Source organism: Onychomys torridus, chromosome 3 (genome assembly GCF_903995425.1).
Source record: "Onychomys torridus chromosome 3, mOncTor1.1, whole genome shotgun sequence".
Taxonomy (NCBI): Eukaryota; Metazoa; Chordata; class Mammalia; order Rodentia; family Cricetidae; genus Onychomys; species Onychomys torridus.
The window spans coordinates 6263501-6332655 of NC_050445.1; the positions used below are offsets into that span (position 1 = coordinate 6263501).

Here is a 69155-nt window from a genome sequence, read left to right on the forward strand (position 1 = left end):
ACCCACTTTAAAGTCCGAGTGTCCTGTACACTGTGACCCCAGTGCTGGAGATCCTGTGACTGGGTAGGGATGGACTAGAAAGTCCAGGAACTGACAAGTGTACATAGCACTCATTCAATAGTGAAACAACAGTGCTATCCATAGGAAAATGCATGATTAGCCAGTAATTAATACTGGCAGTTTAAGATAGAGTTTTGGTATTTGTATATTGGCATTTTGCCTCATTTCTCCAAAATTTGTTCAAAGTCAATTGGGGGATCATATTTTAAAAAGAAGAAAGAAACAAACAAACAAACAAACAAACAAACAAAAAACACCCTAAAAAAACAGCACCACACTGGAAGAAAATTCAGTGAAGATTTACATAATAGTAAAATGAGGAAAGACTTTATATATATTGTATTATGACAGAAACTTTAAACATGATCTTCATTTTGCAGAAGGAAAAATAAGAGGTACAAGGAAGGTAAATAATTTACCCAGCCTCACACGGCTTTGAGAGTGGGGGATCTGGGACCATGCAGTCTGACTCCAGGCTGGTAACCATTCTGATTATTGCAACTTGGGTTTCATCTGACAAAACAAAGAAAGAAGAAAAGGAAGAGCAAAATAGAGCACCCAGAATGTAGAGAAGCAGGCCCCGGAGCAAGCCAGTTCCAAAGCATGTACAAACACAATCACGCTCACACCGTGAACGCAGATGCCATTTCCACCCATCACCTGACAGATTTAATAGTGCTGAGTGCCAATGTGCTCCACAGAGCTGGAAATGGGGTCTTCTGTTCACCAGAGCTAGAAATGGGGTCTTTTGTTCACCAGAGCAGAAGAACTGGAACTACCCTCATGAAAAGCAAGGCAGCAAAGCTTATCAAAGCTGTAAAAAGGTGGGGGTTCTTTAATTCCACTGTTCCCCTCAAGACCTTCCTTCTGAAGAAAGTGTCAAGTGAGGGAAAACTACAGCCATGTTCACTATGCATTACATGTGAAAAAATGTGATTTACGACTACAAAACTGAGCTGATATGATCTATCCAGGGAACACAAGGCTAGCAGGTACACTTTGACAAGAATTATTCTGGAATGATGACAATAACATAATGCAGGCAGCATGCTATGGTGGCTGTTTTGCAATATAAAGTATCGAGAAAGATCGGCTACAGGGACAGACAGATGGCTTCACGGATACTAGAGCAACAGGGGTGGTGACTTCAGAGCAGTACAATTATGAATGGGTTTTCCTTTGTGCTTTTGGGTGTTTTCCCGATTTTCACTACTGAACATGTTTTGTAGTCAAGGAGGCTAGCACTCATTCTAAAGAAAAGAGAAAAGAAGCCCAGAGCATCTCTCCAGCCAAGAACAATGAATGGAATTCAACGTCAGATTACCAGAAGACAGTGAATGATGATGGTCTAAATAAGAGAGCCTGGTTTCTCAGTAACTACGGACAACAAGGGCTCACTCGGGCCTTCCCTGGTGGGAGCTTGACCTCCTTAGAGTTAGGCAAAACTCTAGAAAGAGCTTTGAAAGAGATCAGAAAGGGAGGACAGGGTTGGAATTCTGCACTCAGCACCTGCCTGTGTTACCCTGACAAGGGCTGTGTAAACGAGGAGAAGGATCTGAAGTAGGCGGGAAGGAAGACCGCTCTTACAGCTACGATCAGATTGGTACTGATTCACAGATGCCGTAGGCAAGAAGGAACAGGAAGAGGGTGTTGTTATCCTGCTAGGAATCATTAATACTATGTCATACATAGGTCTGGAGATAACAGTCTCGGAAGTTACATGGAACTCTAATTCAGTATTAAGTGCTCCATTTCCAGCGATCACTCATGTTATCTTCAGGAGTTAGAGGTAAAGAGGTTCCTCCTTTTGTCTAGAGAAACCTATCAGACTTCACATCAAAATCCCTGTGGCTGGATTGGCAGAGCTTCACAGAATACACTCAGATGAATTATTCTACTTTGGAGTATTAAAAAAGTAGAAGTTTCTGACACAAAGCCAACATCCCTACATCTTGTTGAATTTGTATTGTTAATCTGGGGTCAGGTTATAAACACTACTGTCCAGAGCTGGAGGTTGAAGGGTTGGAAGTAGGAGAGAAAAAGAGGAAATACTTCAACAATGACCAAAGACCATCACTTTCCATTTCTATGATGTTAGAGTAATTGAATGTTTAGTTGTAGATTTCAACATAAACGGAGAGTGGGTTTGGTGTCATGGGGGAAATGAATCAGGAAGAGGCTTTGAAGTCACGCGGGTAGAGAGCATTGCAGATGCAGGTGGAGCCTCCTCCAGTGAAGAAGCCTGGGACAGGATCAGTTGTGTGCAGTGGTCGTCGGGTCTCTCAAGAAAGTGAAGCAAGAACTTTCTGACTTCCAGGAAGGTTTGACACTCAAAAGTTTTCTGAAGATGCCCATAGTGCCTTCACACTATCCTCACCTGAAACATGTCACACTCCTGCCTGGGGTGGCTGAGGGAAGCTCCCAGTGGTAAGGATGTGTATACTGTACCATTATATGGGGCTTTTCGGTCAGTGTTTCTATAAACAGTGGGAGGAGACCTAGATCATTAGTCTTTGCCTTTCTATATGAACTTCCATTTCACAGACTTATTATTATTATTATTATTATTATTATTATTATTATTATTATTATTTACAGATACTTTACTACTAACTTGGGCAACAGAGACTCTACTTAGGTAACTACATACTAACAACTTCTATAGCAGAAAACCACTGGTTTTTTCCTAACAAATACTAACCTATACCACCTATACCCACCTCTACTACACACGCACATCTACCATGCACCTGACTCTGAAGCAGTGGGTACTCCTCAGCACAAGCTGCTAGGGAAGAAAGAAAGAATGCAGGAAGGAGAAATCATTTTGTAGGGTTTTTTAGTATAAAAATGGGAAAAGCCACACATGGAAGCCCATGCATATAATCCTTGCAGCTGGGAGACTGAGGCAGGAGGGTCACAGTGAATGCAGGTCAGCCTGAGCTACACAGTGAGTTCCTGGTTACAGAGTAAGACACTACCTCAAAACAAAACAGATGGAATATGAACCAAGAGGAAATAAGCAACTTAAATTTATAATAAGCATTGCAACTAAAGCAGTGGTGAGCAGGGAGGCCTAGAGCTGCACACATTTCCAGCAGATTCCCCAGACGTCTAAAGAACTAACGGAAATGTTTCTTGAGCTAGTTCACCAGACCCACTCCATGAGGCCAGTATTATGCAATGCGAATACCAGACCAGGACCCAAGGAAAGACATCCTAGAGAAATGCCCTGATGAACATAGACGCAAGGAAAGGGGAGAGATGTGTGCATATGTGTGTGCTAAATCTCTGGACTGGATCAGACAGCGCTTTTAAAGTTTGAAGACAAATTATGGAAACTCAGAATGATGTTACACAAAGAAATCAGGAAAAAAGTAAGAAATATCTAAGGACTAAAAGTTCTCTTGTTTCTCGGCACAAAATTATTATTTTCCCACAGTATCATTTTTCATTGCCCTAGTCATCAGCCATGAATTTAGCAGGAATGGGGGGCTGTGTTCTTTGTCTTCTGGGACATGTACAGTACAGTTCTATTTATTTAAATGAGTTGCTTGCAGGGCTGGAGAGATGGCTCAGTGGTTAAGAACACTGGCTGCTCTTCCAGAGGATCGGGGTCTAATTCCCAGCACTCACATGTCAGCTCACAATTGTCTTTAACTCCAAGATCTTGCACAGACATACATGTAGGCAAAACCCATGCACATTAAATAAACATAAATAAATAAGAAACATGGTTTGCTTGGCAGCTATAAAACACAGCGAAGATGGGTGTGTTGGGCGTGCTCTCCTGCTTGCCCTCAAACACTTCTAGTTTGGTCTTCTTCTGCCACCGGGCTGGCCTTGAACTCTCAATTGGTCCTCTTACCTCTGTCTCTGGATAGTTAGGATTACAGGTGTTCATTATCACACTGAACAGGATTGGTCTTTGTTTGTTTTGTTGTTTTGAGACAGGGTTTCTCTGTGTTTCAGCTCTGGCTGTCCTCGAACTAGCTTTGTAGAACAGGTTGGCCTCAAACTCAGAGATTGTCCTGCCTCTGCCTCCTGAGTGCCAGCATCAAAGGTGTGCATCACCACTGCCCAGCCTGGATTGGTGTTTGGAAGACAAATGTCTTTGACTTGTCCAACAGTGCTCAGAATCCATCAAAATATTGTTTATCTTCTCTAGAAGTCATTTAGAAAAACAAAACAAAATAACAATCTAAAAAGGAGCCTCTGGGCGCCTGGCCCCTTCCTTGTCCTTCCTGGTTGCAACTGGTTAGAAAGCTTTGCTTCACCAGGCACTCCCCACCATGATGTTCTGCCTCCCCATGAGCTAGAAGTTACAGGGCCAAGCCACCCATAGACAGAAGCTTGTAGAATCATGACTTGCAATAACCCTTCCCTCCTTATAAGCTGTTCACTGAATACTTTGTCACAGCAATGGAGAGCTGACAAGTTTGTTTATCAAAAATAAGACTAATTACAACAATCATGGTAACTTCAGGAAGTGGAGTAATATGAATCTCTGCAAAGATTGGGCAATTCTACATGGACCAACAAGAAAGTTCCTCCAAGTAAACTTCATTAAACTCTATTTGATAGCCATATATGCACTTAGAACAACACCATATTCCCATCCCCTTCCTCCCTCTCCCAGATGTGTTTCCAGAAACTATTATTTCTTAGCACTTCTGAATTTACACGTCAGCCACTGTGTTTCCAAGTCATTACTGCTATTTCTGGGACACATGTGGTTTTATTTATTCAGACAGCTTGTTTATCAAATACAAAATACAGAAATACAATGCTGCTGCAAAGATAATTTTAAATTTTATAATATCCAAACTTTTTGAACATTTATAAGAAACAGATGAAATAGATTTTGATAATGTCTTATTTAACTCAATAAATTAAAATATATTATTGTAAAATTTCTCAATAAGACATTGTTTAGATCTGAATGTCTCCTCTAAAATTCGTATTTAAATTTTTCTGCCAGTGTCCCAGTGTTAAGAGGTGGGACCTTTAAGAAAATGGTTAGGTCATGGGCTCCATCCTTATGAGTGAATGAAGACTGTTTGTTTATTATCCAGGAGTGGACTACAGACAAAGGTGAAAGGTCAGCCTCCTGTGTATTCACTTTTTCTCTCTCTCTCATTTTCTCACATATGGTGTGTTCCTCCATGTTATGACACAGAAAGAAGACACTGTGTATATGCTGCCTCTGGATCTTGGATTTTTCCAGTCTTGAGACCATAAGCTAAGCAAGCTTCCAATGTATGTAATTTACCCAGACTCCGATATTTTGTAACAGCAGAAAATGAACTAAGGGATTTATCTTTCAGACATTTGAAACTTCTGCATTTCCAGAAGGCCCGAGAACAACAGGAAACAATCTTCAGTGTGAAGATCAGTGATTCAGAACATAGGCTAAGGACGCTGGACCCTAAGGTCAAACCCAAGCACAGTCACTTACTGAATGTTCTCTGGTCAATTCCAAGTTTGTTGAGTTTCCCAAGGAGACTGTGGTGGGGTGTCTACATGAAGGTCTACACCATGGAACAGGATGATATTGTGGGCTCTTTCAAGATCTTCATCCCAGAGAGCCATCCCAATGTGACATGGGGCTTTTTAGCCTCATGAGCCAGTTCATGTGATTGAGAAAAGAAAAATGTTAGGGATTGATTGGTAGAGAGATAAGAGCAAAATTATTAAAGATGGAAATCAAATGCCCTGATGGCAAGGAGTTATGCCAGAGGCTTCTCAAGGGACAATTGCCATATCTTTTGGAAGGATCTGGTCTGTTGATGTTGGAGCCTCTCTCTCCAAAGGCAAGGTTTATTCCAATCTAGACCAAGAAGAAAGAGATCTACAACTTGAGGCTTTGATCCTGGGTTTATGTAGTGTCAACAAAACTACACAGTGTCATTCCATATTTATGGTGTCTCAGAAATACTGCCTGCCAATGAGGACTGCCCAAGCCATCTCTACCCAGCAAAAATTCTAACAACTCTACGTCAGTATAAGGTCACTCACTGGTCCTTGTTTAGAAACAACTAAGGACAAGAACTTGGTGAGAATAAAAAGAGAAAAAAAAAAAAAAGACCCAAATCCCAAACCACTTAGTCTAAAGTTCACAGTAACAGCACATCTTGAGTTGGATCAGCTTCATTCTCAGTGCTTGACAGCTACCACATGGTTAGGGACCATTTTGCTGGGTAGGATGTCTCTAAACAATAATAACAACAAAAATTATACTTTCATTAATTCTGACTTCTTGTTATGAGTAATTAGATATCTAGCTCTTCTAGCATTCTGCCTTTTCTTTATTATTTCAAAATATATTTATTTGTTTGAGACAGGTCTTGAAGCCCAGGTTGGACTTGAACTTGCCATCCTCCCACATCTGCCTCCTTAGTGCTAGAATTACAAGTGTTTGGCACTACAATCAGCTATACTGTATGTATTTAATTATTTAATTTGTTCTCTCTATATAGAGTGTGTGTGTGTGTGTGTGTGTGTGTGTGTGTGTGGTGTGCGTGCGTGCGTGCGTGCGCGCGCGTGCATTCATGAGGATCAGATGGGGAGAGAAGTCAGGTGATGCTTTGCCTTTTCCAGCCCCTTAACTTTGAAAATTAACTAAATATTCAGTTATAATATTAATCACAGCCCAGACTGTAGTGTATTACCATAGTTCTTTGTTGTCTTTGTTGACCTTAATATTTATCGTCTCTTTTCTCAGTTGAGACTCTTGCTGCCTATCACACTAACTCCTTCATCATCTGCTCTCCTGCCAGTACTCTGCCTTGCTGGTCAGTGCTGTGAAAAAAGCTGGAATTCCCACTGGGTTCCCATCTTCCACTCACTTGCTTTGTGACTTTTTGTCAAACACCCTCTCTGGTAATTTCATACATTCGGGCATATTAGAATAATGTATGCAGTCCCTAAGATTATCTAAAGAATCAACACAGCCTATCAAAATCCCAATGGAATGCTTTGTAGAAATAGAACATCTACCACTGAAGTCACGTAGCACATCAAGGTCTTCTTTTGAAAAAAGAGGGACAAATTTGTAGAACTTCACGTCAAAATCCGAAAACATATAAATGCATACCAATCTAATACCACCAAGCTGACATGAAGGAGATGTGTAGACCAGCAGGCTAGAATAGAGAACCTGGAGACAAGCTATTGCATCTATAGCCAAATGGTCTTTAGTAAGAGTGCCAAGACCACTGACTGACTGGGAAAAATGACAGTCTCTTCAAAGTATGCTTCTGGGAAAGCAGAAGATCTACCCCTTGACAAACAATCCATAAAAATTAACTAAAAATGATTCAAGATCTGAATCTATCACCCCAAACAGAAATGCTCCTATGAGAAAATCCGTGGCAAAGTTTCCTAAAATTGGATTTGGCCATGATTTCTTAGATATAAGACCAATGGCATACCAATAAAGGCAAAGACAGATGTTTTAGTCAGGGTTACTATTGCTGAGATGAAACACCAAGACTAAAAGCAAATTGGGAAGGAAAGGGTTTATTTGGCTTATTCTCAGATCACTGTTCATCGCTGAAGGAAGTCAAGACAGGAACAGTGTGGGAACCTGGAGGCAGGTGCTGATGCAAAGGCCATGGAGGGGTGCTGCTTCCTGGCTTGTTCTTCATGGCTTGCTCAGCCTGTTTTCTTATAGAAAGGACTATAAAATTACCAGCTCAGGGATAGCACCACCCACAATTAGCTGGGTCCTGCACCATCAATCACTAATTAAGAAAATGTCCTACAGGCTTGCATACAGCCTATCTTATGGAAGCATTTTCTTAACTGAGGCTCCCTCCTCTCTGCGGACTCAAGCTTGTGTTGACATAAAACAAGTCAGCACATCAACTAAAACCTGTACCAAAGGACACAAGCAGCAGAGTAAAAGGCATCCTATGGGGGGGGGGTAGCTGCAAGGTGTATACCCACCCTATAAGGGGCTACTATCGAAGAACTTCTGGGGTTGTAGAGATGGTTCAGCGGGTAAGAATCTGAGTTTGATCACCAGCACCTACAAAAAAGCCAAACATGCCCCTATTACTCCAGTTCTGTGCAGAGTAGAGACAGGAGAATCACTGGGGATAGGTAACTGCTAATCCAACCAAAAGCTGCAAGCTACAGTTTCAGTGAGAAACCCTTCTCAAGGAAGTAAGGAAAAGAGTGATAGAACAGGACATTTATTGGTCTCTGAAAGTACATGCACACACACACACCACCACCACCACCACCACCACCAACAACAACAACAACAACATCTTATTAGATAATGAGCAAAGAACTTCAATAGGTATTTTCCAAAAATGATATATGTGCTAGTCACTTTTTGGGACAAACAAGTGAGATGATGAACAGTTAAAGAAAAGGTTCTGTTGGCCCCAGAGTTCTGGAGGTCTTAGCCCTGTTACTTTTGGTCTCTGTTGAAACAGCACACTGTGGTGAGAGTCCACAGTGGAGCAGAACTGTTCACCCCATGGCCAGAAAGAGAAAAGAAAAGGATTTAGTGGGAGACCTTTATGTCACTATTAGGTATACCCTCAAGCAAGATTATTGGCTGTGGTCTCTTCCCTTCCTCCTTTGGCATTCTGGCCATAAAATGACTGGTTTTGCATCATACACTCACACCGTGTTGTGCTACTCCATCACAAGCCCAAAAGCAAGGAGGCCAACTGACCATGGAGAAACCCCCAAACTGTGAGCCCAGATAAGCCTTTTCTCATTATAAATTTGTTATCTCAGGTATGTGTACTAGTGATGAAAGCCTGACTCACGATCACGAGGGTCCAGCACCACTATCAGCAGAGCAAATCAAAACCACAATGAGATATTTCTTCATACCCATTAGGCTGGCTGCTATAAAAAAAAATAATTAGATAAAATGAGTTTTGGCAAGGATGTGGAGAGATTGAGACACATGTCATTGTGAGTGATGCAATTACAATGAAAAACAGTGTATGGCTTCTCATAAGTCAAAATAGGACTGCAACATGTAATCCAGCAATCTTGCTTCTAGAGGTATCCAAATAACTGAAAACAGGATCTTAAGTTGATATTTGCAAACCAGTGTGGATAGCAGGATTGTTGGCAACTCTGTAGCAGAAACTTCCATGTCCATCAGTAGATGAATAGATAGATGTATGTGGCACATACTTAATGGAATACTATTTGGAGCTACAGATTAAGGAACTCCTGCCACACACTGCAACAGGGATGAACTTTAAGTGCAATATGCTAAGTGAAATAATTAGGTCATGAAAAGATAAAAGCTGTATGATTCTCTTCATGAGGCATCTAAAGTAATCAATTTCATAAGAAAAGAAAGGAGAATGATGGTTACCAAATGAGGGTGTGTGTGTGAAGGGAAGTAAGTTTTTAACGGGGTATAGATTTTCAGTTTTATAGAATGAATGAAAAATCTCTGTAGATCTTTTTTACAACAGAACAAAATATACACAATGCTTCTGAATTGCACAATTAACAATGGTTAGGATAGTCGATGTCGTATTGTCATATTAATTTTTTTAAAAGCCTAGGCTGATGGCCCATGACTTGGTGACTACACAACTCTAACCATCCTCTGAATCATGCTGTCTTGTTCTGTGTGGACTGCCTTGGCATCTCATGCCTAACTGTCAGCTTGAATCAAGGAATCCCCTGCCCTCCTCCATAGTGATGAACTTTGCTGTTTCTCTGTTCTGTGGCCCATCACTCATCTATATAGAAGGAATCCTCCAGGAGCTTTCTAAGAATTTTTCTTTGGGGGCTCAAGATATAGCTCAGTGGTGAAGCATTTGCTCAGAATATGTAAGACCAGCTGGGCGGTGGTGGTGCACGCCTTTAATCCCAGCACTTGGGAGGCAGAGGCAGGTGGATCTCTGTGAGTTCAAGGCTAACCTGGTCTACAGAGTGAGTTTCAGGAAAGGCGCAAACTACACAGAGAAACCCTGTCTTGAAACAAACAAACAAACAAAAATATTTAAGACCCTGGGTTTGGTCCTCAGCACCCAAAGATTTAGCTTCTTAAAAAAAATAATTTTTTTATGTGACTACCTCAACATAGCTTCCTTCCTTCCTTTTTTTTCTTTTTCCTTTTTTTCTTTCTTTTTTTTTCCTATTCACATGAAGGCTTGGCTTGTTATAGAAATCTAGGCCTTCCATTTGCATATTTCCAGTGCTGCTAAGAAATTACTGTGCCCTTTCATATGATGTACTGTGCCCTTTCATAGATGTCTACCATCTCTCTGTCTTCCCCTTCCCCATCTGAGCTTATAAAACCTTCCTTACAACCACCATAATGAAGTTTTACAATTTTTCTGGTAGTATTTATCTCATCTATTGTACTAACTATACAATCACTGGCCTGTAGTGGTATTTGCTCTGCCCGTGACCTTGGGCTATAAGGCCTGAAGGAGGTGGTGCTTCTTGCCATCATACTTGACTGCTTAACTGGCCTCTTTAATCTTAAAATCAGTGCCCTTCAGTTTTGAAATGAATCTCCTCCTTACCTCTCTCTCTTGCCCCTGTCTTTTGTACTTTTACTTCTGTACAGCGGGATGTCCTGGACTCATCCTCTAATTTTCTTCTATTTGTTCTACTATTTTTAACTCTTTTCTTTTAAGTTGTACTTTATGAGAATTTTCTCGACTAGACCTTTAATTTTTTTTTTTTAATTTCTGGCATATTTCTCTATTTAGGGGTTCTTTTTGCTTCCAAACATTTCTTTTCTATATTATTCTGTTCTATCATAGAACAAACATTTTTCCTAGGAGATATCAATGTCAAATTTTCTTCTGTCTGCACAATGTTTCCTGCAAATAACTTTCTGCTTATTTTAGACTTCTCATAGTAGATACTGTCATTTCATAGCTGGTTGTCTGATTGCATTTTCAAAGAGTAGAGTAAACTGGGCATAGTGGTGGATACCTGTAATCCCAGCCAAACACAGGAGGTTCTTAAGTTTGAGGCTAGACTAGGCTACAGAGAGCTCCTGTTTCAAAAGAGAGGGGGAGGGAGTTCAATGGCTTTGACTTTCCTTTCACTGTGGAGTATACACTGTACAGTGTTATAATTAGTAAATAAAATTACTCCTCCAACTTATGCCGCTCTGCCCCTGCATATAGAAACAACCTAGAATTGAACTCCTAATTCAAAAGAAGAGAAGTACTAAGAAACAGACCAGGCTGGACTTGGGCCCTGATGTCACTCTAACCAGGCTTACCACATCTTCCCCTGCTCCTGCTCATAATAGGACTCCCAACCTCAACAAAACCCTGAAAGTCTGTCTGATTCACATCCACACTGTCAAAGCGTCTTCAAATCTAGCTCTATGAAGCCCTTCCTTCTCCTGCAGACATCTGAGGCAGGGATGTAAGTATAATGATTGACCCACTCAAACTGACCAGGTTGAACTTCTCATTCCCCTACTGACTGGCAAATTAATTCACCTCTCTGAACCCCAACTTCCTCATTTACAAAATGAGGATGACAATGTCAACTGCTTTCTAGGTTGCAAGGGAGAATGATGTGATACTTGTAATTGCTGACTGAGGACCCACCCTATACCAGAGATGGCTCATGATCAGATGATTACAGAAGGCATCAAAATACAGATTCCTGCTCCCTTGGAGCTTTGTTCTAGTGAGAAAGGCAAGTTCTCTTTTCTAAAAACAAACAAGCAGAAAACGAAGCAAGCCAGGAGTGAGAATTAAGGTAGCACGTATAATCCTCACACTTGGGAGGCTGAGGCAGGAGGATTGTAAAACTGAGTTCCAGGCCATCCTGGCCCACAGGGTGAGAACTTTTCTATAAAATAAAGTAAAAACAGATAAGTGAATACAAATGAAAAGGCACAGACTGAAAACAATTGTATGTAGTGATGAGGTCATAGAAATGAGTGAAAGCAAAGTTCACACCAGAGCCTGTGTTTTGTTTTTGCTCTTTCAACAAATTCTCATAGCAAAGATAGACATTCGGTGATTTTGAAAGGAAATTCATCAGTAAAAGCTCCCTCGTGACTAATGCTGGGTTGAGAGCTTATTACTGAATCTCAGAAAAAAAAAAATGCTCTCTTTTAAAATCCATGACAAGCAGCTATCTGACTCACGTCCTGCACAGCCAAAGCATCTTCAAATCTCGTCCTGTAAAGCCTTCCTTCTTTTTCAAATATCTGTGGCAGGGGAATGAGTGTAATGATTAATCCACCCAAAGTGACCAGGGTCAACTTCTGGTTCCCTACTATAAGCCATGGATTATCTCAGTAAGCAGATGGCCATTCTTTGGAGGAAAAGAGGAGCTGCCATGTTATCTCTTTCTCCAAACTAAAGCACACTGCCACATGCTCACTGCAGTGAACAAGAACAGCCAGCACTTACTCACACAGGGCTAGAGGCATGCAGAGCTTGTCTTGGATAGTCCCTACTATCACAGTGGCTCTTGGGGACACTCCCCAGCTGCCCCGGGGAAGACCTGAGCCCTCACTCAATCTCAGCCTTTAGCCAACAGTTCGTGTGGCCTGCCTGTTGAATGTACACTTGCCAAAATGCTCTGGACCACAGATCCCGGCCATTTACTAATCCTAGGTCCTGTGTGGACACAAGTGGTAGCTAAAGGAAATTTTAATTGTGATATATAATAGTGCGAAAACTACCATGATCCTCACAGATCCAATGGACTCTGAATGGCCACAGGCTTTCCATTTCTTTACCTGAGTTATTCAGGAGTCAAGACTTAATGAAAACCACAGGAGTCTGAAGCTTCCAGTCCAATTCTGGCCCCAGTTTTTATGGTCAGAGGATTTCCCCAGAAGTTCAGTAAAAGAGAGAGAGGAAGTGATTAAAGTACTTCCCTTCCTCACAGTCATGGGACCCCTTCGATTTCCTATCTGAGACACCCAGATTAGAGAATGTCCATGAACACGAACACTATAGAAAGTAGAAGTTACCTTATATTAAAGAAAACATAAAAACATACATTGTCATTCTGAGCTCAGATAATTGTACATGCATGAAAAACCGGTAAGGTAGATCGGGGAGCTCTGAAGAACTGAACCCAGGCTTCCCTCAGTCTCTCTTTGAATCTGGCGACCATGTGCCAGGGCGTATGCTGGGACAGACTATGGGGAAGCAACAGTGGGCAAAATCAGTACTGTTGTCTGCTCTTGTGGAGTCTAAAATACGATGTGCTGGAGACATGGGAATGAATGGAATCTTTACACAGGTGGAGGTGTCAGTTACAGACTACAAGCGTACACACAAGGAGACACTCCAGGAGTGCCTGTAACTGGCTCCTAAAACTGGAGGCAATTAGAAAAGGCTGACTGACAAAACCTTTTTCAAAGGGAAGATAAAGAGGTGGGACAACGCCACGGTGGTGGTGCACACCTTTAATCCCAGCACTCTGGAGGCAGAGCCAGGCAGATCTCTGTGAGTTTGAGGCCAGCCTGGTCTACAGAATGAGATCCAGGACAGGCTCCAAAGCTACAGAGAAAACCAGAAAGAAAAAGAAAAAGAGGTAGGACAAGGGGAGCGACGGGGTGAGGACAGTCAAAGCACATTATGTGCACCTATAAAAACGACGCAAGGAATCCACGCTTCTGTACAAGTAACATACATGAATACGAAAATAACCGAAGGGAAAAGAAAGAGGAAAGGAGAGGGAGGGGAGCAAAGAGAAAAGGGAAAGGAAAAAAGTAAAAGGAGAGAGAAGAAAACGGGAGGAAAGGAGGGAGTGGGAGGGAGCCCAGCCAAAGAACGGTTGACAGAGCGAAGGGGCTGGAGGACAGAGAAGAGGGCTCCAGGCTAAGGGCTCCAGTAAAACGCCCATCAACCAGGGCTGACAGATCCAGGATCTGGAGGAAGTCAAACAAGGGGAGAAGGCCAGCACGGGACAGGGCTGTTGCAGGCCTGTCACCTGCACGTCCAGCTAACAGCAGCAAGGACGTGGTTGTTGTTTTTTGTTTTTTGTTTTTCTCAAGACAGGGTTTCTCTGTGTAGCTTTGTGCCTTTCCTGGATCTTGCTTGGTAGACCAGGCTGGCCTCGAACTCACAGAGATCCGCCTGCCTCTGCCTCCCGAGTGCTGGGATTACAGGCGTGCACCACCACTGGACAGAAAGAAGGCATTTTCGCGTTCACTCTGTAACCAGACAGAAAGTGATGCCCTGAGTGTGAGATGATGGAACGTGGGCTGAGTGCTGCTGACGGGACAGAGAGAACTGGGCCAGTGTGAAAGGCGTTTCCACAGTGAAATTGACAGAAGTCGAACCCGGGGCTGAGGGAGAAGAAAGCATCCATGTGACTGCAATGCTGTCACCTGGATTTGCAAAAGAAACAACACCCAAGATTGGAGCTGGTCCACCATGATACTGAACAGGAAGGCCTCCCTAGCATCTGTCTTTCTGAAAACTCTTCAAAATGGTTAATAAAAGGAGATAATAGCAGAGTCTCTGCCCATTCGTCTCATCCTCTCCAGCAGACTGCTGCTTTTAGAGACAGATGCTGGGTCAGGTGAGGAACCTCTGGACCAACTTTGGACTTTTAGGTGGTTACTGATGGTCTTAGGCAAATCATTTCACTTCTCTGAATTTCTGTTTGCTGGAAGCCCCTCTTCCCAACACCTTCTTCCCACATAGGAACCCCCATAAATATGTTAGCGTGAAGGTTTGTCACATTGTGGGCAATGGAAAGGTGTCAGTTTATGAGTTGACTAGCGCCACATGGGTAGTCAGAGCCAGAACTGAGGGCTTGACTCCACCCTGTCTTACCCTGGCACTGCAAGGCATGAGCCACAGAGGAAAGGGGCCAGTTCCAAACAGCACTTCAGCTGTGTCACTGGCAATGTCCTGATGTGACAGGACTAGGTTTGGGGAAGATCTTCAGTTACTCCACCGTTTCCTGGTTGGTGAGTGCTACAGTAAGTGTCAGTAACCCATCATTTCCTCACACCAAGTAAAAATCCCTAAAAACAAACTTAAACTTTCCCTTTGAAACCTTTTGAATAAACCCACCTCACATCTACAATAAAACAACTTTCATTATTTCCAGGATGTTGACTCTACAGAACCATGATAATCATGCAAGGGAACATATGAGAAACAAGATAATGTATCATATCAACCTTTCATATGACTTATGAGATGCTCCAAGAAATCCTTGCACAGTTAAAGAAAACTCTTCAATGTGTCAAAACCTGCACCAAAGAAAATACTTCATTGCAACTGACATTTAAAAAATTATCTGAGGGTTGGGGTATCAGTGGTAGAGCACTTGCCTAGCAAGTGCATGGCCCTGGGTTCGATCCTCAGCTCAAAAAAAAAAAAATTATCTGAGTAGACTCCAAAGTCAATCAGGATTTGGAGGGCAGTTAGAGCTCGTGAGATCTTTGTTGTTTCCTGATGGTTTCTAATGACTCTGTATTTTCTGAATAAGTCCAATACTTCCTTTTACATTCTCAATGCCTAATACTGTTGTGGCGTCAAGCATGTACCAGACAGAGTAGTGCTCAGGGCCTGCTCCTGAATACTAACTACGTATCCCATCTGATTTCGCTTCACAGCAGCCCCTGTAAATGGGGAAACAGGCTGTACTGCTAGTGAGTGGTGGATCTGAAAGCCTACCCTGTCTGTATGCTTCTTCTCCCAGGAGCTGATGTCTCTTATCACATTGGTACTCACCAATGTCTCACACCTCCCTTTCTATTTCTTCCTCTCTTCCTTCTAAATACATTCTTGTGTTCTGTTAATTGCCCTTGCCATTCAAACCATTGACTAAGGAGAAAGTGGCTTTGTATTAGTGTCTGAGACTGACAAAATGGTACGAGCTTTTTACTCCAGTCTTCAATCTTGAGATCAGGTGGCTCAGGAGCTACTCCATTACCGGATATGGCCAAAGAGTATAGTCTCACAGATACGAAAGGAACTGCATCGCATACACTATAGCGACATTTGTATCAACAGTGCCAGAACTGTATGCCAAGAGAAGACTGGAAAAATAAGTTCCATTGTTCCTTACGCCAAACTGCTCTTTAAAACATATAAAAAGGCAGCATGAGTTTGAAGAAGTGTGGGAATTATGTATGGGAGGGCTTGGAGGGAGGAAAGGAAAGGGAAGTATGCTAGAATTATACTTCAAACATAAAAAAGAAGGCCAGGTATTGTGACACTTGGGAAGCAGAGGCAAGCAGATCACTGTAAGCTTCAGACCAGCCAGAGCTACACAGTGAGACCCTGTGTGAAAAACAAAACAAAACAAAACAAAACAAAGATGTGTATATGATCATCGAAAGATCTTTAAGAAATATTAAGTTGAAGTAGAACAGAGTACTGACAATACAAAACCTTAAATCAATTAGTTAGACTACATAAAAGATACATGCCTATAAGAACTTGTCATTTTGGAGTATTTCCCAATTTATTTATTTATTTTTAAGGGACAAGTTTATTTCTGGCCCTGAGACTGCATTTCCCATTTAAATTAAGACATAGTGTCAGAGTTGGGACAGAGAAGGATGAACCATCAGAGAAGCCTTTCACATACCAAGAGAAGGAAAATGCAAGAGTAACCTTCGTGCTGTGTGGACTGTGTGAAGAGGAGACTGCAGGTCAGGGAAGTGTCAGACACCATGTCAGGGACAGATTTTCTGCCTCATAAGCCAAAGACCCAGAGCAGGGAGATGAAGGGCAAGTTACAAGCAGCAGCTTGCTTTGTCTTTCTTCCTACGGCTGACCAGGAAGATCATGCCCCACCACGGAAAAATCTACTTCATAAAATTTCCAGAATTCTTAGCTTACCTTTGTGGTGACATTTGTCACCGGAAGTTACTGGACATGAGGAAAGGAACTTTAGTACTTTCATAATAGGAAATGCTGGAACGGTACAATTTTTTGCATCTATTTAGTGTGGTGTGTGTGTGTGTGTGTGTGTGTGTGTGTGTGTGTGTGTGTGTAGGTCAGAGAACAGCTTGCTGGGGTTATTGCTCTCCTCCACCATTCCAGAGATGGAAGTCAGGTCCTCAAGCTGGTAGGGAGTGCCTTTAAGCTACTGAGCCAACTCCTAACCCTGTGAAAACACCCAAACAGGCATCTCTAGTGGTCTCACTTCCCGTTTATTCTATATACTCTATACCTACATAAAAAGTTAAAACGAGGAGCTGGAGAGATGGCTCAGAGGTTGAGAGCACCAACTATTCTTCCAGAGGTCCTGAGTTCACTTCTCAGCACTCACATGGTGGCTCACAATCATCTGTAATGAGATCTGGCACTCTCTTCGGTGTACATAATAAATACATAAATCTTTTTTTAAAAAAAAAAGTTTAAATGATACATTGTTAAAAACCAACACTTTCTTCTATTTTGTTGATTGAAACAGCAACACCTGATTAATTTTTTGCATAGCATATATCAGAAATGATTCTTAAAGGGAAGGGCTTTGAGTTACTGAAGATTCTTCCAAATATGGAATTCTTGCTGCCAATATTTTTATTTACAAGTGTCCTTAGATTTTAGAAAGTAAAATTATTGCACTGTAGTATTGTCCAGATTTTTCCCAATAAAAAATAGCAATATAGAAAGGACGTAGCTAAAAGTATGGTATGGACAGTGAGAGGGTCGGGAAGGTGGGGTGATTGTGAAGTTCTGCTGGAATCTGAGACTAATGTGGTACACATTCAGCACTGTGTGGTCTACTTCAACCTACAGTATGGCATTTTCATGAGTGCTGTCTTTTAAGACAAAGAAGGGGAGACTAGACTACCACATCCATGGCTCAAACTCAGTGCTCTTTCTAAGATTAAAAAATAGTGTATGTGTATGTGTGTGCACATGCACGGGAGTGCAGGTATGCACGGGGGCCAGAGGAGAGTGTCAGATCCTCTGAAGCTGTAATTCCAGGCAGTGGTGAGAAGCCTGACATGGATGCTGGAACTGAACTTGATTCCTCTGGAAAGGCAGCAAGCACTCTTAACTGCTGAACCATCTCTCCCTCAAACACGGTTTTAAACTCCATATTTTACAGTACCCTGTAGACATATAAAGTAAGGCCTCTTATTTAAATTCACACACAGTAAGTGAAGGCAGAAAAATGCTTTGAGTGAATATCCTTTGGTGGGATAGGACTGGTTTTTCTTTGTTTTGTTTGTTCTGAAATCTACAACTGAGAGAATTTGGATACAAAAGAATGCTTAATTTTTTCACCATAGCCCCAGACCACAAGAGAAGGCTCCTTTGAGTACTCAAGAGATGAACTCCCAAGCATTACAGATTTGGGATGCTAAAGAGACACTTAGTGCTCTTATGTCTGAGAAAATTGATTGTCAATGAGAAAATTACTTATTGTTGGGATTGAATCTTGGCTTCGAGGACCTTTCCCACAAGTTACCTTTAAGAATCTGGACAGCTGGACGGTGGTGGCCCACGCCTGTAATCCCAGCACTTGGGAGGCAGAGGCAGGTGGATCTCTGTGAGTTCAAGGCCAGCCTGGTCTAGTCCAGGACAGGCTCCAAAGCTACAGAAAGACCCTGTCTTAAACAAAAAGAAGAAGAAGAAGAAGAAGAAGAAGAAGAAGAAGAAGAAGAAGAAGAAGAAGAAGAAGAAGAAGAAGAAGAAGAAGAAGAAGAATCTGGACAGATGTGGGTTTGAATTCTGCTTTACTACCCTCTACCTGTATCAGTCACGTGACTTTCCAGACCTTGAGTTATCTGTCTATACAGGTATTTTTATTTTTATTTACAGGTACTATTTATGTATGATTAGATGGGTTCAACAAATGTTTGTTGGCTATGGACATGTACCAGGCTGGCAATGGCCAGATGTGAGATGAAGATGAACAAGAGAAAAGTCTCCGGCTCAAAGCACCTAGTCTAGCAGAGGAGAGATGAACAAGTAATCCTTCTAATGCCACAAAGTAATTTCTGCATCTGGAGAGAGACAGAGAGTGGTGACTTTTCTCCTTGGCTGGGCTCTAGCACTCAGGTAGGTACAGTTCTCTTTTCCTTCTGGCCTGTTGTCAACATGGTCCCTTCTGTTCCTTTCAGCCAGTAACAGTGCTGCTCAGTGGGCTGAGAAGGGAAGGGACTAATCCCTGCTGGGTGGATATCTTGAATTGCTAGCAAAATGGCCTCCAGACTCATCATAGTAAAGAGTATATACGTGAATATCTCCGTCAGCCTTGTTAACAGAAGCAAACAACCAGGATGTCCACAAAGAGGAAACTGGCTTTAGAAATAATGTGACACACCATTATATCCCACGTAATTTACAAAAGTGAAAGCCATGTTAACTGATGTGGACAGAGCATGTAGAGCACTAAGCCCTGAAGAACTGGAATTAACAATGTTCTTCCTACAAAGAACACTACCAGCTGCAAAGACATTACCACCAACCTTTCAGCCATTAGCTCCCTCACTGGTTGACGTTTCATCTCTCCAAAGCAATGCAATTGTTTTCCCAATCTAAGGCCTACCTTGCATTCGCTGGCATTATTCATTCCAATGGATTGAGCCATAGACTCTCAGGGGATTTAGATGGATTCTAGCCTTCAATACTAATAGCTCCCTGAAAGGAAGCCTAGTTCACTTTTAGGAAATGAATGGGCCTTCCTATCAGGATAAGCAAGTTACAGGACTTTAATCTATGGAAATAGGCAAGTGCAATCTTCCTAACAGATTTTTTTGTTTTTAACCTTAAAGCAGCAAAAACATGCAAATCAAGTTGAATCACTAAAAGTTCCCGGAAGTCAGGAATCAAGGTCTGTCAAAAGCTGAAAATTTATCTGAAATTTAAATTAAAAATGAGTATCACCCTGAGATACAGTGTCTGAGTTCACATCCCCATGTTTCCATCCACAGCCTATTCTACCAGGTACTATACACTAACCCCTCTTTCCAGACACAATCTTAGGTCATACAGGCTGAACTGAAAGTTCAGACATGCACCCTTCTGCCTATAGACAGCATTAGCTCATCCATAAGTGGCTCTACCTATTCTGGGCCCTGGGTCTACACACAGAAGAGGGCTTGTTTCTACATAGTGGTTAATTCACTCAGCTTCCAATCTGGGCTCTATCTTTTCTAGGTGGGTGCACTTGGGTATGCTCCAATGCTTTGGTTTCCCACATGTAAGTGAAAAGTTTCTAAGCATAGCTTCCTCAGAAAGGTGTACTGAGGCACAATGACACCCCTAAAATATCATCTCTTAGGAGACTCAGCTGGGAGGAAAGACAGGCATCAGAGGTGGGAAGGACACAGAGACATAGCAGTAAGGAGTTGTCAGGAGCTTCACAGATGCCATGAGGTAAAAGTAGAATGAGCATGCTTTCACAGGGGTTAGAGATGATGGAGTCATTAGGAACATACCAACACTATTTAAGAGGGAGACTGTCTACCAGGGTAGATGGAGACATCATGGGAATAGGGAGAAACAGGGTGCTAGAGAAGTTCCCAAGAACCCACAAAAATGACCCCACCTTAGACTACTAGCAAGAGTGGAGAGGGTGCCTGAACTGGCCTACTCTGGTAATCAGATGGCTGAATACCCTAACTGTCATCACAGAGCCCTCATCCAGTGACTGATGGAAGCAGATGCAGAGATCCACGGCCAGGTGCCAGGCCGAGCATCCAGTCAATGAGAGAGAGGAGGGATTCTATGAGCAAAGGACATCGAGATCATGATGGGGAAACATACAGAGACAACCAAGCCAAACTAGTGGGAACTCATGAACTGTGGACCAATAGCTGTGGAGTCCCCATGGGACTGGACTAGGCCCTCTGCATAGGTGAGACAGTTGTTTAGCTTGAACTGTTTAGGGGGCCCCTGGCAGTGGTACATGAGTGGACTTTTTGGAGCCTAGTGCCTATGGTGAAATACTTTGTGCAGCCTTGGTGCAGGGGGAGGAGCTTGGACCTGCCTCAACTGAATGTACCAGGTTCTGCTGATTCCTCCATGGGAAGCTTTGCCTTGGAGGAGGTAGGAATGGGAGTGGGTTGTGGGGGAAGGCTGGGGAGCAGGAGTAGGGAGGAGAGGGTGATCTGTGGTTAGTATGTAAAATGAATAGGAAATTTCTTAATAATTAAAAAAAGAAAAAAGGAGAAAAATATTGTTGGTATAACTAAAAGAAGAAGAATATTGCAGAGATGGCTCAGAGGTTAACAGCACCAACTACTCTTCCAGAGGTCCTGAGTTCAATTTCTAGCAACCACATGGTGGTTCACAACCATCTATAATGAGATCTGGTGCCCTCTTCTAACTAACATGCAGGCAGAAAAATGCTGTAAAAATAATAATAAATAAATCTTTTAAAAAAGAAGGAAAGAAAGAAAGAAAGAAGGAAGGAAGGAAAGAAAGAAAGAAAGAAAGAAAGAAAGAAAGAAAGAAAGAAAGAAAGTTGGGCACCAGTGGGGATTTCAAATGTCTTCCTACAAACAAACCACTTTTCCTGTGGGGAGACTGTCTCACCCCTTACTCTAGTCAGGGTCCTGTGTAAGGGGCATGGAGAAGAGGCTTGTCTGGTCCACTCTGTGATGTCTAGTAGCTTTAGTAGCTCATTTGATTTTCCATTTGGGGCTAGTGGTGTGACTCAAGGGGTGAGAAGGAACCTTGGATCCTCATTGCCGTCCTACAGGCTCACTGGCTTTCTGGGCAGGTTCCAAGAAGGGATTCTACTTACAGAATGAAATGTTCTGACTTCTGTCCTCCAAGCTCCCGAGAGAGAAAGAAAGGCATTAGGAAGGCATTTTCCACAAGTTAAGAAACCCCCATGTGTTTAAAGCAACATCTGCCTGTCATTGATGGTGAAATCACCCTGGGAAGACACAGGCTGATTGAGATCCCCTCAAACACTAAGGCAAGAGAAGGAAACATGGCAAAGACTTCTTCAGTTTTGTCCCTAATAAGAGTCTTGTCACAAACTTCATCTGTTCCTTCTATGGTAGACTCCAGTTATTCTGTAAGTTTTACATCCATGCTGAGATCTGGGAAGAATTCCAGGGGCCAGCAGCTCAGCCTTCCTGTTTTCCACTTGAAAAAGAACTGGAGGAAGCCATTAGAGAAACGGGGGCTGTGTGTGTAGGGGTTCCACATCTGTGTTGGGGAGGAATGGACTTGTGATGGTGGATGCGTGTTTCAACCAAGTGCAGTCAGCTGTGAGGTACAGAAGGGCACTGTGATATCCCAGCATCTCTGTATCCAGTTACTCGGGTAGCCTGTGAGCCTTAGACAAGAAGGGGAAGGTTGAGGTTATTAGTAATAAACAATAATCAGATGCAAGACAAGAGGAACAGCGGAAAAGAAGGAAATAAAGGAGGAAAAATGAAATAGGACAGTCTTCCTCATGAGGGGATGTTCAACTGGTCACAATGGCAGAGTTTCAAAAGAGTGTGATAGATTCTATGACTAATATGGACAAAAATGTGATTGATTGATTCACAGGAATAAATGTGTTTGCTTTTCTAGAGAAGGTGTTATTTAAGTGAAGGTCACTTGTAACAGTGTAGCAGGTGAAGGGACTTGCACGTAAGCCCACAACAAAGAGCTTCTAAAATGGGACACATACTGGTTTTTAGAGAGGACCTGTTTGATTCTTAGCACCCACATCACTCAGCTCACAGCTTCCTGTAACTCCTGGTCCAGGGAGTCCGACTCATCTTTGACCTCCGTGGCCATGCACACATAGACAGAGATAACAAACATGTACATAGTAATGACAGTAAAAATATTTTAAGTAGTTTAAAATGGAGTGGAATTTTCTACAGTCAAACAGTATTCCCTCTTCCTTCAGTAAAATTTCCACAGCTATTTCTCACAATTATTCCTCAAAACACTGTTGAGTATAAGCTGTTTGGATTGAAGAGTTCATGAGCATTAGATTTAAATGTTACTCCTGCCCTTAATTCTTTTGACCTTGAAAATTTTTATTTAAACTCCCAGAGTTACAATGTTCTAATCAGGTTAAAATGAAGAAAACAGTAATTCATTGAGTAGGAGTGGGGGGCGGAGGGGGGGTTGTCACTCTTGTACTGCTGTGAAGAGACACCGTGACCACAGCAACTCTTACAGAAGAAAACATTTAATTGGGGCTGTCTTACAGTTTCAGAGGCTTAGTCCATTATCATCATGGCAGGGAGTGTGGAGGCAGGCAGGTGTGGTGCTCGGTAATCTAATTCACAAACCCAGAACAGAACACTGGGCCTGTTGTAGGCTTTGGAAACCATTAAAGCTCACCCCTGGTGACACACCTCCTCCAACAAAGCCACATTCATTCCAACAAGGCCACCTTCTAATCCTTCTCAAATAACGCCATGCCCTGGTGACTAGGCATTCAATACATGAGCCTATGGGCACGTTCTCACTCAATCCACACAGAGACCAAACAGATGGTCTCCAAGCAGGATTACCAGCATTCTTCCTTACCTAGGAACCAAGAGACAGCTTTCTGGAAGTTAAAAGGCAGCTGGATGGTGGCTCGTGTCTGTTATCCCACCAGCTGGGACACTGAAGCAGAACTGCCATGAGTTTAAGGCAAGACTAGGGTACATAGCAAGATCCTGTCTCAAAAAAAAAAAAAAAAAAAAAAAAGAGTCAAAACAAACTTTTATCAACGTTTTTCTTGCTTTCAAAGTAATACATAATGCAGAAAACATGAAAAACAAAGAAAAGTATGAAAAGGAAAAAAAAAAAAAGGTTTGCTTGTTTGATATTCTAGCTAGACCTACATTTTTTCCTGCTTAGTTTAATCTATATCAGGGGGTGATCTGTAATGAACAGGCTGTCTTTGCCCAGTGTCTTAAACCCTAGTACCTTGAATGAAGAAAGAATCTGAGAATGCTCTTGTGATACCAGAGCAGACTAAATAACCTGTTAAGCTCAAAGAGTGAAAGCAGATTCCTTTTGTAGCCACTCCAGAAGTGTCAATCAATGAAATCCAAGGCGGTTTTCAACTATCTGACTGAAGGCTCCACCTTTCTTGCAATAAGATGCAAAGGAAAACTCCAGTGAAGCCTGGTTTTCTTTTCCTCTCACCAGGCTGGTAAAGATCAAGAATATGATTGCACGAGGTGTTGATGATAGCATGGGGGACGTCACTGGAGGGAGCTTTACGTTGGTGTAACCTCTATCTGTCACTATCTGTCAAACTTGCCCATATCCTTTGAGTCAGCAATTCCTTTCTAGGAAACAATCCCACTGATATACACAAGTAAAATCACACTTGGACAAGATTATTCATTACAGGCTTATTGTAGTAACAAAGACTGGAGACAACCTAAAATTCCATTGATGGGCTGTGGGTCGGATAGATGGGATACCGGGGCTACAAAGGATGGGGCAAGCCTAGATCACTGATTGAATGGTTTCTAAAGCACACTCCACAGAAAATGGATGTCATAGCCATTAATTCCTCACTATATATGTAATGAATGATAGATAATAGAAAAGAGAATATTTCACTTATACATTCATAGAGTATTTCTAGAAGGAACCATGAGAAGCCAGCAGTCTCTCAATTGTTGGGCATGGTAGATGTGACTTGCTTTTCACGCAGGTCTTTTATACTTTTTTAATTTTGTGCCATAAGCATGTGTAATTTATGCAAAAACTACAAAGCTAGGTAAAATATAACATTCTAAAGCAAGATGAACCCTCTGAGTCACTTACTAGTAGTTTCTTTGCTTTGGTACTGGGGGCTGACTCTGGAGCCTCCAATGCTGATCAAAGCACCACCAACAAGATACACTCCCACGCCCGCCCCTTGTTGTTTGTTTTTGAGACAGGGTCTTACTAAGTTTCGCAGGCCTTTGACTTCCCCAGCCTTTGAACTCACTTTGTATCCAGGTAGACCTTGAACCTGCGCTCCTCCTCCTTCCTTAGCTTCTTACAACGCTGAGCTCAGCTTTTGCTTCCGCGTGGCCATGCTCTTGTGCTCTCTGCTTTGGTCCTTCTGTTCTCCTCTAAGCACTAATACGACCACTGAACACTTTAGTTACCACCAACTGACAACTTAGGACATTCAGTAACTGCTCAATGGCTATGATGTCATTTAACTTTCAGGACATCTCTCAGATGGTTAACTCTGTCTACAAGATCCCAGAAACCCTGGCATGGGAAGCTGAAGCATCTTGACAAAGCCACACAGCCAATAAAGGGTGAAGCTGGGTTTTAGACCAAGTCTACCTGATGATCCAGGCTTTCTCTAGAAAACTGTAAACCAGTGAGACACGGAATCAGCATATTATGTATATGTATTATATATATATATATATATATATATATATATATATATATATATATATATATATATATAATGTATTCTTCTTTTATAGTTTTCAAATCAAAGGAACATAATATTTTGTATGGCCTTTAAAACCACACAGCATTGTACAAATGAACTGGCTGGATGCTCAGCACTTCACACAGGCACCAACAACCAGAAGTAAGGTGTAATTGCTATTCCCATTTTGCAAGCGAAAACAATGAAGTCTGATGTTTAAAACTCCCCAGTGGATTGAAGCATGTAAATTACTGAACAAAGATTTGAATCGTGGCAGCTTGGCTCCATGACCTGCGCCATCACTGCCCTGCCTGGAAACACATTTGTACAAGTGCATGACCCTATGGGAGAGACCAGCGGAGGGCCTCTGCTGTTCCTGGAAATGGAACTGCAGAGGCTTCCTGGAGGATGGAGGAAGGATCTGAGTCTCAAAGTTTAAGGCATAGAGACGTCACGACATCCGAAAGATGTCATTCTATCCTGAGCTGAAACAGTTCTGGAAAGATCAACATACTTTTGGGGAGCGAAGGGACGGAAATTGTAGCACAGAGCCTCATATGACGTGTCTGGGAACCGTGCCATGTAATAGAAGTTTCTGTCAGGGATTTCAAATTTTACTCAATATTCTGAAGTTTGGCTAAAGCACAGTCAAATGTTGACCAGGTTCCTGTCATCAACAAGTACTGTCAGAGGCAGGTGGGGGTTGGATATAATGGCATTGTTTGTTTTTGTAAAGCAACATCCTAGAAATCTGCAACTGAGCTGTAGCAAAGCTGAATCAAATGTGATGCCAAGAATAATATTAGAAGAGATGCCCTGCCATTCTGGTGCAGCTATCACTAGACACATCCAGTAACAATCCTTTGGGGGCCCTCAGAACCCTCCATGGCTCTGGGAATCCTGTCTCACTCAGGGCCTCAAAACCAGCCTCTGTCCATCATCCTTCCAGGATGAAACAGTGACACGTCAGAAACCTCTAGTCCCCTGAGCTACCTCCTTATTGTGTCAAATTCCGTAATGGTATGACTAGTCTTCAGTCTTAATATGGCTTGAAAAATCTGGACTTGACCTCTGCTCATGAAGGCATGATCCAGTTCCTGGCTGGAGAAAATCCAAGAACACGTGTGTAAGAAGGTCTATCCTGCAGAGTTCCTAATTCTCCCTTAATTCAGCTGGGTGCCTTTATTTGGGGGCACAGAAGAAGCAGCGTGCTTTGATCACAACAATCTTTTTTAAAATTACACTTATGTATTTATTGTGTGTCATGGATTCATAGTGCATGTACCATGTCATATGTATGGCAATCAGAGGACAATTTGTGGGAACTGGCTCTCTCCTACCATAGGGTCCTGGGGACTGAACTGGGCTCGTTAGACTACCAGAAGGTGCCATCTCACCAGCCTCCACAACAATCTTCAGTTAAACATTCTTTAATACGCTTGTTGTGTCTCTTTCTTATGCTCCCCCCAAAGCATCCACATAACAACTACTCTACATTTCAATTGATTTTGCTATCAAAATCTCCCTGCATTTCCTTGGCCCGCTGATGTACATGGGCATATTAACAACTTGTGAGGGGAAGGAAAGTGAGCTGAGGGTTCTTAAGTGCGGCTCCTGCCAACCGTTAGGTTGTAAGCATTTCCCTCTTGTCAATTCCAAGCTGCCATCAGGAGTCACTGAACTCAGACATGATGAGCACAGTTTTCTCTTGAGCCTAACCAAACCAGCCAGCTCTGGTGGATGTCCACTGGGCTCCTCTGTCCTTAGGAGGACACGATTGTCACAGCCTCAAACCCCCAATCCCTTTCCTGACTCAAGTCCCTGGGATCTTTTCCCTACAAATTTAGATTAAATACTCCCTCCCGATCCAGCTTCTGTGGCTCTCTATTCCCTTTACCGCCCCCTAGTTTTCAATGTCCTCCATGCCAAACAAAGTTACTACTTTTAACAAAAATATAGAATACCCAGTTACACTTGAATTTCAGTGAACAAAGGAAACTTTTTAGCACAAACATGCATTATTTAAAATATATAAATATTAGAAATTTATTTATGTGTTTCTGAAACTTTTCTGGGCAACCAGCTTTTATCTGGCAATGCCATGCCTGACCCACTCCAAACATTGATCTTAGGTAAGTCACCAAACCTCTTAGAAGTTTATACCCTCATCCATGAAGTAACATTAAATGACTCAGTTTCTCTCAGGGATAATCCAAGGGCACTTCAGTCTGTGGAATGAGCTTGGTCCTGTGTGTCCTGGCTCCTCTAACTTAGCTGGCAGCCTGCGTCTGTCTGTGATACAAGTCCATCAGTGTACCCGTGCAGGCATTTCCGCCTAGCAGATGCTGAGGGCTTGGCTTGCTGTTGGGACAGATACAGTACTGAAGCAGATTGAGAAGCTCAAGCCTTCTCTCTGGCTCCATCTATGAGGTAGCAGGGACTTTTTATTTTCTGCATAGCACATCATAAGTCTCACTACCCACAGGAAAAGTCACCCAGTTCATGGTTATAATAAATCTGAATCGGCTTGGAATTGAGTGTTCCATAATGTAGATAAATAATTTTCAAAACTTGTCTCAACCAATAAAATTGTGTTGGCTCCAGTTAGCAAGGTTTACTTTTGCAAGTAGAAACAATCCATTATAAGCATAACACATTATACATTTATACATTTGGGTTTTCGTGGTGGTGGTGATTTTGATTTTTCTTTGAGTTTTAAATATTTTTTATAAAATTCTTAAATAACTTTGACAAGCAAAAGGGCATTCCTGGTAATCGGCACTCAACACATACTTGTCTGATCTATCTGACAACCCTCATTTAGTAGTTTAGGAAGAACATACTGTTATGGTTATAGGGTCAAAAGACAAGTGGTCTCTGGACTTCACCCAGCATATCAGAATTATCACAACTTGGTACTTGTGGCTGTACTTTTAAAGGGATCTAGAGGGGAAATGTTTGCTGAACTACTCTGTGTTCACCTATTTCAGCATCGGATCCTGAAGTTGTGGATGTCTCCTTATCCACATCAGCCTGCCCACCGTCATCTGCCTGCTCTGTGACAGGTCTCACCTCACCTTCTGGCAGTGCAGCTTCTCTAGCACAAGCAGAGCTGTTATAATAGGTAACTTAGTGCCCTAGGGAGCACAGCCAGATCTTAGAAAAGAGACATACCTCAACTGTAAGCTCCTTCTATCAACCCCCTTATCCATTTGCTGCTGTGTCACAGGCCCCACTAACACATTTCAAGATACTAGAAGTAATTGTGCCATAAGAAAAGAAAGATAAGGTCAACCTTTGCCCATGACAACTATCTACATATCCTACCACACTGAGAGCAATGGGCTACTGATGCCGACCGTGAGTCCGACCAGGGCTTGGCTGTGTTCCAGACTAGCTAGAAGCAAGCATCAAGTCAAGCTGCCAAGTGTGTATGATGTCAAATAACCGGTACAACTTCATCATTTAGAGATGCCATCACTCCATGAACAGGCAAGAATTAACCCCCCGGGAAAGCAGTGGTTATTTTCACTGCATCTTATCACCAAGATATGAATGCTTTCCCTGTGTCTTGTGAACAGTGAGCATCTATAAACTTCATTTGACGCTTCTCTTCTGAACTCCAACTAGTTTATCTATATTCAGAGATAATATACTCAGTGTTTTATATGCAGAGAAATACAAGAAAGAAAGGAAAGCCAAGCCAGGCCTGGTGCCACAAATTTGTAATCCCAGCATTTCAGAAAGCTGTGGCGAGAGAATCAATGTCAACTGTACAGTTACTAGAAAATGTGCCACTTATCGCACTGGTGTGTCTTCACCAAGACACTCTAACTTGTCTTGAATTAGTTTATTTTGCCTGAGGCCACCAAGATCCTGGGCATGTAAAAATGGAAAGCATCCCAAACAGCTGAAATATCTCTTCTCTGGGTGGGACCTTGGATGATAGCATCAGACTTCTCCACATTCCAGAATTATTTCTCAACTCTGAGGGTAACTCCAGCAACAGCCCTTTGGGTTGTTGACTGGAGAGCAGCAGAACCACAGAGCGTGGACAGACTGCTGAAGCAGGGAAAGAATTTAGAGATTATATTCTGTGGAGGACTGAAGTGGGAAAATACCCTGCCCCAACACCTTCCTGTTGGTCATCATCTCGATGCCCATATCTGCAAACAGCTGTATTCCTAAAGTACAAGGACCCAAAAATTTGGTAATGTAAAAAGACAAGGCCAATTTAAGGGACCCTACATTCAGCCAAAGGTTTTGCAGCCTCATTCTGAATCCTGCATTCCAACTCATTCAGTAATGCTATTCAGACCCTCAGGAGCCTGGCCATAATATCAGACAGGCCGGGTGGTGGTGGCACACACCTTTAATCCCAGCAGAGGCAGGAGGATCTCTGTGAGTTTGAGGCCAGCCTGGGCTACAGAGTGAGTTTCAGGAAAGGTGCAAAGCTACACAGAGAAACCCTGTCTTGAAAAACCGATAATAATAATAATAATAATAATAATAATAATAATAATAATATCAGACAGAATGGTACTTGGCCTGAGCTCCTTCTGAGCACAACCTGCCCAAGACTACATACCTGGGTCCCTTAGTAGCTTCCCTGGGCCTGCAATGAACAAACTAATTATAGAGAAGGAGTGTATATAAAGCATATACTGTTGTTTCAGAGCGATGGGAGAATCGGATTTAATCAGCGGCTGTTGCTTAGGCACCAACCCCAAAAACAGATGTTTTGTATTTCCAGGCATTGTGATCCATGGTGAAGCTGACTATTAAGAAAGTCAAGCTCTCTCTCCTATCATTCACTGCCTCTCATCCACCTGAATTTTACCAACAGGGAAGTAACGTGGTTTCCTGGAAAAGGGATCTAGACAAATCATCCCACAGAGCCCAAATGTGCACCAATGTGGAGAAGCCACAGGCCTGGCAGATTAGTGACAGCAGACCATAGCCCAGGCTGCTTGGATGCTTCAGATCACAAGGTTACCCAGACAAGAAGGGACAGCACTGTAGAGCTGTAACCATAGTAGGTCTGTGAGTCAAGGACTTTCTGTCTATCTGTCTATCTATCTCTCCCTCTTCTTCCCTGCCCTCTCACTCCCCCCTTACACACACACACACACACACAGATCAGTACTTTCAATAAATTACCTATCATTCTTTGACCTTGACTTGCTTACCGGGATCTGAATTCTTCTTTAACACTTTAAATCAATCCTGGTGGATTTGCTTCAGAGCAATGAGCCCCAGTGTCTCAGATGTGGAGAGTGCTTCACACATCCAAGGTATTTGGTGGAAATGTTTCCACTCTGAAGATTAGAGAGACCTTTCCTCCCTCCATGAATCCAGCTTGCATGAATACAGAAGAGGCTTTATTCAGAGGAACTAAGACATTCTCTTGTTAGCAAATAACTCAAAAGGGCAGGGAAGGGAGGTGATACATCATAGGCAGGCCAAAGGAATTCCCTGGTCTTGACACAACATGTGATTCTTTCAAATGGGTTCTTAGTACCTTCATTTGGAGGGAAGAAGTGGAGGAGGGAAAGTTGATGCTTTGCATGCTCAGTTTCTGCCCATGACACTGAACTCAGAGAACTGAGATCTTTGGAGAAGCCAAGGGTGGCTTAAGTGACTTGCCAGAATAAATTAACTGGTTTCTCTAAGCTGAAGTTTCTAACTTTGAAGCATAAGCAGCAATCACTGAAAAACCACACCACAGGGAGAAACAAGCACAGAAACTCTGCCTGAGGGATCTCCTGGCCCTGGGAAGAGTTCAGGATCACACAGTGATTTCTTATCACCAACCAGCTTATCAACATGTTGGTATCAGAGCACTCATTCTAGCAGATCTAGAGAAGAGACAGGAGCAGGTGTAGCAGGCACCTAGGCAGGGAAAGTCTTCCTTATTATCCACAGGGCCACTCCTAAAATGCCTGGCATATCCCAGTTTTCTAGGGATAAGGTATCTCCATGCATAGCAAAATAACAATGGCAAAGAAGAGATGAAACAGCTCGGCAAAAGTGCATTTAGCTTGGCATTAGGGAATCTAGGTCTAGCCCCAATGCACGCTGGGAAATCTCAGACCAGACCAAAAAGTTGTTAGTAGCTACACAAGGATCGGAGCATCCGAACTGAGGCATTAAGGCCAGAACTGAGACTGACCTGGCTGGCAGCTGTCAAGAACTTAGGGCAGTTAGCCTGGCTGCCCTTCTGAATCAGCCAGTGCCTTCCAAACAGACACAACGTACGTCTCCCTAATATCCTCTTTCCAAGTAACAGCAATAATTTCCCCAATACAAGGCATTTCTCAGAGCCTCTCTTGCAGAAGAAGCTGTTACACTGCCTGTTGTTTCACTTTGCAAACATCTTCTGTCTGATGACAAGTGAAACCACCTTCTAAAAGCAACTGCAAGTTCCCTAGTCCCAATGACTTCTCTTTTCTCTGAGCTATTCCCTTTAGTTAAATCACAGGCCCACCCATCTCCAACCCTAGCCCTCAGCACATTGCCTGCCATAGCTGAAGCTTGGACAGAGCATTTCTCTCTTGGAGGCCTTAAGTACCAAATGGAAATGCCTTTCTTCCACTCACCTCAAATGTACTAATGAACTCTGGAGTCCATCACCACTAGGAAAGCAAATCGGAGTAGTAATTCTGGGGGACGCAGCCAGCCCTGTACAAAAGAAGACAGCTGCCTTTTCCTCCCTGCATACACATTCCCACCTGCCCTTCCTCTGTGCATCACAGCGATGCTGAAGTCCCCAGAGTTCCAGTTAGTAATGGCAATGTACACTAGCCTTTCTTGGTCACTAATACATACTAAAGTGTGAGTGAGATTTGGGGGCAAGTAAGGGCAGCTCAGAAAATCAGTACCTTCCTCAAGTTTTGCTGTGAATTTAAAATTAGAGAAAAAAGGTCTACACACGCGCGCGCGCGCGCGCGCGCACACACACACACACACACACACACACACACACACACACACACGGAATCAGTTCTTCAAGTGGAAAGCTCATTGAGACACAGAAAAAAGAGTCTGTAATGGCAGAAAAGGAGTCCAGCGTTACTGCACTAATGTTTGGGTTGAGGGAAACGCCATTTCTCGCACAAGCCAATGACAGCCAAAGGCATTGGCACTCAAAGATCCATGCTGGTGGCATACAAAAGGACAAGACAGAATCACCTGGCCTTCCAACCCTGTCTTTTGCTGACTGTCAAAAGCACAAGCTTGGCTGTTGTCAGGACCATTCATACCTGAGAAGCATGCTCAGAAATGTGAGGGATGAAGACATACATGGACTGTGACTTCTGACATAAGAACCTTAGCAGAAGGCATGGGGGAATCTAGGAGTAAGGCAAGGGGATAATGATCTAGACCGAGGCCCTGGTTTGAGCACTGCTTTGTATGCATGTGCATCGTGTATGTTCGGTGCCCACTGAGGCCAGAAGAGGGTATCAGGTCCTTGGGAACCAGAGTTACAGATGGTTCAGAGCCAACGTGTAGATGCTGGAAGCCCTCTTGAAAGGGCAGTAAATGCTCTTGACTTCTGAGCCATCTCTCCAGTTCCCCATAGTAGATTTTCAATAGCACCTACCATCCCATTTTTTTTCCGGAGGAAAATGTCTAGGAGCCTAGCTCATCCCTGGCCCAGTAGGCTGGCTCTCCATAGTAACGTCACAGGCAAGGCCCCAGGTGAAACAACAGTCCCTGAGGGACTCCCTCTATCATTTATCTCCATATCAGCCCTATAAGTGATGCTCTAGTATTATTCTGGTACTACAGAGTAAAATAATCAATAACACAGATCTTGGGGTAACTCAGCCAGTGTCAAACAGCTAGCAAATGGTAGAGTTGGGCCTCAAACACTATTGCTCAAAAGCCTAGGGCCTCCATGTGCACCCATGTGAAAAGCTGTTAAAGACAACATCCAGACCATTAACATACAGTGTTTATCTACATGTGTATGCATGTCTAAGTATGTACTTTTCTACATAAATATGTATAAAATATGTGCATGTGAGCATATGACTAGGCTGACAAGAGTTCCACTAAAACTACTAGGGATTAGTTACTGCATGCCCCCCAATTTAAAAAGCACCTTTTTATTAAAAAGAGAAATCTGAATGTTGTAGGGAGCAAAACAATCTAAAATTTATTGAGTTATTAAAAAAAATTGTTAAGTGGAGAAAAGAAACTCCATGCTGCAAAGGCCTGAGACAGCACGTGACAGGCAGCTGGAACGGCAGGGGGCTGGAACGGCAGGGGGCTGGGATGGCAGGGGCTGGGATGGCAGGGGCTGGAACGGCAGGGGGCTGGGATGGCAGGGGCTGGGATGGCAGGGGCTGGGACGGCAGGGGGCTGGGATGGCAGGGGCTGGGATGGCAGGGGCTGGGACGGCAGGGGGCTGGGACGGCAGGGGCTGGGGCAGTGGCTTCCTTCAGTGCAGGAGACATACTCAGCTCAGGGCTGGCTCAGCTGCTTTTTTAAGTCCCGAGAGCACTAAAAGTGAAAGCATCTGCCTTCTTCCCCATCTTCCTTCTCCACTAAAACCCTTGCTCCCTTCAGGACCGGTACCTCAAACAGTAAGAGCGGGCGACCTCACGTCTTTCAACAGGCAGACCTGACATTTTATGTACACAAACGGGGGAGTAACTCCACCACTCCTGACTCTGACTTAGCAAAGGCCACTGCTGTAAGAATCTTCAAGCAATCTTTTCAAGGTAAAAAAAGCTGAATGTGGTGCTAAGAGTGTGTTTTGTAAATGATGGGGGGGTTCTTATACACAGAACAACTTTCAGCCTGGAGTCATTCTGAATGCTGTCTATGTATCTGGAGATGGGTGGGCAGCAGACCAGAGACCCTCATGCAGAAGAAATCAACCAAAGGGAAGAAGAAGAGAGTCTGTTCAGATTTGACCCAGCCTAAAAGACTTGGGCATTGGAGGGGTCACTCAGAGTGAGCCACGCCCCTTCAGATTCAAGTCAAGACATCTGGTAAAAGGGAGCTTCAAATACAAGCTAGCTAAGATGTCATAGGTCCTTCCTCGACATCTTTATCCTTCGTGTATCCTGAACCAAGGAGACTTCAACAAATTGAGGACCATGAAAGACCCCAAGCCTCCTCGGGATGACCTGGGACAGTAGGATTACACTGTAACATGTTTTGGGGGTGTTCGGGGAGCAGTGGAGTCAGCATTAACAGATAAGGGCAACTCTGTTACACAGAGACTAACGGTCTTACCAGGAAGATACCCAAGAGGCCACTGCGGAGAAAGCAGAGGAGAGGCTGGATGTGAGAGGGAACCAGCACACTGGATGGCACACAGAAGCTATTTCTCTACTCAAGCGCCCCCCGGGACTCCTGGGAAACCACTGCACAAAACCTGGAAGTGAACAAACCGTTTGGAAACAGCAAGTCCTGACAAGATCCAGGAAACACAAGCACTATGCGACAGGCATTATTACTGTCTGTATAGCCCCAGGTTGTTGTTGTTGGTGGTGGTGGTAGGGGCTTTGTATGATCTGAAGAAACTCAGGTCAGAACATCTTAGGTTCTTACAAACAAAAAAGTAGGATACTAAATGCTACCCTCTTTCTTAGTGATTCAAGTGTGTGTGTGTGTGTGTGTGTGTGTGTGTGTGTGTGTGTGTGTGTGTTTAAATCACGTCAGCTTTAGCTTCTTTTTCTCCTTATAAAACATTGTGCATTTCAGCTTTTCTTTTTTCCTCAAGACATGTTGAAGTGCTGAGTCACTTTTTTTTTTTTAAAGAAGAAGAAAGTAGAGTGATCATGCTTCTTAGGGCTAGCCTCAAGGATGACTTAAGCGCACTTCCCCCCCCCCCCCAAGTTGTGATTCTTTCGACGCTAACGACGTCACATTGTGCAATCTTAATAAGGTTTCCAATCAGCCCCACCCACTCTGGCCCCACCCCCACCGTCCAACAAAGATTTTTATCAAATGTGGGATTTTCCCGTGAGTCTCAAAATTAGAGAGTCGACTCCCAATAAATATGAGACTGGGGATGCCTGTAGCTCATTCTACTCTCGAGCCCACCAGGAACGAAAGACAACTCCATCTGCCCTCCAGGAACCGCTATGAAGTTCCTCTCCACAAGTAAGTGAAGGCAGTTCCTCGCCCTCTGGTGGAGCTATTGAGCCGGTGTGAGAGAGGAGCGCGCGGCTGAGAGCGAGGGCTGCGGCTGGCCAGCTTCCAGGAGCAGGCTCCCAGCTGTGCTATCTTCTCACTTGCCGCTTTCCCTTCCCTCCACACAGGAGACTTCCATCCACTTGCCTTCTTGGGTCTGTTGCTTGCGATGGCCACTGCCCTTCCTACCTCACAAGTCCGGAGAGGAGACTTCACAGAGGACACCACTCCCAACAGACCAGTATATACCACTTCACAACAAGTCGGAGGCCTGATTACATATATCCTCAGGGAAATCTTCGAAATGAGAAAAGAGGTGGGTAGGCTGTGAAAGCGAAGAAGGCCCAGGGTGGGCGTTCATTCATGCTCTTTGCTCCTGGGTTGGGAATTCTCTGCTGGGTTCTAGGGCACTTAGGATTTGAGGCTAAAGATCAGACTCCACTGTGGTCTCTACCTCTTCTCTTTGCTGGTCACAGAGGGTCTTTTCCTGTCTGGAAAACACAGAATGTGGCTGCATTTCTAGAAAATTCACAGTGGGCCATTCTCAGCTCCACATTCGGCAGTTGCTTCTTGGGCAGGGATTTCCTTGCTAAAGAGTATGGTCTCTTTGCCTTCATTTGCCCTTGAACTCTGGAGGATGGGGAAGGTGTCACTTCAGCTGCTTGTGGTAGTTGCAGCACTTTTGGATGAAAGGCAGCTGTGTGATCAGGACTCCAGGGCCAACCCAGCAAAGATGAAATACAGAGCCCAACACATCAGGCTGGGCATGGTGGTGCATGCTCCAATGCCAGCATTCAGGAGGCAGAAGCAGGAAGATCTCTGTGACTTAGAGGCCAGCCTGATCTATGTATCGAGTTCCAGGACAGCCAGGAGAAACCTATATTGAGAAACCCTGTCTCAAAAAACAGAAACAAACAGAACCTACCTAAATTAAAGTATCTTCCATCTTTAAATGCAAAGCATTTTGACTCTGTTTGATAAAAAGAAAACACACACACACACACACACACACACACACACACACACACACGAGATAAGATTAAGAGCTCAGACTCTAGGTCTGGGTGTGCAGAAACAACTTTATAATCTTGGGGAAATTCCCTACTATTTAGGACTCTTATCTGCAAAATTATAGAGTTACAGATGATGGCACAGGCCCTTCCAGATGAAATATTCTGTGGCTTAAATTTATTTGCTCCAATTATCATCAAAATTTCTGTCATGTACTAAGTTCCTATGATGTGCCAGGCAGTTTATATCATTTAATTCTTGAAACAAATGTATAAGGGGGACTTTAATAATTCTTTACTTGAAGATAAGAGACAGACTCAGGAGAATAACAAGGTTGAAGCCAGAGGAGAGTCTGGGACTGAGCCCTGGGGTTTCTTTCTATTGGGCTGCTTGGTAGGGTGCCAAGAAGGTGTAGCTTCCTTTTTCTTCGGGTGTCTCCTGCTGTGCAGGAGCATGAATTGGCCCTCTAGTGGTGTTTGTTTGGGGGACACTTAAGTGAGCATTCTGGTACTCTTTTGCAGTTGTGTAACAGCGATCCTGATTGTATGGCCAAAGATGATGCCTTGTCAGAAAACAATCTGGAACTTCCGGTGATACAAATAAATGATGGATGCTTCCAGACCAGATACAATCGGGTACGAACTTGTCACATTTACTTTCAGCAATTCTTCAGCCAAAGTTCTCTTGCATGTGGTGCCTGCATATATGCCGTTCCAGTCAGGCAGCAAAATGGGGGAGTAGATACAAAGAATATTATGTAAATATTATGAGGAGCTCACCTTAAAGCTTTGATTAAAAGCAGTTTCTCACTGAATAGGTAAAGTCCCACTATGTTGGGATTCTTCACATCTGTTAGATGTTAGAGATCATAGCAAGTTCATCTTGAGTACAGTGGTTCAGGGACCATACTTTTCTCTGACTGCCCCTGGAAGGATCCAAGCCCACTCTCCCTACTGAGAACACTCTCCACACCCCTCTCCCTCCAGCCAGTGGAATAACCTGCATGGATTTCTCATTCATTTCTCTTAAAAGCAGTCTCTGGCTGACCCAGAGAAGAGCAGAGTACAGGAAGGGTACTGGGGGCAGAGGTAGGGGGTCAGAAGAGGATCTCTACTGCCACACTCTTGGTCCTGGGGGAAAATATTAAGTGGTGCCTCTAGTTGTCCAGATATTTAAGGGAGGTCAGCTGATGCTACCTGGTGTCTAACTCTCTAGAGGGGCAGAGGGGAAAATGCTGAACAGCAGGAGTCTTTTCTCATATTGAGTCAGCTTCTAGAGAGGACTAATTTCTCCCCCCACTCTATCCTAGGAAATGTGCCTACTGAAAATCATCTCTGGTCTTCTGGACTACCAGATCTACCTGGAGTTTGTGAAGAACAATGTACAAGAGAACAAGAAAGACAAAGCCAGAGTCCTTCAGAGCACTACCAGAACCCTAAATCAGATCTTCAAACAACAGGTGAGTGCTTCCTCATCTCAGTGTGGGGAAGGGTTGAGGGGTGCGCCCCACCCAGCACCTCAGGGCTGCAGCCCTGCTTCCTCAGAGGGGGAGGGTCTGGCAACAGCACTACAGTCTTGTTGGAAGACCTTGTTTTTGTTCAGGTTTTGCTTTGGGGCTGGCTCTCTTTAGCAAGGGAAACGACTACTTTAAACCATATTAAACAGATTTTAACTAATTGCTTAGGAGGTAAGAAAAATATAACAGACAAAAGGAAGCATATTCAACCCTACCCAGTCAGCCATTATAATGGGGCACAAAAATGCCTTTAATATTTAGTACCTGGTGAGTGGCATTCTTGTCACTAGAGACCTAATGCAGAGAAGTAGCCAAAGCTGAAAAGACAGGAAGGGAGGAGATTAAGGGCTTCTGGCCACCATGAGCTATTAAATGGTAGGTCTGGAGGGTTGATGGCTCAGAGTGTGGATGAGTCAAGCCAGATGCAAGAAGAAGGGCCTGGAATGAAACCCTGGTGCTAAGTCGGCTTCTGCCACTTGTAGCTTCTTGCCTGAAACCAGAGCTTCTCCTAGTTTAATGTGCACAGGAACCATCCGGGGTCTTGTTCCAGCACAATCTGGAGAGAACTGAGTCACTTTATAGACAGCTGCCTGGTTATGCAAGTCTGTTGTACTTGAGAAGTAGTGGGGTTTCCAGGTGGCGGTGGCGCATGCCTTTAATTCCAGCACTTGGGAGGCAGAGGCAAGCGGATCTCTGTGAGTTCAAGGCCAGCCTGGTCTACAGAGCAAGATCCAGGAAAGGCGCAAAGCTACACAGAGAACCCCTGTCTCGAAAAACCAATAATAATAATAATAATAATAATAATAATAATAATAATAATAGTAATAATGCATCCATGGAAAGGTGTCTCCAGTATTCTTCACGCTCCCACACTGGGAGACTCTCAATAGAATCTGAATGGGAAGGGAGAGGAAAGCACTTGGTTTAGAACCCACTGGGCCACCTTCCCCGTGGGCTCCTCTGTCTCCAGTAGCAGTACTGCGCATGTGAGCACTGTTTTGGGTAACAGACAAGTAAGATGGTGGTGCTGACCTTTGGGTGCTTACTTTCTAATGGCAGACAGAACAGTATAGGGCAAAGTTAGGATTCTGTTGCTATTGAAAAAACTAATAATCACCTTGAGGAAAAAAAAAAAAAAGAATGGAATTGCTATGCATAGGTCCTTCTCAGGGTGAGCTTGGAGCAAAAACACCTCCCCTAGCTTGGGTGAGTCAGAGAAGATGGACCCAATTAGTCTAATTCATCCTAAATTTGAACATCATCTTCCCACAGCCCAGAGCACCTCACAACAAAAGATGTGTACAATATTTAACCAGTCTTTCCTCACTTCCCCCACTCCAGGTAAAGGATAGGATCCCTAGCCCAACTTCCAAGGCCCTCCTCCTGGAGAAACTGGAGTCACAGAAAGAGTGGTCGAAAACCAAGACCATCCAACTCATCCTGAAAGCACTTGAAGATTTCCTAAAGGACACCTTGAGGTCTACTCGGCAAAACTAGTGTGCTGTGCCTTTGTGTAGCAATCTGTGAACATTCCTCACTGTGGTCAGAAAATATATCCTGTCACCGGGTATCTACCTTATGTTGTTCTCTACGAAGAACTGACAGTATGAATGTTGGGACACTATTTTAATTATTTTTTTAATTTATTGATAATTTAAATATGTAAACTATAAGTTAATTTATGATTAATATTTATAATTTTTATAAAATGTCACTTGAAATACTATATGTAATAGTTTTGAAATGATAATATAAAAATCTATTTGGTCTGAATATTCTGTTACATAACTAGATTACTTCTTGGAATGTATAAATTTACCTCAATAAATTGCTAATTTATACATGTTTTTAAAGAAATCTTTGTGTTGTATTTTTATGATCTTTAGACTGTCTCCAGACAAAGAAATCACATTATCTTTAAAAATCAGGGACTGGGCTGGGCGGTGGTGGCGCACGCCTTTAATCCCAGCACTCGGGAGGCAGAGCCAGGCAGATCTCTGTGAGTTCAAGGCCAGCCTGGGCTACCAAGTGAATTCCAGGAAAGGCGCAAAGCTACACAGAGAAACTCTGTCTCGAAAAACAAAACAAAACAAACAAACAAACAAAAAAAAAAATCAGAGACAGAAGGAATCAACTCAGCTGGTAAAGTTAGACCCAGCATGAGCAAGGACCTAAGTTGGATCTGAGCATAAAAAAAAAAAAAAAAAAAACCACACCCAATAATTAAGCAAATGTATGATATGTAAAATTAAATAACAAGAGAAAATAGCTGCAGGCAGCAAGTGAAAGGGAAAATTCCTTCCTGGGCCTTGAGGCTTTACTACCAGGAATGAGACTGGCACACAGAATCTGCAAAAGGAGCAAGTTTCCAGGTATTGAACAACACCTTGCTAGGGAGCTTGAGTAATAGCAGATGAATTTTACCACTTGACCTGTCCAGATGTAACTCCGTGGACTTGGAGAACTTACAGCCACTTTTATAGATCCCGATGTAATGAGTCTTTAAGTCTGCTTTCCTCCCTCAGGAAGCTCACTTTCCTCTCTCAGGAAGCTCACTTTCCTCTCTCAGGAAGCTCACTCACCTCTCAGAGCCTTTGGCTGCTTATGGCACACCTTTTCTGCACATAGGTTTTCTTCATTTTGATGTTAACTTCATTTATGATTTCTTGGTTTACAAATCTCAATATAAATACATTTCTTGTTACCATTAATAAAAAACAAACAAACAACAAAACCCTTAAATCCCTGCCTCCTGCCAGGTACCATGACAAAAGGTTGCATTCATCACAACAGTTAATCCCAGGATTTGTACATTCTTTTCTGGACCTTTCTGAAACATAAGTCATGGTCCCCGAGTTGAAATTCAAGTCTACCTGCCTCCAGGTCTATTTTTAACTCTTAGTTTTCATTGAAAGACAGATATAGAAAATCTCAATTTTAAAAGCATTTTTAATAAAGAAAATACATTTAAGGTTGCAACCCCAGACTCTGAGACCATACAACAACTTAGATAATGTAGAGCAGTGCACAAGCTCCCAAATAACAACTAGACATTCTCCTCCCTTGTCTGCCATCTCCATGCACTGCACATACCTCCTATCAGGGTCTCCCATAATATATCACACCTTAAAAGTGAGACAAGAAAGCAGACTCAAGTGTGTCCACCGTTTCATGCTGGACCCATGACCAAGAGCCTTTGCAAAGGAGACCCCCATAAGTATAGGCTGAATGAAGAGAACGCTTAGCTAGTCGCAATGTAACACAAGTCAGTTCTTGGTGAATATAGAGTATTTGGGGGACATTAGACTGATGTGCCATTGTCTTAAGGAAAAATAGAAAAGAATGTAAAAGAAACATTCTAAATAAGGCAATCAATAGTCATAGGGTAAAGGACACCTTCATTTCCTTTCCTACAGACATTACTCCTCACTCCTTCCAATCCTCACCAGGGTTGGTGGTAAGTCAGGTGTGATGGCACACACCAACAATCTCAGCACTCTAGGGGCAGATACAAGAGTACTGTGGCTTTTAAAGCAGACTAGGCTATGTGGGTAGACCATGTCTCAACTCTACCCCAACTCAAAAATGTATATATATGATGATTATGATGATGGTGATGAGACAGTGTATATAATTTAATGTGGCCCCCTCTTCCTGTTTCTGCGCGAAGCTGGGCATTTGGTACAGAATTCCCCTTTCTAGTCCCAGAGTACAAGAGTTCTGTCTTCTAACAAAGGTGCTCCCTACCTTAACCTACGAAGGCTTCTTCTTCAAGGGCAGGTGTTCTGCTGGGGAGGAGAAAGTCCACAGAGGCCAAGAATGCTGAGGAGTCAAAGAAGGGAAGAGGCACATACTCTGACTTCTGAGACTATGTGTCACAGTGGGCTTTCCAGAGATAGGGTCAAATCTCAGAACAAAGATACAAATTCTAGCCAATACATCCATTCTATAAATAAAAACAACAGCAGAAATGTTGAGCATCATGTCCAGGAATATTCATGATAAAGATAAATGAACAGGCATGGGCCCTGACTCTGTGGCAGGAAAATCAGACACCAAGCAAACACCATAAGTGACAAGATTTACAAAAGAGAAATGTGAGGTACTCAGAGACCCTATCTTGGTTATACTAACAACAGGGTATCCAACTAAATCTGGGAAGGGTAGTCATTTAGGCTTCTTGGAGAAAGAGACATTGGCTGAGATATGGAAGGTCTGAGAGAGTTAACCAGGCCAGGCTAGAGAGAGCATTCCAGGCAGAGGAAATAGCATATATGAAGCTGTTTATTAACAATATTAGTAACAATAAAATAATGCATATTGTATAGATTTCGTAATTCTTAAAGGTACCATGCAAACTGCTGGGAGAGAAAAGTCATCAGTTGTATCATTCAGAAGTGAACCTCAAATTCTACAATACTAACCTGGTAGGCAAGCTGTGCCCATTGGTGCACAGTGGAATGGAAGTTATGGAGAAACCAATTGCTTTTTGATTGGATCTGAGGTCTGGTTCACAGAAAGAAATTCATGCCTGGCACTGTAAACCTTGCTAAAAGCCCTGGGCTCAGGAGTTCACAGTTCTTAGGGAGGAACCTACTGCTGTTATTTTACTAAATGGTTCTGTTAACAAATTGACTTCTAACACTTACATTACACCCATAGACTACTGCTGCTCTCTCAACCTTGGCCAAAGAAACTCCTGCAATTAATGAAGAGACTTATAACTGATCCAAGTACCGAGAGTAAATGACTGTTGAGCGCTCAGCCCTAAATGGGACATCTTTATTAACACCACCCTCAACCCAAGCCTCAGAGAACACTGTGGAAGAGCAGGAGGGAAGACTGTAAGAGCTGTAGGCTGGGGGAGAGTGCTGGGAAATGCTGGGCATGACATGCTATGGCACTCATGAACTCACTGCAGTTAGAGTTGTCCACAGAAGACCTGTACAAGATCACCCCAACAAAATCAGTCAGTATTCCAGTAAGCTGCATTAGATGGACTAAGTGGGTTACAAAAAGACAACAGGAGAGAACAGGAAGCTGGGAGGGGACATGTTGGGAAGGAAGTTGTTGGACATAGATATGATCTACACATACACATATGAAATTGTCAAAAAAATACAGAAGTTGAGAAGGGCTAGGAAAAAAAGGTGTTAACCAGACCATCAAGAACATTAGAAAGCATATTCAGAAAATTCAGACCTTATCTCACATGTGGTGAGAAGATGGATTTGAAGTAGTAAAATGGCATATGAGATTTACATTTTAGTGTGTTTACTCAAGTTGCAACTTGAAGAATAGATTAAAAAAAAAAAAAAAAGCTGCTGGGGGGCTGGAGAGATGGCTCAGAGGTTAAGAGCACTGACTGCTCTTCCAAAGGTCTTGAGTTCAATTCCCAGCACCCACATGGTGGCTATCAACCATCTGTAATGAGATCTAGCGCCCTCTTCTGTAATAAATAAATAAATAAATAAATAAATAAATAAATAAATAATTTTTTTTTTTTTAAAAAGCTGCTGGAAGAAGAGAATGCTGGAGGAACCTTCCAAAGGCTTTTATTAGAGTTTGGGGAACAAAGGGCAGTGTTCTGATTCAGCGTGGTGATAATAACCAGCAAATGTAAGTAAGACTGGCCGGCTCAGTTATGTGGAATTTCAGAAGATACCAGAGACTCCCAAGGAGAGAGGAAGCAGGGTTTGAATAGAGAAGTAAACGCATGCAGGGCTTGGGATCTGAACATGTTCATTGAAACACTTCAACGAGCAGCTCTAACATGTTAGCTTCTCTCCTCAGGCCTGGGAATACAGCAATTGCTACAAGCTGCAGGAATGTAGTAGGAATTCAGCTGAATATGGTAAAGCTATATTATATAGTTGGAGGAATTTGGGGAATTCTTTCAGTGGAACCCAAATCTCAAGTAGTATTTGGTGTTATTTGGCTTTTAATATATCAGCTGTTTCCTGCTATGAATTTCTAATGTGCTCTCATACTTTCCCTAAGAACTTATTTTTTTCCTCTTTTTTTTTTTTTTTTTTTTTTTGCCAGAGCTGAGGACCGAACCGAGGGCCTTGCACTTGCTGGGCAAGCACTCTACCACTGAGCTAAATCTCCAACCCCCCTAAGAACTTCTAACAGTGTATTTTATTTGATATACTTCTCTAGCATCCAAAGCCAAAAGGCAGACAGGACAAAGCATTTCAAATCAACAGCTGAGTCTCCTGAATTAAGGTAAACACCCTTATGAAGACACCACCTGTCTCCTAGGCTCAGGAGACAGATGATGTAATGTGCATAGCTTTGTTTCTTGAGCAAATTAAGCTCAGACCCTCCTTTTTTATACAGCCTTAGTGGTATTTATACTAACATAGACTCCTAACATTTTACCTAACCACTTCTAGGAATGTAATTTGAACACATAAATTTCCTTTTTCTGATATATTAACCGATTTTAGCTATTAGTTGACCTCCTCTCTTAACCACCCCCCTTGTGGGTTGTAAAAGAAGCCTGACAGTCACTGCCTGAGGAAAATTCTTATCTGCCTTTATGACCCTGTGAGAATTCAAGCCTGGTGACCTTGCCTTAGCCAGAGCATTGCTATTGCATGGCTCTATAACTATAAACCTCAGAGACTGAGGGGACTAGATTGGAGACTTGTATGGATAACTAGAAAGACAAGATGAGCCTGATGGGGAAGAACTAGGTGGATAAGAATGAGATGAGAAAGACCAAGATGGGGCAGAACTAAGATGAAGGAGTGAAGATGGCTCATAGAGGGAACAGCAGAAAGATGTAGAGAGAGTCAGGCAAGAAAGGAGCTGAGTATGCGAGCAGAAAAGAAGAGAGAACTGACTCAGAAGAATAAAGTATATAGACTAAAGAGTTTCATGTACATAGATTTATTAGTGAACTCCTCAGATAAACCTGCCACTGGTAGTGTCTCTTCTGGAACTCTGAGTGAAGGCTATCGAGGGGCAGGACCCCAACAGCTTTTGTTAAACAATGATAAGACAAATATCTCTGCTCACAAAGAACTTAAGGCTACAGAAAGAAATTTAAAGAAATAATATTGAACCATGCACTAAACATGCGTTACAGTTATGGATTGAATTGTATCACTCAAAATTTGTGTTAAAGTGAATGTGACTTTATTTGGAAATAGGATGAGGTAATTATAATGAATCTTATAATACCAGAGAAACCAGGCAATGGTGGCCCACACCTTTAATTCCCAGCATTCAGGTGAATGTATGTAAGTTTGAGGCCAGCATGGTCTATAGAATGAGTTCCAGGACAGCCAGGGCTACACAGAGAATCCCTATCTCAACACCCCCTGCCCCCCACCAAAAAAAACCAAGAGGAGGTAGAAACACACTAAGCAGGCATTCATATGGATGCAGAGGTTCGGTACAATGACTACACCTGAAGTTTCTGGGTCAGATGTGCTTTCTGGTTGGATCTGAGGTCTACTCCACACAAAGGAAAACACAAATATTGATACAGGAGGATTGCTTGAACCCAGGAGTTCAAGGCTAGCCTGAGTAACATAGTAACACCTATCTCAGAGACGGGGAGGAGAAGGTATGAATCAGTTCTCATGTAAGGACAGAGGTAGAGATTAGAAAGATGTAGATGCGCTGGGCGATGGTGGCGCACGCCTTTAATCCCAGCACTGGGGAGGCAGAGCCAGGCAGATCTCTGTGAATTTGAGGCCAGCCTGGGCTACCAAGTGAGTTCCAGGAAAGGCGCAAAGCTACACAGAGAAACCCTGTCTCGAAAAACCAAAAAAAAAAAAAAAAAAAAAAAAAAAATGCAGATACATCTAGAAGCTAAAGAACACCCACAACTACCAAATGCAGGAGGAATAAGCAAGAAAAGACTTTCCCTATAGATTTTACAGGGAATACAGGCCTACTTTTTTAGCTTTTGCTTTGTTTGACCCTTTGTGCTTTCTTTCTTCTTCCTTCCTTCCTTCCTTCCTTCTTTCCCTTCCTTCCTTCTTTCCTTCCTTCCTTCCTTCCTTTCTTTCTTTTTGGTTTATCAAGACAGGGTTTCTTTGTGTAACTTTGCGCCTTTCCTGGATCTCGTTCTGTAGACCAGGCTGGCCTCGAACTCACAGAGATCCAGGTAGTGGTCTTTAATTAAGTGGCCTTGAACTTGCTGCATACCACAGGTTAACAATCCTCCTGCTGTAGGTTCCTGAGTGTTAGAATCATAAGCATATGCCATCAAACCCAGCACTTCTAGCCACCAAAACTGTGAGAATAAATTCTACTTTTAAGCCACCAACTTGTGGTAATTTGTTATAGCAGCCCTGGGAAACTCTGGCAGTGCACAGTAGTTAATTCATCGAAGGTCATTGATTATGGAGGAATAAAATGGCTAATATAACAGGAAGATAAAGAATAATGTTATTAAAGGTTTTTGTTTGCTTAATTGCTTGATTGGTTGGTTGGTTGATTGACTGATGTTTTAAGTTGTTGGTCTTGCTATGTAACATTGGATAGCCTGGTGCTTATTACACAGCCCAGCTGCCTCAAACTCATAGTTACCCTCCTACCTTGACCCCTTGAATGCTGGGATTGCTGGTGCATGCCACAACAACAGGCAGAGGTTTCCTGCTGTTGCTTTGTTGAGGAGGGGTTTGCTGTTGTTTGGTGGGGGAGTGTGTGTGTACAGGCTTGGATGTGTACACTGGTGTGTGTCTCTGTGTGCATGTGGGAAGGCCAGAAGTTGATGTCTGATGTCAGATATTTTCCTCTTACTTTTTCACATGGGGTGTCTCACTAAACACAGAGCACATTGATTCAGTAAGATTAATTAGCCACATTCCCAGCACTAGGTTTATAAAAGCACACCACCATACCCCGCATTCTACATGTGTCTTTGTTAGGGTTTTATTGCTCTGGAGAGACACCATGACCACAGCAACTCTTATAAGGGAAAACAGTTCATTGGAGCTGGCTTACAATTCAGAAGTTTAGTCCATTATCACCATGGCAGGAAGCATGGTGACATGCAGGCAGACATGGTGCTGGAGAAGGATCTGAGAGTTCTACATCTGGATCCACAGGCAGCAGGAAGAGGCTGACACACTGGGCATGGCTTGAGACCTCAAAGCCCACCCCCTAATGACACACTTCCTTGAACAAAGTCACACCTCCTAATGCTGCAGCTCCTTATGAGCCTATGGGGCCATTTTTATTCAAAGCATCACAACACGGGTGCTAGTTATCTAAACTCAGATCCACATGCTTGTATGGCAAGCACTCTACCAACTGAGTCACCTCCATAGCAACACATATTTTCATTTATAAATGTTTGGGGTCAAGAGAATGGGCTCCAGAGGTCAGAGGAAAGAATCTAGAAAATATCGAATTTCTTGAAGCAGGTTCGAGCAAAAATAGAACAGTACTAGTGAAGTAAGCAAGAAAGAAAATAACAATAAAGTCCCTGCTGGCAGATATGCCCCAGAACTTCCAGATGTGGTGATGTGATATCAGGCAGTCAATTTTAATTTGCTATCTATTTCCTCATAAAACTTTCACAAAACTAATTCACCAGCACAAAGCAAATATCTGCTAGTCATGTGTTGTGAAATATTATTTGAAGATGTGTTACATTTGTTTATGCTGTGGAATATTTGTTTAATGATGCTATGATGTGTTGCATTCTTTTATGTTGCATTTGTTTAATTCTGTGAAGCTGTGTTACTTTGCCTGTCTAAAGCACCTGATTGGTCTAATAAAGAGGTAAATGGCCGATAGCAAGGCAGGAGAAAGGATATGCAGGGCTGGCAGGAAGAGAAAATAAATAGGAGAAATCTGGGAAAATAAAAGATCAAGGAGCAAGAAAAATGGAGGGCAAGAAAAGAAAGGACCAGCCACTTAGCCACACAGCCAGACATGGAATAAGAAGGAAATAAAAGGTATATAGAATAAAGCAAGGTAAAAGCCCAGAGGCAAAAGGTAGATGGGATAATTTAAGAAAAGCTGGTTAGAAACAAGCCAAGCTAAGGCCAGGCATTCATAAAAAAGAGTAAGTCTGATGTGATTTATTGGGGAGCTGGGTGGTGGCCCCCAAAGAACAAACAAGTGAAGACAACCAACTGTGTCATGTGTCCACCCAACTCTGAACAATAAAGGGCAGTTTATATTCATGTTTGGGGCAAAAATGGACAAGGGGGTTTGTAGATGAAATTCTAAACAGTCTTAGTAAATAAGAAACACAGAGCCAAATACAGAAGTAATAGCCAAAGAGATCAGAGAATTAGTGAAGAGCCACGACTACCTTATTTTACCAACTCACTGCCATTGCTTCCCCAGAGAGAGCTTCTTCCTGTGTGACTTGTGTTTTTATTGCCTTCCTATTCTGCCTTCTCATTGGCTCTAAGCCCAGCCACATGACTTCCTCATCACTGCCTGTCTATACAGACCTCCAGGTCTCTATGGTTGGTACTAGAATTAAAGGCTCGTGTCACCACACTTGGCTGTGTCCTTGACCACACAGAGACTCTGCTTGCCACATGATCAGATTAAGGGCATGGGCTACCACTGCCTGACTTTTGTTCCTGGTTCACTATGACCTCTGATCTCCAGGTAAACTTTATATTAACATACAAATAAAATCACATTTCAGCACAATTAAAATATCACTACAGGGGTAAAAAAATGAGTCAAAAATGAGACCTCAAGAAGTGACCACATGCTCCAGAACATTTGGGATTTGCAGTTTCTGTGGTCTGTTTAGAATGGAGACACTGGATATTATCTCTTTTGGTGCTAAAGAGAAGGTTATTACTAAATGCTAAAAGATTGATAACAGAGTCAGGCAGTGGTGACGCATGCCTTTAATCCACTAGGGAGGCAGAGGCAGGCAGATCTCTGTGAGTTCGAGGCCAGCTTGGTCTACAAAGCAAGGTCCAGAACAGCCAGGGCTATTACACAAAGAAGCACTGTCTTGAAAACAACAACAAAAAAGATTGATAACATTTATACTATGAATATGAAAAGTATGAAGAGAGAAAGCTGATGGGAGAGGACAGCACAAATTCCACTCAAATCACAACTTCAAAAGCATCTGGTGGGTTCAGGAAGGGAAGAAAGGGAGAAGGTGACTCCTTAGCATATCTAAAGACATTTGGAAACCAACTATTTTTATAAGCATCAGATATACACTGCATATAAAAGAGTTTAGAGCTACCCTACACAGGGGATTTTACTCTCCCCAGAAGTCCCAGGCCAAGTTGCCATCTAAAAAGCCCAGTGTGGAACAGCTATCCCTAAGCTGTTGGTCGAAAATGTCAGGAAGACCCTCAAATATCAGTCCTCTGGCCGTCCATCTTCAGTACTGTTAGTTATTTCTCACCTTTTGTCTCTTCAGATAAAACACTAGAATTAGTTTGTCAACAACTATAAAATTACTTTCTTGAATTTTGATTGAGACTGCATTGAATCTATAGATGAAAATAATTAGCTGACATTATGGCACCTTCCTATTTATGAAAATGGAATGACTTTCCTGTGAAGACCTAGACTTAACTTTACAGGCTCAGGAATGTGCCATGACAACTCAAATGGATACAGAGCAGTATCCTCCTGCAGACATCCTGTCTGTGGTTTATGACCCTTGAAGATATCTAGACAATCCTGCTGAGCAGTCCAGATAATCCTGTTCAGCAGGTTGTGGTTCCCGACAAAAGTCTAACCCAATGATTTCAAATATGGTTTTACGCCCAAAGTCTAGACCAATAGTTTCAAAAAATCACCTTACCCCTTCTACCCAATCCCAAGTTGCCAATTCCCGGCTTGTGGTTTTTCCCTATAAGAACCTTCTACACCAGGGCTCATGGCTGTCACCACATTTCCTTCCATCTGCCCTTAGGCAGCCCAGGTCGAACCTGAATAAAAGGACCCTTAAGTGCTTGCATGGGAAACCGGCTCCTTGGTGGTCTCTGGGGGTTTCACAAAATAGGTACAACATTTCCATTTCTTTAGTTCTTTCTTGATAGCTTTCACTAGAGATTTTCAGTTTGTCTTACATAGATCTTCACATGCTTTTCATAGGTTTATACCTGTTTTTCGTTTTCTTGGGTGCTAAATGTAAGCAATATTGTGTTTTTAATTTCCAATTTCACTAGCTCACTGATAGTAAGTACTACTACCTTTTAATTGAAATTATTTTGGTTCAGCAAGGTTCATCCAGGTGTGGTGCACACAACTGAACCCCCGGGACTCAGGAGGCTGAGACTGGAGGATTGAGAGTTTGAAAAAGTCTTGATTACAGGTTTTGGGCCACCTTGGCTTATTCAGTGAGCCTGTCTATAAATTCATTCGTTTTAAATTTTTTGATGCACTAGTGAAAATTACAGACTTGAATAGTATTTTTCTAATCCTGCTTTTACCAGGAGCCCTCTTTCTAGTGTGATCCTACAGAGAACAAAATTTGGGGTACTGTATCATAGTGACACATAGTCTATACCTGTAGGCATACAGAGAAACCCAGTTTGCCAAAGGAAAAATTCTGACTGTCTTGGAACTCACTCTGTAGACCAGGTTAGCCTTGACCTCACAGAGATCCACCTGCCTTTGCCTCCTGAGTGCTGGGATTGAAGACATGAGCCACTATTCCCCACCCGAGCTATCAACATTTAAAGCTGGCATATTATTTAAACGATGAAACTACTGCCATAATTTTATTCTCTCAGTGTTCATGTACATTTCTTTTTTGTTTGTTTGTTTTTTGTTTTTTGTGTTTTGGAGCTGAGGATCGAACCCAGAGCCTTGCGCTTGCTAGGCAAGCACTCTACCACTGAGCTAAATCCCCAACCCTCATGTACATTTCAAAATATGTATGTGTACATCTGTGTCTTTAGGAATATATGGGTCTGGTATGGTGGCATAATTCCAAGCATTCAGGAGGCACAGGCAAGTGGATCTCTGTGAGTTCAAGGCCAGCCTGGGCTACAGAGCTAGTTCCATGACCGCCAGGGGTACACAGAAAAACTGTTTTGAAAAACTAAAAACTAAAAATAATAGAAATATAGGTACACATTCTACTGAGGCACTGCTCATGATAACAAGAATGTCTACCCAGGCATGGTAGGTAATACTGAAGTCAGCTCAAAATCAGCTCAAGTTTGAGGCCAGCAGGCTAGTGAGTTTCAAGCCAGGCACCAGGCTCCTGTCTCTACTTTTAAAACAAAACTAACAGAACAATTAAATAGAGCTGTTGCTGTGATAAACCTGACCATTGGGTTTTTAGACCTTTGAAACTGGTTTGCAAGAAGAATGAGGAAGAGTTTGGAACTTTGGGCTGAAAACCCCTTGACTGCTCTCCACAGAACTTAAAGAGCCGTTCTGGTGGGAGTTTGAAAGGCCCGAAGGCCAAGAGCAGTGAGGACAGCGGAGGACTGGCCCGTGGGGTTCCAGAAAGGGATGGAGCCTCTACTGAGAACTCAGCTAGTGACCATTTTAGTGTGCTTTGTCTATTCGGTTGGTTAGGTTTCGTCAGTTTGTTGTGTTGTGTTGTGTTCTTCTCAGACAAGGTTTCTCTGTGTAACAGCTCTGACTGTCCTGGAACTCTCTCTGTAGACCAGGCTGGCTTTGAGCTCACAGATACACACCTGTCTCTGTTTGTGCTGAGATTAAAGGTGTGTACCACCACCTGGCTTTAGTGTGATAGTTTAACAAAGAACCTAACTGCATTCTGCCTGTGTCCTGAGAAGTTAATGAGGATGAATTTAAAGGTAATGGACTACTTTGTTGGGTAGAGGAATTTTCAAGACAGGATAGCAGCCTGGTTTCGCCATGGCTGTTCCCCACTCTTACCCATCTGATTCAGTTCTACAGTGAAAAAGAGCAACACGTGGGGCAGAATGGTATTTAAGGAATGTGAAAATGTATGTTGAAGGTGGGGGGAGCTCAAGGACTGCATCCTTGCCTAGCCTCAGGGACTTGACCTGAGTAGGGTATTGAGGATATGAAGAAAAGCAAACACCTGGGTAAGTACCCAGGAATCTGAGATCAGTACCCAGGAAGCTCAACGTGTTTATTATATACAGTTGACTAGGGAGGTAGGGTTAGTGTATACAGCTGAACAAGGAGGCAGGTCCAGCTGGTCTCAGGAGGAGCAGTCTCTGAGGGGAGCAGTCTTCAGGCCACAAACACCCCGTGGGAGAAGGCTACAGTGGACACTTTCTGCACGTGCTGTCAATATTTGCACATGACCTCCCTCTGAGCCTCAACCCCTGGGTTTCAGGGAGGCTTTGCCATTTCCACATGGTTCTGAGGCTCTGGTCCTTGACATGGCTGGCTAATGTCAACACTACACATTCACTCAGGACTACACACACTCAGGGCTTCCTTGCTCTCCAAGCTCAAGCAAGTTTTAAGTTGCAGAGAAGGTGCATGTTGAAAAAGACTGTGAGTTAGAGACACGTCTTGCTAGTCACTGGAGTTCTAGAAAATGTGCCCTGAGGGCAAGACCTATCTATCAAAGGCTCCAACTTATAAAAATGCAAATTCATTTGAAAGAGAGAGCAGAACAGAGAATGCCCTGAAGGAGTCCCCTGCTCTTGAAAAGCCGCTGTCTAGGAAAGTGTTTCCTCGGAGTCAGCACCAAGAGTCTATTGCATCCATGCTACAGGGAGGCCAGGCTCCATTTCCAGCTGGGAACAAAATGAGGCAGCAGAAGCCACATGCTAGTGGTTTGACAGGCATGAAAAACACAAGATTAAAGGGGGTCAGAGAGCCTTGCAGAGCCACTGAGGTCAGGCAATGTGTGACAGGACTAGAGAACCTGATAGGTTACTACATAAAGCCATGAAGGAAAAGTCCAAGTTGCAAAGGAAACCCCGGGATGTTAAGGATGCCAGAACCCTGGGGTGTCGGTTAAGGGAAGTGGCATGCACACAGTAGCTCTGGCTCAAGAGAAAGACTATGTATGCTGTAGGAAGCAGAGCTGGAAGGGCAGGGCTACCCAGGTCCTTTGAAGCCAAAATTATTCCATCATGAGCTCCAGATCCCCAGGGCACAGTTCTGCAGAACTTGGTGTTTGTCCTGCTGAGTTTTGGCTTGTCTTTGGTCTACTCTTTCCTTATTATGGCCCCATTCCTCTCTTTTGAAATAGAGATATTTATTCTATGTTATATATTGGAAGAATATGACCTGGTTTTTATTTTAAGGGGCTCACCATTAATTGCCTGTGTCTCAGAAGAGACTGCACTCTCTTTTGAACAGTGTTGGAATTATTAAAGATAATATTTATTTACTTATATAAGTTCCACTGGGTAAATGTAGAGGTCAGAGGACAATGTGGAATAGTTAGTTCTCTCTTTTCACCATGTGGATTCCAGTGGTTGAACTCACCTCATTAGGTTTGGGAACAAGCTTCTCTACTTACTGAGCCCTGATTGGGGCTTTAGAAGTTGAACTGACACATTTTACAATATGAAATGTCCATGAATCTACAGAGACAAGAAATGAAAGGTTGTGGATTTAAAAGTAGTATTGTTTAGATGTCAAATTAACAGGCAGAACTTGTCCTGATTAATCTTGTCAACCTGATAGGATCTAGAGTAGGCAAAGAGACAGCCTTCAGGACGTGTGAGGGTTATCTAGATTAGGTCATATCTTACTTAGGGATGTGTTGCTGTGATAAACACCGTGACCAAAAGCAACTTAGGGAGGAAAATGTTTATTTCATCTTATGTGTCCCGATCATAGTCCTTATGAAGGGACATTACGTGTGTGTATGTGCATGTTGTTGGGGGTATCTCTCTGCAACCTTCAGGAGCAGTAGAGAGACGAGCCATGGGAGGCCAAGAAGACAGGCTCAACACAGCTCAGTAACCAGTGTTGCTTTAAACTTTGAGACTCTGGCTCAAGTTGTTTATTTTAAGCATATTTAAGCAGAGCACAATTTGGTGAAAACTATTTTGGTAATAGTTAACTCAATCCTGAGTGAACAACAAAGCATACAATCTCCTTGAGGAAGAAAGTAAGCTAAATACAGATCAGATATGACTATAGCGAGACACTTTGTAAAGTCTACAGAGATGTACAATATAGACTCGATAGACTGACTGAGAAAAATAAATTTAGAGTAAGGGTCTGGAGGAAGGTCTGATACCAGAAAAGTCTCTAGCCACACAGATAACACAGTTTACCAGGCTAGAAAGTTCATCCACTCCAGCTTTCTGGCTGGAAAACAGGTTTTGCATTCCTTCACTTGAAGAAACAAGTCTGTGTTTAACATTCCAGGTTCCCCTAGCACATGTCTGTGAGCACAGAGACCTCTGTGCCCCTTCAGGAAGTCAGAGCAGGAACTTAGGTCAGTAACCTAGAAGCAGGAGCTGATTCAGAAACCATGGAGGGGTGCTGCAAGGCTTGCTCTCTGTGGCTTGCTCAGTCTGCTTTCTTCTAGCACCAAGGAACGCCACCCCAGAGGTGGCACCACAATGGGATGAGCCCTCCCACACCAATCACTAATGAAGAAAATGGACTGCACACTTGCTTATATGCCAATCTTAGGGAGGTATTTTCTTCACATGAGAGTCACTCTTCCCAAATGACTCTAGCTCATATTAAGTTGACATAAAACTAGCCAGGTAGGAAGGCTCACCCTAAATGTGGCTGGCTCCATTTTTTTCATGGGTTGTGGTGCTGGACTGAACAAAAAGAAGAAAGCTAGCTGAGCACAAATACTCGTCATTCTCTGCTTCCTGCCTGCAGATATAATGTAATCAGCAACCTAGACTCCTGCCACCAAATTTTCCCATGATGGGCTGTATCTACAAACTGGCCTCCTTAGGTACTCATGTGCATACAGTCACACACCAACACATGAAAAATAAAAAATAATAAAATCCTTAAGTTAAAAAGAAGTAAATCAATACAGACAAATGCTTAATACCCTATTTAGAGTATTCTGGAAGTTTTTAGGCTCCTAACATGTAAAAACCATATAATTGACATTAGTCAAGGATTTAAGTGAAAGACTGAATCAAAGACATTCACTCCAAGTTGTTCCATGAATGAATAACAAACAAGGTAGCTAGGTACAGCTCTCTAATGGTATCACAAATGGGTGAATTCAGATATCAGCTAATGAGCCAGAAGACCAACCCAAGGAACAGATAAACCTGGCAAAACACTTGTCATAGCAACTTGATGTAATAATATGTAAATTATTTTAAAGCACTTTCATTTTGAACATGATAATAGAGCAAGGAGAGCCTTTTCCTCAGCTTCACTGCTAACAGCATAAGTGGCTCTGAAATACAGGTGGTGGAAGACTGCATTGTCTACAAGTGTGGTTTAGTCAGGAGCAGCATCGAAAAACCTCAGCTCCCACTGCCCACCTGGTGCATTCTAATAGTCAAGGACCTAGGAAGAAATGTCTCAAATTCTTTGTCTTACTTTCTTTTTTACTCTAGATTTGTTGTAGATTTGGCTGGATTGTTTGTTTGTTTGTTTTAGTATTTATTTTTTTAATCATTTATGGTTTTCTCTTTTATTTACTCACCTTTAATTTATTTTTTATTTATTTTATAATTGGATATTTTAGTCTCTTGTTTTAAGAGAGTAAAGCTTTTCCTCACATTCTTTTTCTTCCTTTCTTTTTACCTAATATTTTGTTTTGTTTGAGACAAGGTGTCTCTGTGTAGGCCTGGTTGTCCTGGAACTCCATATGTAGACTAGGCTGGCCTTGAACACAGAGCCACCTGCCTCTGCCTCCTGAGTGTTAAGATTAAAGGCTTGTGCTACCAAACCTGGCTTTAATTTTGAGTTTTCTTTCTTTCCCCCTTTTATGCTCCCCTCCTTTTTTATTCTATTGTTACTTTCTCTGATTTTTTTTTTTTTTTTTTGGTATATCTTTTGCCACTTCCTCCTCATTACAGAAGGCTAAGACACTGGCCACCCCTAGCCCAAGCTCCCTGCTGCTTGAAATCCTCTGCAATCTAAACTTCCCATCTCTACAGCTGCCTCTTGTGTCCATCTGCCATCCAGATGCTGTGGCAGACTGTCCCCAGGCCTCCTGACTTGTAATTCCTCCTCAGATTAGCACTGTCCCAACTACCAAAGTTCTCCTCAAGACTTGGTAAATAACACAATAGATTTCTTCTCCAATGATAACCTGCCAAGCAAAGCATACTTCAAGCCAAAATTAGTCATAAAAAATAAATGCTACTAGATATTAATAAATGGGACAACCCCTCAAGAAGATATAATAATTGTAAAAATATGTATAGCAAACATTGACACACCCAACTTCACAAAACAAGCACTAGCAGACATAAAGGGCAAGATAAGTCCAAATACAGTAATCACAGGTAATGTTTGTACCCTAGCCTTACTATGTACAGTAGGCCAAAGGAACTACACAAACACCTATAGACTACTCATCCAACAGTGGAAGAATACTTATCTTCTCTTCAGCTCATGGAACTGTCCCAAAGCCAACCACGTTTTACAGCAAAAATCAAGTATTAGTAAGTAACAAAAATAAAATAATTCTGTATCTTTTAAAAAATTATTATTGTAATGTATCTTTGTGTGTCATATGTGTGCAAGTGCCCATAAATGGCAGAAAAAAAATATGACCCCTTGGAGCTGGAGTTACAGGCATTTGTGAGCCTCCCTATGTGGGTGCTAGAAACTGAGCTCGGGTCTTCTGGTAGTAGTCTTAACTATTGGGCCATCTTTCCAGCACCTCTTGAACCTTATCAGATTATGATGGAAGAAAAACAGAATCAACAAGAGACACCAGTGAGGTGACTCAGCAGGTAAGGCTGCTGGCTATGCAAGCCTGGCAACCTGACTTCAAGCCCTGGAAAGGCCAATGAATAAAACCAGTTCCATAAGTCATCTTCTGATTCCCATATACATACCATGCCATGAACACCCCCCACATAAACATCACACATGCACACACATGTCTCACACACACACATACACACACACACACACACACACACATAAACACACAGTCACAAACATCACATACATACATCACACATACACAACATCATACACACAAACATCACAGACACATACAAACACCATACACACACATCATACACACTCACACACACACAAACATCATACACATATACATACACAAACATCTCTCACACCTACAAACATCACATACACTCACAAATATCATACACAAACGTTTCACTCAAATATCACACACACACACACACACACAAACATCACACACACATCATACACATACAAACATCACAGACATATACAAACACCATACATACACACCATACATACAAACACTACACACACTTAGGCTGGAGAGATGGCTCATTGGTTAAGAGCACTGGCTGGGTTCAATTCCCAGCAACCACATGGTGGCTGACAACCATCCATAATGAGATCTGGTATACATGCAGGTATACATGCAGACAGAACACTGTATACATAATAAATAGATGATAGATAGATAGATAGATAGATAGATAGATAGATAGATAGATCTTTAAAAATAAAACAAAAAATCACACACTCACAAACATAACACAACACATACAAACATCTCACACACAAAAAAACAATACACACACACACACAAACACCATAAACACACATCACACACTCACAAACAACACACATACAAACATCATACAGACACACAAACATCACATACACATACAAACATCTCTCACACTCAGAAACATCACACACACAAATATCATACACACAAAGGTTACACTCAAACTTCACACACACACACACACACACACACACACACACACACACACACAGAGTTTTGTTTTGGTCCCCCCCCCCCCCCCCCCCAGCTGAGGACCGAACCCAGGGCCTTGTGCTTGCTAGCCAAGGGCTCCACCACTGAACTAAATCCCCAACCCCACACACAGTTTTTAATTAAAGAAATCAACAAGAGAAACTACAGAGATTATACAAATATATGGAGATTCGACAATCTTTTTGAGTATCAGTGAGTTGTTATAGAAATTACAGAACAATTTAAAAACCTCCTTAGACTCAAAGGAAAGAAAAAAACAAGTTATCAGCACCTTGAAGCTCAGCCAGGGCAGTTCTAAGAGGGGAGCTGATAGCTACAAGCACATAATTTTAGAAAAAGTCCAAAGGGTCTTCAGTAAATAACCCAACGATACATCTCAGGGTCTTAGGAGAGCAAGAGCAGGCTAAATCCCAACTTAGTAGATAGGGAGACATAATCCAGATCAGGGTGGAAACCAATGAAGTGAAGACTAAAAGAACATTTAATAAATGATATGTCCAAGGATCAGTTCTTGGAAAACATACACAAGATTAACAAACTACCAAACCAAAAGAGAAAAAATCCAAATTAGTAAAATTAGGGATGAAAAGGGAGTTATTTACAATAGATATCATCAAAATCCACATCATGAGGGAATATTTTGAAACATATTCCAAAAAATTGGCAAAGTTATAAGAAATACACAAATTCCTAGATACATATGACTTACAAAAATTAAACTAAGGAAAAAAAACAATCCATACAAATCAATAAAATGCAATAATACTGAAGCAATAATAAAATCTCCCAACAGAGAAGCCTTAGGTATCAGTCAGGGTATTCTAGGGGAACAAAACCAAGAGGATGACTAGATATACTCATTTCAGTATGGATACATATTAAAGAGCTACATTGGCTTACATGGAAATAGCAACAATAGCTGAATCACACCCCAAAAGGCCGAGAACTAAGCAGACAAGGTTGGATGTCTCAGCAATCCCAATCTAATGCCAATAACTTGGAGGTTCCTGGAGACCTGCTGGGTCCTTAGTTAAAGATGGAAACCTGGACATGATGTTTTTGATATCAGCAAACCAATCAGCAGCAACCACAGGGTAAGTCAACTCCACCTGAGGGAAGGGCATGCAAGTAAAAGGCAAAAACCAAAACTTGTTTTCTGCAGCATCCTTTTCTAACTGGGCTGCTACCAGAACGTGCCATCCACACTCGGAGTGGGTCTTCCCACATTAATTAAGGCAATCAGGACCATTCTTCAGGTGAGACTGTATTCATCTGATTCAAATTTGTAGCAAGTTGACAGAACAGCTAATACCAATGCTCCTCAAACTATTCCTTAAAACATTGTCTCATTCTAGGGCCAGTGAGATGGTTCTGCAGGTAAAGATGCTTGCGATACAATCCTGACAACCAGTGTTCAATCTCCGGAATCCAGGGAAATATTGAAGAGAGAACTGACTCCATAAAGTTATCCCCTGACCCCCATACATGCATGCCCCCCCACATCATACACATGCACACAATAATAATATATAAATTAAAATGCAAACTCATTCTACAGAATTAGTATTACAGTTATAGTATAACTGTATACCACAACAAAAAGAAAAATCATTTTATCAATTACCTTCATAAAGATTGATGTAAAAATTGCCATAAAATGTGTGCCAAGTGATTTTAACAACATATTTAAAATGTCATGCATTATGACCAAGTGAGTTTCATTCTAGGCATGTAAGATGGCTCAACATACATAAATCAATAAGTGTTAATATAGCATAAAAAGACTGAAGGACAAAAGTTACTGGTCATCTTAATGGATGCAGAAAAAGCTTTTGTCAAAACTCAACATTCCTCACAAAAAAAACCCCTAAAGCATTACAGATATAAAAATGATGCCTCAACATGATAAAGGTGTATATGACAGTCTACAGTCAATAGCATACTGAAGGTTGAAAACTGAAAGCTCTTCCTCTAAATTCAGGAACAAGACAAGGGTGCCAGTTTCCACTGTTATTCAATAGAGCCTCAATTCTCTGCCAGAGAAATTAGACGACAGAAATAAGTGAAGGGGCACAAATAACAGGTCAAATTACCCCTGCTTTCTAATGATATGACCCTATACTTTAAAGACCCTGGACTCCATCATAAAGTTCTTAGATTTGGTAAACATTTCTAGCAAAGTAGTAGCATATAAAGTTAATATGCAATAGCTTAACTATGCATCAAAAGAAACATGCTGTGAAAGAAATCGGAGAAACAATCTCATTCAAAATAGCTCCAAAATATAATAAAAATACCAAAGCCTAAAGTTAAAAAACATTTAAAATATCCATGTGATGAAAAATCTAAGGCACTGTGGCTGCAGATGCCCCATTGGTAGAGTGCTTGCCAAGCACGCACAAGGCCTTAGCACCTAGTAAATGGATGTGGTAGTGCATACCTGTAACTACAGCGCTCTGGAAGTGCAAGCAGAAGACAAGGATCTCAAGGGTACCTCAGCTATATTCTGTGTTCAATGCCAGCCTGAGCAATATAAGACCCTGTGCCACAAAAACAAACAAAACTACAAGGTCTGGCAAGGTGGCTGGCTCGGCAGATGGAGGAAATCAGCCTCTGACAAAAACTTGAGCAGACTCGAAATACTGAACATTAAAAACACTTGGCTGGGGTTGGGGATTTAGCTCAGTGGTAGAGCATTTGCCTAGCAAGCACAAGGCCCTGGGTTCGATCCTCAGCTCAAACAAACAAACAAAAACACTTGGCTGAACTGTGAATCTTGGTTTGTCATATTACAGAATGTCTCAAGATTAGACTATTTCATTGTCCATCTGTTGGGTGGCTACTGTCAGCTCCAAGCTGACACATTCCCTCTTAGAGGGAAGAGAAAGGTTCAAAAACTCAGAAAGTAAAGAACCATTCAAGGGCCCAGGAAATAAACAAAACTCACAAGGGTTAGAAAGTTCATGAAGTGACAATATTCACAAGGCTCTTTCTCAAGATTATATAACAACTTATATTAAAAGGTTACAGTGACAACTGGTAGAGAGAAGAGACTGACCAGCCAGGCTACCCATAAGTTGTTCAGAAGTCTCAGGTATGCAGATCTCATGGGTCCTTCCCCCATGCTGGGATGGATTTTCAATAATGCAGCTGCCTTGAGCCATCTATGTTCCTATAAATAGCCCTAACCTATACTCCTGTAAGTAACTCTAATAAACTCACTGGTTCACTAAGCTAGACTTGGGTGAAATTGTTTCTTCTGTCATTGGTGTTCTACCCTGGATGAAAAGATGTTTGTTCACATATGCCCAGGAAAATTCACACACCAACGTAATTTTTATGTCTCTGAATAACCTAGGCATTTTCAGATCTAATCATAGAGGAAAAAAAAACATATTAATACACTTTCTTCCTTTTGAGATTATAAAGAATCTGAGCAAACGACTGGTACGTGCTGAGTTTCCTACAGTTAAAGACTTTCAGAGGACTCTTGCGCTTCAAGAATAAGAAATGAGCTGTTCTGTGGATACCTTTCAACATAAAATAAGTTGTAGGTATTCTCTACAAAGCATTTGAAAGTTTCAATTACTTAGCCCACACCCACATAAACATCATTTAATAATAGAGCTTCTTTTTTCACCCAAAAAATCAAAACCTAAGTTTAGGCAAAGCATATAAGCCTCCTCTACTTTTCATAGGCAACTATATTAAAAAGTAAAGTTGGCTTGAATATCTCGTTCCAGCCACTAAAGAGTAGTTGGTGTTAGACTCAGCCTCCAGCCACAAATTTGTCAAAATATATTAAACAAAAAATTTCAGGGGTTGAGCAGCAACAAAATCTCCCTGCTGGCAAGGTAAGTTGGAGTGGGAAGTTGCTTTCTTTAAGGGCTGGGCTTTGAAGCTCCTATCATGACTGTGATTCTCTGATTAGGTGCTGGAGAGGGGAGGACTCATGTCTTAGATAGAGTTTCTATTGCTGTTATAAACACCATGACCAATGTATCTTGCATAGGAAAGGGTTTATGTTAGCTAAAACTCTCAGGTCGCTCTCCATCACTAGGAGAAGTCAGAACATGAGCTGAAGAAGCCTTGGAGGAATGCTGCTTACTGGCTTGGTCTCAGTGGTTTGCTCAATCTTTTTTTTTTTAATTAATTAATTTATTTATTTATTATGTACACAGAAGAGGGCACCAGATCTCATTACAGATGGTTGTGAACCACCATGTGGTTGCTGGGAATTGAACTCAGGACCTTTGGAAGAGCAGTTGGTGCTCTTAACCTCTGAGCCATCTCTCCAGCCCTCTTCTTTTTTTGAATTTTTCTTTTTTGAGATTAAAATGACATCATCTCTCCCTTCCCTTTCCCCCGTCCCAATCCTCTCATGCACCTCACCCTGTTCTCTTTTCAAATTCATGGCCTCTTTTTCTTTCAATCCTCTCATGTACCTCACCCTGTTCTCTTTCAAATTCATGGCCTCTTTTTTCTTCAATCCTCCCATGTACCTCACCCTGTTCTCTTTCAATTCATGGCCTCTTTTTCTTTCACTATTGCTACTTATGTGTGTGTATTCCTAAATACAAAAAAGAAAAAAAAAATCCAACTTAGTCCATGTAATGTTTTTTGTGTGTATGTTTTCAGGGCTGACCATTTGGTATTGGACAACCAATTGGTGTGCTCTTCTCTGGAAAGACAATTTCTCTCACTGTTACCATTGCTTAGATGCCTGTAGTTCTTTGTTTATGGTCGAGGCCTTTCTCCTTTCCATGTTAGTATGTCTACCACTGTTGATCTTGTTTGGGTCATATTTAGGTAGTCAGGTTGGTGAGACTTCATTCTGTAGCTTCTCTGACATTTCTAGAAGACACAATCTCACAGCAAACTTCCTGGTCTTCTGGCTCTTACAATCTTCCTTCCTCTACTTCATGATGGCACTTAGGTGCAGGAGTTGTGTTATAGATGTAGTGTTGGGACTGGTACAACAACTGCATTTTGATCAGTTGTGTTTCTGTAATGTTCTCTGTTACAAGAAGAAGCTTCCTTGATGAGAGATGAGAACTAACACTTACCTGGGGGTATAAGGATAGATATTTAGAATGTAGTTAGGAATTATGCTTGTTGAGTAAAGTAATGGTTGTAGATTCTCCTCCTAGGCTAAGTTTTCAATATGAGGCATGATTTCCTTCTAGTTGAGCAGGTCTTAAGTCCAATTAGAGAGCTGTTGGTTACTGCCAAGGTACATGTTCCATTATTGTACTCTTAGGATTATCATGCTATGCTGGTCATTGTTGTGGTTCACAACATAGCTAGGTGGGACTATTGGTACTTCCCTCCTTTGGAAGCTTGCATGGTATCTTCTGGTACTATGAAAGGTAGTCCTCATGGAGGAGGAGGCTACCAGATCCATCATAGGTCCTCTGGCCCTTGTGTCTGAAATGCATGGTGTTTAGCCATAGGGACTTACCTTCCACCCTGGGGAATCAACAAAGAGCAATAGCAATGACCGAAAATGGTTGGGCAGTCTCTTGGACAAGCCTAAACAACAGCTCGAAAGAGGACTTCTCATGCTCAGTGTTGGGCTATGATTCCTGGGGAGAGCTCAGATTTAATTTTATTTAAATTATAAATGTATATGTATATGTATACACCAACTTACATGTAGCACCATAGGTATTTTAGGTAGACAGTTAATAACAATTCCTTATGACTTTTTCAGACATCCTGTTATTTTGCCCTTCTCCCTCCTTCTTTTATATGTCTCCTACCCCCTCTCTAGTTAGCCTCCCCCCTAGTTTCCCATTTCCTCTTCAGATCACCTGTACTCTGAGACTATCCCCCTCTCTATTGCTACCCCTTCCTCCTGTGGTCCCTTTAACTTTCCTGAATTCTGCAGTTACTCTAGGTTATATATTCATATCTGAAGATTTGGAACTAGGAACTACAGGTGAAGAGAGCATGTGATATTTGTCTGTCGGAGTCTGGTTAACTCACTCAATAACCTTTTTTAGTTTCATCCATTTACCTGAAAAGTTCATGATTTCATTTTTATTTTTATTTTTATTTTTTTATTTTTCTTTTTTTTCTTTCTTTCTTTCTTTTTTTTTTTTTTTTTTTTTTTTTTTTTTTGGTTTTTCGAGACAGGGTTTCCCTGTATAGCTTTTCACTTTTCCTGGAACTCACTTGGTAGCCCAGGCTGGCCTCGAACTCACAGAGATCCGCCTGGCTCTGCCTCCCAAGTGCTGGGATTAAAGGCATGCACCACCACCGCCCGACGATTTCACTTTTATTTACAGCTGAATAATATTCCAGTTTATATATACCATATTGCCATTATCCATTCATCAGCTGAATGTTTAGATTGTTATCTTTTCCTAACTATTGTGAGCAGAGCAGCACACATCTGTGAAGTAGGATGCTGAGTCCTTTGGACATAAGCCAAAGAATGATATTCATGATAGAATTACTTTTAGCTTTTTGAGGATTCTCCATGCTGATAACAGAGTGACTGGACCAGTTTATAATTCTATCAACAGAGAAGGAGGGTTCCCCTTTCCCCACCTTCCATCCAGCATTTGTTGTCATGTTGTTGTTGATCTTTGCCATTCTGAATGAGGTAAGATGAAATCTCAGTTATTTTGACTTCTATTTCCCTAATTGCTAGGGACAGTGAACATTTTTTGAGATATTTCTTAGCCATTTTTATTACTTCTTTTAGAAAACTCTGTTCAGATATCAAGCCCATTTTCTGAATGAGTCATTTTTTTTTTGTGGGAGTTTGTTGTTGTTTGTGGTAGTGTTTTTGTTTTTGTTTCTTTGTTTGAATCTTTGGTTCTTTGAGTTCTTCATATATTTTGGAAATTAATCCTCTGTCAGGTGTATATCTGGCAAAATTTTTCTCTCATTCTGTGTGTTTCCTCTTATTCAGTTGTTTATGTGTGCAGAAGCTGTTTAGTTCTGAGAGTCCATTTGTCAGTTTCTGAGCAAATAGAGTCTTAATTCAGAGAGTTCTTTCCCACACCTGTATTATGTAGGGCACTGACTATGTTTTCTTCTAGCAGGTTCAGTATTTCAGCTTTCACATTAAGGTTTTGGTGCATTTGGAATTAGGTTTTGTGCAAGGTGATAGATAAAAATCTAATTTTATTCTCCCACATTTGGACATTCAGTTTTTCCAGCACTATCATTGAAGATGCTTTCTTTTCTCTAGTTTATGTTTTTGACATCTTTATGGAATAATAAATGACTGAAGCAGTATGTACTCATGCTTGGGTCTTTGATTTTGTTCCATTGGTCTACATGTCTGTTTTTGTGCCCATACCATGTTGTTTTTATTACTATGGCTCTAAAATATACCATAAGATCTGGAACTGTAACCCCTCTAGCATTATTCTTTTTGCTCAGGATTGGTCTTGCCATCTGAGATCTCTTGTGGTTCCATATGAATTTTAGGATAGGGTTTTTTGTTTCTTCTTTATCTATGCAGATAAGACAGGGCTTTTGATTAGAATTACATTGACTCTGTAAATGGATTTTGGTAAAAGGGTTATATTCATAATATTAATTCTACTAATCCATGAGCACAAAAGTCTTTCCATTTTTGCTGTGGAATAATAATGCTTTTGTACACTGGAGATATTATACCCATAATTCTTGCTTGATAATTGTTTTGTTATATGTAATTTTACTATGTTGAAGTTAAAACCTTCCTTTTGAATAGAAAGAAAATGTGGGAAATGATGGGAATGTCTTTCTGTATGCTGTGAAAATATGTTGCTCTGGTTAGTTGATAAATAAAGCTGTTTGGCCAATAGTGAGACAGAATAAGGTTAGGCAGGACATTCTTACTGGAGAGATAGGAAAAAAGAAAAGAGAGCTGAGAAGACTCTGCCAACCTCTGCCATGAGAAGCAAGCTGTAAAGTGCCAGTAAGCCACGAGCCATGTGGCAAAGTATAGATTTATAAAAATAGGTTAATTTTAAGATATAAGAAATAGATAGCAAGAAGCCTGCCATGGCCATAGTTTAAAAATAATATTAGCCTGTGTGTGTTTATTTGGGTCTGAGAGGCTGTGGACCAAACAGAACACAGGAAAACTTCAGCCACAAATGGTGCCCAGACATGGGGCAAGAATTTTCACCTAAAACCTGAGAAAGCTTTAAAAAAAAATTCTAAAATGGAGCTAAAAATGGCTTCCTAGTTGTCTCTCTCAGGCCAGCCGCAGCCTGCAGGCCTGAGCTACTCTATGGCAGGTTCATGATGTGCAGTTTCGTGGCATGTATGCTTGACCTGCAGCATGACCAATTCCTGCCATGGTACACAGGGGCATCTCTAAGCCAAGCATGACATGGCGTGGTGGATTTAGCCTTTGCTAGTACAGACAAAGAGAGAGAGAAAGGGGAAGGGTTGGGGTTATACGCTACTTTAATGGAGGCATAGATCCACCGCTTCCAAGACGTGGGGGTACACATGGCCCAGAGCTGGAGGTGAATTACCTCTGCCATGTTGAAAAGCTGAAATGGGCGGAATCAGCAGCCAAGGCTGCTGCTTCAGTACTAGCCACTGCAGTTTAAAGCAACTGATTCACAATAAGGCAGATTCAGATGGAATGAGACTTTAAATGGTTTACAGTGTATGTAAAAATGTATGTAGGCTTGGAAGAGAGAGGAAAATGAATATAGACAGTTATAAAGAAATGGAAAGTTTTAAAAACTAAAGTCTTTAAAAATAAAGTAAAAGTAATATAAAAATAAGCCACATAAAGATGGAAATCACGGAGTCTGGATTACGGTAGTATTGTGTTCCCCGAAATATTGTGCACGCTAATAAACTTATCTGGGGTCAGAGAATAGAACAGCCACTAGATACAGAGGCTAAAAAATGGTGGCACTCACACCTTTAATTCTAGCATTCCAGAGGCAGAAATCCATCTGTTCACGGATACAGCCAAGCATGGTGACTCACACCTTTAATCCCAGAAAGCGAGACTTTAATCTCAGGGAGTGATGGTAGAATGCAGAAAGATATATAAGGCGTGAAGACCAGAAACTAGAAGCATTTGGCTGGTTAAGCATTCAGGCTTTTGAGCAGCAGTTCAGGTGAGAGCCATTGGGATGAGGACACAGAAGCTTCCAGTCCGAGGAAACAGGATCAGCTGAGGAATTGGCAAGGTGAGGTAGCTGCGGCTTGTTTTCTGCCTCTCTGATCTTCCAGCATTCACCCCAATAACTGGCCTCAGGTTTGATTTTATTAATAAGAACTTTTAAGATTCATGCTACACTGAATTATATTGTCTTTGGGATTTTTAACTGCAGAGAGACATTTGAATGTAAAAACTACTAAGTTAAACCAATGTATTTTAAATTTTAAAAGTATCTTGACTTCAATATTTGTGTCTAAGGATATGTTGCTTTGGAAAAGTGGTTCTGCTTTCATTTCTACAGAAGATGAGAACCTATGAATTGCTTCTAGCCTTATATGGTTTGATCAGCCAAGGACCCCTGAAAGGTCTCTGATGAAACCATGGCCCAGATCATCCAACATACAGAATGGCTTCAAGTCAACTGACTCAGAGAATTCCATTCAGGACTTGACCATAATTTTTAATTTTCTCAGGATCCCCATAATAATACAGTGCCCTTTATCAGCAGGAAGTAGCCTAGAATACTATGCCCACATTCCCAAAAAATGGATTATGGATTTTGTCTTTGTTTAGGTTGTTGGTTACAAATTGTTATTGGTTATAGTCAATATCTTTCTAAAAGAAGGGGGCGTGATATTAAAATATAGGATATAGATATGATAGGATAAAAGGGTGGATCGTTGAACCTACTTTTAAAGAACTTATTTAAAATGTTTTACATTGGTATAGATTTTAGTTTATTACAAATTTAAAGTTACTTTTGTTATACTGTATGTATATTTCTACTCTTGTTTAAGATATTATGTTTGTGCAGCTCATTTAAATTGTAATGGATAATTAAGAAATACAGATTAATAATTAGTTTTCTATGATAGTCAAACACAGTCATTTTAAGTTTTCTAGGTATACATAGATATAATTCAATTAGGTAGGTTATCTTCAAACACTTCAAAGACCTACAGAATATGGCATTTAGAATGTTTTAAGAACTTTGACTTTCTGGACATTAGACAAGTCTGCTCTTGGCAGCACCAATCTACTTAAGAGAAGATAATGGGCATTGAAGAAACTCATCATGGAGTTTGCTTTCTTTGTGGCAAAAGCTAGCCACTGGGCAAAAGGGTGCCCTTGCGTTGACTGCTCGATGATATGTTGTATGAACTGGACATGCAGGACCCATATGAAGGTGATCACTGAACTTTGCAAGGTGAGATGGTCCTTCAGGTTCCTGCTTTATGGAGGAGACTACCAGACATTCTACAGGACACAGAGAAAAGTGACTGAAAATCTCTAGGCCTGTAGGCTAAAGAATGGATGCCCTAACATTGCAGAAGAATTTCAGATGACTGTCCAGACAGGCAGCTGTCTCTGTCATTCTAGATTTTTGGAAGTTGCTTACAATTTTCTGTTTACTTAGGCAATATTATATCCTTCTGAGGTCTTTGATGTAGTTGAAGACTAGATATTTATAATTTTCCTTGGTTATGATAAAAGATCAATTAGATATGAAACTTTAGACTCATAAATATACAATAGATGAAATATCTTAATTTTGCCAAATACAAATAGACTAGATATTATAATTATAATTCTTGTTTGATAATTGTTTTGTTATATATAATTTTACTATGTTAAAGTTAAAACCTTCCTTTTTAATTAAACAGAAAGGGAAAATGCTGTGGAATAATGCTTTTGTACACTGGTTTAAGAAAACACTGATTGGTCAGTAGCCAGGCAGGAAGTATAGGTGGGATAAGCAGACAAGGAGAATTCTGGGAAAAGGAAGGCTGAGTCAGGAGACACCAACCTGACCTCCAGGGAGCAGCATGTAATGGCATACAGGTAAAGCCACGGAAAATGTGGCAACATATAGATGAACAGAAATGGGCTGAGTTTATGTGTGAGAGCTAGTCTGAGCTAATGGCTAAGCAGTTTTAACTAATATAAGCCTCTGTGTATTTACTTGGGGGATGTGAGTAGGAGAAATTTGTCCCAACTGCCAGGAGGCCAGGACACAGGAAATCTTCCAGCTACACATTTTCTCATTTTTTTTTTCCCCGCTATTCCTCTTCAGAAATTAAGGTTTTCACTGCAAAGGTCCTTACTTCCTCGGTTAGTTTTATTTTATTTTATGCTATTGTGAATGGGAGCATCCCACCATCTCTTTCTCTGTATGTTTGTTGTTGGTGTATTAAAAAAAAAAAAATACTGGCTTGGTTAATCTCTTT

General features: G+C 41.9%; 1 protein-coding gene and 1 non-coding gene across 3 annotated transcripts; both read left to right on the top strand.

Moving 5' to 3' along the window:
• Positions 1 to 35343: 35343 nt before the first annotated feature.
• Positions 35344 to 39932, top strand: Il6 (interleukin 6). 2 transcript variants are annotated; one of them, XM_036180356.1, is made up of 6 exons: positions 35344 to 35451; positions 35610 to 35797; positions 37014 to 37127; positions 37802 to 37951; positions 39304 to 39305; positions 39398 to 39932. In XM_036180356.1, exons 1-6 carry the CDS (start codon positions 35433 to 35435, stop codon positions 39450 to 39452), a joined length of 528 nt encoding a protein of 175 aa, XP_036036249.1. In that variant the 5' UTR covers positions 35344 to 35432; the 3' UTR covers positions 39453 to 39932. The 2 variants fall into 2 exon arrangements, with proteins under 2 accessions (XP_036036249.1, XP_036036247.1); XM_036180354.1 differs by lacking the exon at positions 39304 to 39305 and adding an exon at positions 38732 to 38748 and having other exon boundaries at positions 35433 to 35451; positions 37802 to 37955; positions 39356 to 39505.
• A 20527-nt stretch (positions 39933 to 60459) lies between these two features.
• On the top strand, positions 60460 to 60534 carry Trnaa-agc. The gene has a single exon. It is a non-coding gene; the product is annotated as a tRNA-Ala (tRNA).
• Positions 60535 to 69155: the final 8621 nt, after the last annotated feature.

What these genes read in the sequence shown, in the direction of transcription:
- Il6 (XM_036180354.1), top strand. An exon ending in TCTTCGAAATGAGAAAAGAG is followed by an intron (nt 35,798 to 37,013) that starts GTGGGTAGGCTG and finishes ACTCTTTTGCAG; the next exon opens with TTGTGTAACAGCGATCCTGA. An exon ending in TCCAGACCAGATACAATCGG is followed by an intron (nt 37,128 to 37,801) that starts GTACGAACTTGT and finishes ACTCTATCCTAG; the next exon opens with GAAATGTGCCTACTGAAAAT.